Source organism: Spinacia oleracea, chromosome 1 (assembly GCF_020520425.1).
Source record: "Spinacia oleracea cultivar Varoflay chromosome 1, BTI_SOV_V1, whole genome shotgun sequence".
NCBI classification, from domain to species: domain Eukaryota; kingdom Viridiplantae; phylum Streptophyta; class Magnoliopsida; order Caryophyllales; family Amaranthaceae; genus Spinacia; species Spinacia oleracea.
In genome coordinates, this window is record NC_079487.1 from 120547967 (window position 1) to 120620055 (window position 72089).

General features: G+C 35.9%; 3 protein-coding genes and 1 pseudogene across 3 annotated transcripts; 1 reads left to right on the forward strand and 3 right to left on the reverse strand.

Moving 5' to 3' along the window:
- Positions 1–8383: 8383 nt before the first annotated feature.
- Positions 8384–44680, reverse strand: LOC110795894 (eukaryotic initiation factor 4A-9-like; annotated as a pseudogene).
- On the reverse strand, positions 16245–17118 carry LOC130472062 (eukaryotic initiation factor 4A-6). Its single transcript, XM_056842480.1, has one exon. The coding sequence runs from the start codon at positions 17041–17043 to the stop codon at positions 16468–16470; it is 576 nt and encodes a 191-aa protein (XP_056698458.1). The 5' UTR covers positions 17044–17118; the 3' UTR covers positions 16245–16467.
- Positions 44681–53875: 9195 nt separating the features above from the next.
- On the reverse strand, positions 53876–57000 carry LOC110795878 (eukaryotic initiation factor 4A-9). Its single transcript, XM_022000914.2, has 5 exons — positions 56841–57000; positions 56085–56154; positions 55884–55990; positions 55363–55793; positions 53876–54810 (listed from the first exon to the last, which is right to left on the reverse strand). The coding sequence occupies exons 2-5, from the start codon at positions 56150–56152 to the stop codon at positions 54175–54177; spliced, it is 1242 nt and encodes a 413-aa protein (XP_021856606.1). The 5' UTR covers positions 56153–56154; positions 56841–57000; the 3' UTR covers positions 53876–54174.
- Positions 57001–62719: 5719 nt separating this feature from the next.
- On the forward strand, positions 62720–63608 carry LOC110795887 (ran-binding protein 1 homolog b-like). Its single transcript, XM_056842493.1, has one exon. The coding sequence runs from the start codon at positions 62868–62870 to the stop codon at positions 63390–63392; it is 525 nt and encodes a 174-aa protein (XP_056698471.1). The 5' UTR covers positions 62720–62867; the 3' UTR covers positions 63393–63608.
- Positions 63609–72089: the final 8481 nt, after the last annotated feature.

The following is a 72089-nucleotide window of genomic DNA, read 5'->3' on the forward strand; positions in this document are numbered from 1 at the left end:
ATAAAAAAAAATTTAGTTTCTGTGTGTATTTTTTTTTGCAAGGATTCATACGAAAAGTGTACTTACGTGTGGGCGACTTCAAGAAGGAAGAACAGTGATGCAGCAGTAGATTTCTGGAAATTTTCTGCCTCTTTTGGTTTACAATGGAGATTTTTTGAATGTTTTTGGTTTCTGCAGTTAATTTGAAACTTTTTATTCGTTTAGATGTGTTGTTCTTTTTTTGTATTGTAATAATTTTCGTTTCATTTGGAAACTCTTATAATTGTAATATTTTATTTTCCTTTTTTTCATTTCTTTCCTGATTTAATCCATCAATCAACACCAATTTTGGTAACTGAGTTAAAGAGGATTTTATTCTGTGGTAATGGGCCCATATTCTTGATTTTGGGCGTTACATTCTTTCAGTCAAATTGAGGTCTGTAGGGCAAATAAACTGTAGAACTTAGGGGGGGTATTTTTGTCTTTTAATTGGGGGACACGAAAAGTTAAATTACCTAAAAGACCTCAACTGTTCCTTTATAGAATAGAGATTCTAGCCGTTTTTGGTCTCTTGCTTTTCCTAAAGTTTGATTATTTAATCAAACTTTGTACCTTCCCAAAAGAAATACATAATACACAATTTTAGAAAAATCAAACACATGCTTTCTCTCTCAAATTGCTCTCGGTTTTGGGCATATGTTCTGACTCCATTCGGGTTTGTGCGTGCACACAAATTCGGAGTTGTGTTAATCCTGGAGGGCGACCGCTTTTGTTCTACTGCACCAGGAGGTAGTGCGGAATCGTCTTTTAGGACAGTGGTTTCCCACGGCGCAGCAATTGTTCGTTACATGTTCATCCGATTGTTCGCATCTTCCAGATAAGTCTATTCTATCTATATTCTTATAGCAACATTAATTTTATATTGTTTAATATGCAACAATCTAAAAGACGATTCATATATATTGCGTATGTTTTTGATGTTGTTGTTAAAGATGTTGATCTCTTTAATTGGTCGGACTTATAAGACGATATGGAAATATACGAAATCGGAAAACACGAAATTGTTGTTGATATTCCTTGACCTTGAAATCAGATTGTCGTTATCAAGGGGAGTTTTCTATATTTCTACTAATATTAATTTTAGTACATTTTTTTTGATAATTTGGGTTGTTTTATTGATGCTCAAGGCAGTTCATGCATATTACAATTGTTGCCTGACCACAATCACGACATTAACAGTTACAGTGCCTTAGCATAGTAAGAGGTCCATTAGAGCCACGCAATGAACTCATCCCTTCTAGTAAGGCCTTGCTTCGCCATTGAGTCTGCCACCATATTTGTTTCGCGGCCTTTGTATACAACTTCAATCCCTCCTCTTGTTGTCATTGCATGTCGAATGAAGTTGATGATAAATGTGAGGTTCCATGGACCACCGTTCTCACCATTGCACCATTTTACCGCGTTTTTCGAGTCGGACTCCACTATGAGATGACTATGAGTGCACCAATCAAGTGTGAGAGAGATTTTGATTGCCCTGTGTATTGCTAGTATCTCTCCATGATTTATTTCCATGTATGGTATTGGGCTTGAAAAAAGGCACAAGAATTTTCCATGGTGATCACGAAGCACACCTCCAATGGCCGATTTTGATTCATGGATCTTGAGAGAAGCGTCCACGTTCCATTTGAGGGTTGAGTGAGAGGGAGGTGACCATATAGGAGCATCTCTGCCAATGAGGGGATTTGGTGTAGGTGGCGTAGTGAGTTTCCAGTCAAGGCAAAGAGGATTACGCATTATCTCATTTGGGCCATACGGAAATGGGTTGCCCCATCCCTTGATCCACCAACCCAATCTCATGAGTACCAGGTTCTGAAGTTGTGATTGTGAACATGAAATGTTATCAAAGCACCTGTTATTCCTCTCTCTCCATAGAGTCCATATTATTATGAGAAAAATTGCAACCCACACTTTTTTGAAAAAAGTCCCTTTCTTGGGGGAATGCCATTGATGAAAAGCTTCGAATATTGATGACGGTGAGCACCACTGAAGCCCCCATAGATTGAGCCACCAAACCCACATGTTCCATGCCATGGCGCAATGAAGAAATAGATGGTCACATGATTCTGGGGCATTATTGCAAAGAGCGCATAACCCATCTGCTTGTTCCAAGATACCAAATCGAATCAGTTTGTCTTTGGTGTGGAGTTTCCCAAGAATGGCGAGCCATGAGAAAATTTCAATGCGGTATGGCACCAAGTTTCTCCACAGCCCAAGTATGAGTTTTTGTGGGCCATTTAGAGAAGCAAATATGGTGATTAAATCAATCAATATAGTAACTGTATTTTATGAAGCTTTTATGCGATTAATATGAACTTGTTGCACCTGGTTATTTGTGTATTGTGTATGCCTTTTGAGTTTTGACGGATCCAAGAGGTAGTGATTGATTTACCCGGTGTGAATCTTTACATGTTGAAGGTCATTTGCTATGAAGGTCATTTGCTTGTAACGGTAATTCATTCACGTGACTTGCGTTTATAATTGCTTTGATTTCCTTGTAATGAGCATGTCCATTTATGATCTTTTCTTTTTATAGCAGGTTAGCCTCCTTAGTTGATTGGTTGATCTTGTTTATTAAGTTATTGCTCACATGTTGTTTTGATTCTTTTGATTGACTGAACCTATAATTTTGGTTTGGTTTATATGGAATTGATTTACGATGGAATTGATTTACGTAAGGACTGGATTAGCATTTTAGTTGATTGTTTTTATCCGATTTTTGTGCGAGTATGAATTGCAGCTCTTTCCGTGATGAATATATGTAATACGTTTGGCTCTGTACTCTGATTTAACCTTCGACTCAGACTAGGTTTTATCAATAGACTAGTTAAAGGGACGCATGTCAGACTAGCTAAAGGGACGCATTTCATGTTTGGCGAATACAAATTCAGAGTAATATGCGGATTTTATGTTTTACAAACTTTTATATAAGTCGGTCTTATCCAAAAGACTACATTTGTGTCGTATAAGTTAAGTAATAGAACCAATTAGTTAAGCAATAAGCACTTAAACCAAATAGTTAAGTAATGAAACTAATTAGTTAAGCACTATAACTAATTAGTTGAGCAATAAAACCAATTAGTTAATCAATATAGCCAATTAGTTAAGCAGTCAAAATGGTCTTTTCGGTAAGACCGTCTTACACAAAAGTTTTCGTTATTTTTTTTTTATGTTTTCTTATTTATAGATCTGGAAGAATGAAAATGGGTTTTATTTTCAGAAATTCTAGACACAATGTGACAGGCTTCATTTGGGAATTTGGATGGTCAACTATTGTATATAATTGTGGCTATTTTGGGTAATTGGTATTTTGGGCATTAAATATTGATGATTAGTGTTAATTGGGTTGTTATTTTTGGGAAGAACTAATGAGGTTTTATGGGGGCTCATCTTGATTTACGTTTCCATGATCTGTTGTTCATTATTGTTTTTATATTATTTTAATCTATCATATTTCCATTGCTAAGTAAGGTTGAGCAAAGGTATTGAGTGAGTTAAAAGAAGTACTCCGTATAATAGAGAGCCGAGAGGATGAGGCATGTTGGGCCTAATATATCATGTTCATCGAAATAGCAAAGTTAGAGTTTTGTTAGCGTCTTTTTCATTGTGGTTTAATTTGTAAATCTCCTTCAACTGTTGGTTTTGGAATATTGTCAAAGGTTTGAACAATTAGTACAGAATTGAAGATACTCTTTTGGAAATCTCTTTTGATATTTTTTGAGTAAGCTTCGTTTTCTATATACTGAAACTCCAAAGTAATTTCAAACAAATTTTGATATATTTGAGCTCCAATGTGTGATGCACAAGGAAGACGGGAGGTTTTATAGAATATTAGAATCCATGTCAATGAGAGAACTGACTGGTCTAGTCGGTCTGTTTGTTGTGGAAGTGGAATATATCATAAATGGGTGACAGTGTCATAGACATACAACTCACTTTATTATGTTTGTCAATTATTATTTTACAAATATGTTTAGTTTCTGTCCTTTTTATGCATAATATTTATTTCGATAAATGGTTGTGTAATGTGGGGGTGAGCTAGTGTTTGAGACTAACTAATAAGTAAGTTGTAAACTTGGTTATGGTGAGAGTGTTTGTAAAGCTATGAATGATTCGTTTCAAGCACTTACTACATAGTGGTCCACAATAAATTTAGTGTGAACCAAGTTTATTTAATAATTGGTGAAAAGGTACTCATGTTTAGCCCTCTGCTCAGCATGTGACTACAGAAATGATTTTGGGACAACTAAAAAAAATTTAGTGCGCCAAAATAAGTTTCCTTCCGACTCTGACAATGATGGAACTTTTCTGTTAAGCCCTCTCTAATCATAATGTATTTTGAACACCTGTTCTCAAGATCAAAAGGTTGGAAAGTCCAGTTCTTAGTCATCCTTTCCTTGAGGATTATAATCCAAACATTGTGGCCTTGTGGAGTTGTGGGTATGCGGCACGATAATTCAGTGTTGAGTAGTCTGGTAGACTTGAGCTTTCATAGTTTTATGTGTGTACCAAACTACACCCAAATTTTTGGCTGCATAGGTATGCATGCAACTCTGCATGCATATGAGCTATAATTGCTCTTTTAGCAGCATCAACCTTCCTTTTTAGTGCATTATTCTGTTTTTTTTTTTTTTTTTTGTTTCTAACTTCTTTTAACTTTTTAACTTTTAATTTTTTTTTAATTTTTTTATCACGCTTGTTTTCCATAAAAAATATATCATTATTTGAGTAAGCGGCAATTCAAGCACACATAAAGAATACACAAATGGACATTTAAAGTAATTTAATACACATTCATGTTCAGAAATTGAACATGTCATTTACTTTCTATCTACTTCCTCTACGTTAGATGTTGCTGCCTCTTTTCTCTTCCTATATATGCTTCTAATTTTTCTGTTTCTTTCCTTTCGGCTTCCACTTTTTTCGCTACAACGGTCTCTTTTCTCTTTGCATATTCTTTTTTTGTTGCTTATGCCTTCAATTCTTCTTCAATTCTTGCAGCCTCTCTTAATATCATATCTTCGATTTCTAAATCATCTTTTATCTTTTGTTGCCGCATTCTTATTAACCTTTTCCTTCCTGCAGGAAATCACAATGTTTTTAGTTGAACATTATTTTGTATAAGTTGAACATAAAGACTTGAGAAACTGAACATCACACAAAGTGTTGAAGATATCATAGTTTTATAGGCTAAATTTAGTTGTACATAATTCTTTATAAGTTGAACATGAAACTTGAGAAACTGAACGTCACACAAAATTATTGAACATATATTGGTTTTATAAGTTAAATTTAATTGAACATGATTTTGGATAAAATGAACATTAGACTTGATAAAATGAACATCACACAAAAGTATCGAATCAATTGCATCAAAAATCTCACCACACTCATAGTATTAATTCTCGGCTCGATATAAACTACGCACTAAACTTATGAATCTACTCCATAATTTCAAACTCATTCACAAAAATTAACCTCTAAAAAAAAATCCTAAAACATGTAAACTATAAATTAAAAATAGTAGTAGTTACTAATAACATTGTTACCAAATCTAATCATGCAATTACTTTAATCGTGGCTAGATTTCCAGCAGCATGATCAATATTCAAAGCATTTTACCTACTCATGTCTAGATCCAGAAAATCATTTCTATATATTGAATTAGAAAACACTCACAACAAGTCTTATCACGAGTCCGATTATGAGTTTGAACATCAATCATATTCGTATGCTGCGTCTTCTGTATGATCTTGTCAATCACATATGTAAAAAATAGACGTACGCAGACATAATTTGAATCAAAACAGATGCCCTAACCGGAACGGAGGAGATCGAAACTCCGGCGAAAGCATCGTCATCCTAGATTTTAGCAAAACTCAAAGAAATTGCAATTAATTGCAGTTTCGGAGAAGGAAAGAAGAGAGAAAGAGATAGATTACGGATGAGGAGGAGGTCAGCTGCCAGTGGAGGTGGTGATTGGCGCCGCCGGTTATTCGCCATGGCGCAAAATATGGAGAGAGAAAATGGGGTTTGATGAGAGAGAAAAATGATGAGAGGTTGTAGGAGAGAGAAAAATAGGTATATTATATATAATAGGTGTCGTTTTAGCTCATATGCACCTATCTTTAGGTGCATAGGTATGCAGCCATTAATTATTACCAAACTACAAACAATATTTTCATGGTACACATAGGTTGATGGGCCTGATGGCTCAGTACACAACTAATGACAAGAAAATTACTCGAAAAGACGATAAGCCTAGATAGCCGTTAAGGCGTCAACATTAGGAGGAAGTATAATACCAGTATGTATTTCACAAATACATATCACCCACTAAACAACAAAATAGGGATAAGACAAACGTTTAAGGACAAAATCAATTTTGTTTGAAAATGACATCCGTTTTTGGAAAATGGCATTTGTTTTTTAAAAAAGGCATCTGTTATCTAAAAAATGGCACATGCTTTCATTTTTTTCTTATCTCTATTTGTCGTTTAGTGGATGATATGTATCTTAAAATAAACGGATTTTTCATGAAATACCCCTCAATTTTCACGAAATTCACCAAATGCCCCTCAACTTTCAGAAATTCACCAAATGCCCCTCACCTTTAACATAATACCCAAACTACCCTTACACTTAACGGACGTTAAAGTCGCCGTTAGCTACACTTTACTGTTTTGCCCTTATTTGTCTTTTGGGCGCCATTACCCCCTCTAAACACACTTCATTACAATTCAGGAAAAAAATGGCGACTCTCAAACTGCCTCTCTCTCTCCCCTGTTCATCAACATTCAAACTCCTCAACTACATCTTCAAATCTATAAACCATCTCCTTTCATCAACGAAAACCGACCACCAAGAGTGAGAGAGCTTCGTAATCAAAATATTGCCACCGTTCCACCACCGTCTGATGGGGATCCACTTGTGTTCAACCATCACCAAGCAGCAATCTCGTTTCTCACCACCACCACCGTCCATATTTCTTCGGGTTTGAGTGAATTTCTGCTCTAGTGTGGTATATTTCTTTTCGATTTAGGGTTTATGATATTATAAAATTGAATGAACTATTTTGCCCCAAATTTTAGGGTTTCTTGATTAATTTAACTCAAACTCTTGATTGTATTATAAATTTCTGAAATGAATTAGAGAATTCTCATTATTCTGTGAGAAATTATTGTAAGCAATCACTAAGATCTCAAATTGGGGTGAATTAGTTCCTTATAACCTTCGACGATATCATTCAGTTATCCACGATAGTTGGAATCAATTTACACTAGTTTGGTGTTTTGGGTATGATTGTCTGTGTGTTGTGTGTTTTTTCTGGGCTCTAGCTGTTTAGGAAACAACGGGTTTTAATTTGAGAAGAAGGTCTTCATTTGCAGGTGCAAGGGTCGCACTGGCAGTTAGCACCGCACTTGCAGCCATTCTCAGCAGCCACTCCCATTGCAGCGAACCTGTTTTCATTTCAAAACATTATTAATTACTCCTAATTATAATTATAAAAGGAGAATATATTAAAGCGTCAAAAAATTTTGTTGCTAATAACCAGGAATATACACTATACCTCTTGTACAGTTTATTCTTTTGTTGTATTTTTTATTTTTTCAATTTCTTTTCTTCTTTCTTTTTCAAACTTGTTTTGGCAAAGTTGGTTTCTAGATTGACAACTTGTAAATGCAGCATATGATGGTAGATATGCGTATATACTCGGTGGAATGTAATTGTTGAGCATATCATTCCCTTTTACGTATATGTGAGTTCGCTTGTTTGAGAAAGAATCAGACTTTGTTATCAAAAACAGAGGAAGGTTTTAGTCATACAGTTGTCTCCAAATTATAAATTCAAAGAGGAACGATAATTACAAAAACAAGTAATTGCTCTTAGATTGATTCACTTCATGATTACAAAAAGTAAGATTACAAACATCAATATATGTGGACTCATTGTGTGTGGATGACGATTTTGAATGAAAACTCATGACAATAAAAATGAGATGAAACTACAACAAAACAATTTCTAAACTACAATAAACACTCAGATCAGGCTTAGTTATAACCAAACAACAAGCAACGGCCACGTTCCAAACCCAAAACTAGTCGTTGGACTTTAAAAAGCTAATTTTCAGTTTTGGGTATTTGGTGAATTATGTTTCAAATTAAGGGTATTTGGTGAATTAATTTTAAATTAAGGGGCATTTGGTGAATTTGAAATTTGTTTAACGGAGGACTAACGGCGCGTCAGTAGTAAGGGTAGTTTGGGTATTATGTTAAAGGTGAGGGGCATTTGGTGAATTTCTGAAAGTCGAGGGGCATTTGGTGAATTTCGTGAAAATTGAAGGGAATTTCATGAAAAATCCGTAAAATAAATATCAGATATTGGTCTATCCGCCCCTCTCAACGGTAGCAAAACTTAAAAAAACAAAGCAAAGAGAACAGCAAAAATTACAACAGGTAAAAAACTCTTGTTAACCTAAAATACAAAAGTACAATTTTAAACTTGTCTCCTACAAAAGTAGTGGAATGTTTACTAATTGGACAGACAAAACAACTTCTTTCCTAAAAACACAAACCAAATTCATCAGATAAGCTCGGCAATGTTAGCAGGGAGCTCCTCCACCGTGACATCGTAAAACTTCTGAATATCAAAGTGCATCGTCTTATCATCATCATCACTGGTAACAAAATTGATTGCAACACCCTTCCTTCCGAATCGCCCACTGCACTTCGTCCAATCCTGTGCAGATAGTTCTCAGGTTGAGTTGGAAGATCGTAATTGATCACAAGGGAGACTTGCGGAACATCAAGAAGATCAGTTGTAATGAAGACACGGGATGAACCATAACGGAATTCCTTGATAATGATGTCCCTGGTGTTCTGGTCCATATCTCCGTGAATGGCTGAAACTGTGTGATCACGGGATCTCAACTGGTCGGTCAACCAGTCGACCTTCATACTCGTGTTTACGAATATCATACTTTGGGTAATCTGCAAAGTTTCGTAGAGATCACAAAGTGTATCGACCTTCCAATCTTCCTTCTCAACGTGAGATAGAACTGCTTGATACCCTCGAGACTCGGCTCATCATCATCAGGATTAATGAGAATCCTGACAGGTTTGTTCATCAATTTCCTGGTGATCTCAAGTGCTTCAGAGGGCATTGTTACAGAAAATACTCCCACTTGGATCTTGGGTGGTAGTTGCTGGAAAATGCCGTATATCTGCAGAAAAATAATCAGTTATATTAACCATAATATTGGCTGATATGTTCTCAATGAATCAAGTTTAGTTAACATCATTCCTATTCATAAATGTTACTCCCTCCGTCTCTTAATACTCGCACTGTTTTGACTGGACACGCTTACTGATGCACAACTTTGAACACCAATATGTTTAACTACATATTATAAAAACTTATAAAAACATTAATATTTTGAAAATATATATTAAGATGAAGCCAACAATACATTATATACTAGAAATAAAATAGGATCAAAGTGAATTATGTGAATAGTTTAAAAAGTCAAAACTGTGCGAGTATTAAGGGGCAGAAGGAGTATATCACTAATTAATATCACTAGTTTCAGATTTTAGGAAAATTGGAAGAGTAGGGCAGATTTTAATATGCACAAGCTAGCTCTGTCTCTTGTCATCTAGGAAATGCAATGCAGAGAAGACAATAACAAAGGAATATGCACATAATTGGATATATACCAGGTCCTTGAAATTAACCTCTAGAAAGCATCTCATCAACTTCATCAAGAACAAACATTTTAATCTGATTGGCGCGAAGGGATTGTCTGCGCAACATGTCAAAGACACGACCAGGGGTACCAACAACAACATGTACACCAGCAGCAAGGATTCTGTGATCCTCACGCACACGTGTTCCTTCAACACAAGCATGAACCTTAACGCCCAAGTAATCTCCAAGGGCCCTCATAATTTTCTCAATTTGTTGAGCAAGCTCTCTGGTTGGAACAATAACAAGAGCTTGGCATTCCAACAATTCATAATCTAGCTGCTGTAGGATACCAGAGCAGAAAGTAGCTGTCTTTCCTGTACCAGACTGGGCTTGCTGAATAACATCAAGACCCTTGCAGAATGGGACTATTCCCCTCTGTTGAATAGCAGAAGGTTTCTCGAAACCTGATAACAGAGTTCCATTTTTTAAAATAACTAACACATCAAAAAGACATTTATAAATAAATCCTAGGATAGAAATTTACCATAAGCATAGATTCCTCTAAGAAGGTTCTCTGCCAAACCCATTTTATCAAAGCTTTCATAAACCTCGTCATATGAAGTGAAGAAATCACCTCCTTCCTCAGAAAGCCTTCATAGTCATAGAGTAAATGAAAATCAGTGATAAAACAAGAATAGCTTTCACAGATTATGTATATGTATTACAGCAAAGTAGTCAACTTACAAATTCACTCATTTTGCTGTCATACTGGGAACCTTCAGGTGCAACTCCTGCCATGACTGCATTGATCAAAGAACCATGAGAATCTACAAAAACGCAAACTCACAAACACTTTGAACGCAATAAGACAATTGATTATCGGACAAAATAAGAACGAGAAAATCTATTATTTCATTTAATTTGAAAATCATCAATAAGCAGCTGCTGCAACAACTATAAAATCATACTCCGTAATATATAAATTAATGCTTTCCTACGAGACGACAAGAACCAATGAATTGAAATAGTACCAAAAACAACCTATCTATGTTTCGCATATGCACAAATCTAGGGTAATTTTACGGAAACAAGTAACATATTTCGGTAAGATTCGATCTTTCGGGCCTAAACAATCACCATGTGCTAGTAAACATTAGGGGAAATCTAATTAGAAATCTTTAACATAGTTAATTATTTAGGCAAAACAACATAGAATACACAAACCAACACATCTACGAAATCAATCATAAACTAACACACACAAAATAAACAAATTGACAATCTTTCGGTTGAAACATAACATTATAACCTCAAAAAAAACGCAGATTCTAAATTAAATCAAGTTCACAAGCTAGCTGATCAATCCTAAGTCCAAATCACTACGCGGCAATGCATCATTACTCCTAATTCGATGCATCATCAAATCCATACAATCAAATATAGACAACATTCAACTGAATTACAAAATACTAATTCCATCAAAACCTAATCTGCATAAAATTTAGGGAACAAAACAGACATTACACTGCAGACCTCAAATAATCAACAACCAAGTAACCAACACACGACTAAATAAATAAATCAATCAATCAAAAGAAAAAAGAATTTATGCTTGTAAATTAGCATAAACAAACTAATTAATTAGATGAAAAGGCTTACTTGAAATTGATGATGATTCAGTTACTCGAAATGCTTTTTTACGATGTTGCGAGGACAATTGTTTACCAATGAAAGGGTACCTAGGGTAATATCTCACCTATTTATATTATTATTATATTTTTGTTACTAAAAATAAAAAGGCTCGTTCTATTATTTCCTTATCCATGTAGTAATAGGTAATGTAAATTGTTTTTTCTGTTTTAAAATAATCGATGCAGTTTGATTTTTGGCAGTATTTATGTACTTTAAGGGCTCGTTCGGTATCGGTTTTTGTTTTCAGTTTTCTGTTTTTTACAAAACTAAAAACCAAAATATGAAAACCACAAAAAGAAGTTTCTAGTTTTTGTTGTTAGTTTTCAAAATTAACCTGATTACAATAGATATGACTATTTTTTAAGTTGATAATTCAATCTAAATCATATGACTTACAAAGCCAAAAAACCAAAAACTGGAAACTAACAGTGGTACCGAACGGGCCCTTAGTTTTTATGTTTGTTTACTAGTTTTATGTGTACGCAATGCGTGCGAGATAATAAAATAAAATTGTGTTATTACAGTTAATCACCACAAATAATAAGCAAGAAAAAATTGTTTACAAAGTTCGATAATCTAAAGAAAAAAATTCCTATGAAGTATATAATTAACTCCTCTTAAAACCTTTTTGATTTTTTATTATTTTTCAACATTGACGAATGATCCTAATTATCTTAGGTTTTTTTTAATATAGTAAATAGGGGCATGCGTATTATGAAAGTATTGGTATATAAATTGGTATCTCATCTAATTTTTCCTTCTCTACATCCAAAAGTGTATTCTCGCATATGATATGTTTTCTTCAATATTGCATTACAAAATGTGAACATCAAATCTAAAACATAAAATTAAAAATTACAATTCAAACAACCAAGTATACGTCCCGTATTATTTTTAGATGAATAAATTAACAAATATATATATATTTCATAATCAACTTGTGAAAGAATTTAGAGCACGCTGAGCGCTACCATGGTGTGTGTTTTTCTCGAATTTAGAGTGATGGAGTATTAGGTTTAAAGTAAATAGGCTGAAAAGATTAATTAAATTTGATTAATTTTGGCAACTATATTAATTTTGTAATTAATTTTTTGGTGGTATTATTGACAGATTTTACCGAGTTTATGAAGAAAATGAGAGAATGCAGACATATTTATATAACTTTTGATTTATTTCCTTACTTATACTTTTGCTGGAGAAATGATTAATTTCTTTGTTGACTTTCGAGAAATTATATGTGTGATGTACTCTTATTTCCTGATTTGTAATATGTTTTTACTGATATTTTGCTTGAGCTTTTGCCGAAGAAATGAATAATTTTTTGTTGACTTTCGAGAAATTCTATGTGTGATTTATTGTAATTGATGTAAATGTTATGCCAATCAACGTCCATGTTTAGTTAACGTCCATATTATTATGTAGCAAAGTCAACGTCCGTATTTAGTTAACTCCCATATTATTCAGTTAACGCCCGTATTATTTTGTAGCATTAGTCAATATCCATATTTAGTTACCGTCCATATTATTCTGTAGCATTAGTCAACGTCCTTATTATATTCATGATATTGCAATATATACAAAATACATGGAGAATAATAGCGAATAATATGTAAGTTGAATGTTATGCCAATAAATTACGTCAATTATGTCAATTACGCTTACTACATATGGACGTTTACTAATACTAAAACATTCATCAATTACATCAGTTTTGAAAATTAATAATTAAATTAGTACGCTTTTTTAATCAATTACTAAGCAGCTGTTTAAATCAATAAATAATAACCTTATGTAGAGGGAATTTAATTAATTTTATGTAGAGAATAGTTTAGTCTAATCCTAGGGGGACACCAAAAGTGGATTTACCATAATAACATCGGCTCTTCACGTATATAATATAGATAGATAGATACTTGTAACACTTTAACTTTTACGCATATCAATGTATAATTGATAATTAATACTCCCTCCGTAATTCTATTAAGAGTTACAATATGCACGCGTATTAAGGAAATATAGTTTAATTTTAAAAAAATAACAAAGCGATTGGGGGAGGGATTAATAAACAAATAGAAAAAAGATGATTTTAATCAAAGTAAAGAGAGCGTTTATTGTATTGGTTGTCACGAGATAAAATTAGATAAATTAAATAATGAGGAGGTGCGGTAGAAAAGTTACTAAATAGGAAATGTGACCCCTAAAAAAAGATAGTTAGAAGTAGTATATGTGACTCTTTTAAAAAAATAAGTACGGAGGGAGTATCTTATACTTTGTATGAGTACTCCCTCCGTCCCGGAATACTTGAAACCGTTTGACCGGCACGGAGTTTAATTCATTATAATTGTCTTCTTATTTAATTGAAAGGTAGTTAGTAAGTAGTGGGGTATTTTTTTAATATAGATAGTGGGATGTGGTGGGGGGTCATGAATTTTTTTAATGTTTATTTGGGGTAGTAGGGTTGTTGGTGGGCCCTTAGGTAAGGTGAGAAAATAATAAAGTATTACGTAAAGTTTCCATTTTTAGAAGCGTTTCAAGTAATCCGGGACGGCCCGATAAGGAAAGCGTTTCAAGTATTCCGGGACGGAGGGAGTATGTCTCTCATAAGAACACCGTATATGTTAGACCGTTGATATCAACATTAAAAAATATAACTATTTGATTAGAAATGTAAAAATATTGATTGAAAAGTGTAAGTAATAATAGTATAATATAACTATTTGATCAAAAAGTTTAACTATTTGGTAATAAGTTCGTCTTATATAGACTGCTTTATTTAAGTTTTTGTTTTCTTAGATTAACGATAACTAAAAGTTACGGAGTATAAAAAATTGATCTTCGTAAAATATAAGAAGTATTAAAACGAATTTCACAAAATCTCTCACAAATATATTTTCCTTTAAATATAAACATCAAATCAAAGTGTTGCAAATAAAAATAAACAGAGGAAATACATAATATTCCGTATAAAGTATGGGAGTTAATAATTCTAAAAGTCAAGTTTTTGCAAACAAAACATAGCAAAAGAAGTATAAAAAAATTGTGAATTATTACCTACTCCCTCCAATCTTGATTGTTAGTCCCCTTTCTTAATTGAGTTATTCTTGTTATTAGTCCTAGCTTTTGGAAATCTTTCTCTATTTGTCTAACATTTATCCCCTTTATACCCATAAAACATCTCAAAATTCCACTTGTTTACTCTCAAGTAAATATTTATCCCCATTAACCCCCCCGGCCCATTATTTCTCTCTCATAACCACATGAGTTATATTCTATTGAAAGTAGTCTTATATGCACGCGATGCGTGCGAATATAAAAAAGATCCCCTTAAACAAACATAATGTAAAATCAAAATCAAATGATCGATATTAACAAATAACACAAAATTTTCATAATTCTTTTGCTTTATTTTAATAAAATTAATCATATTCTAAAAAAACAAAACAAAAATACCCCAACTAAGAGAGAAAACTTTTGGTAATACATTAATTTTTTTATTGTTTTTTTAAATTTTGGGTGGCATTTTTTTTAATTCATTAAAAAAAATGAAGTACTCCCTCCGTTCTTGTTTATTAGTCCCTTATAAAATATTGAACAATTTACTAAGAGGACACCTTGCATGTGAATCTCTAAAGAATGTCACCCATATGGGTAGGAGAGAAAGAGAAAATTAAGAAAATATGGGTAGGTGGAGTATTTAGTGTTGTTAAATTAGAGAATAAAGGAACCACTTGCATATTTCTTTGGACTATAAGGGAATTGCAATTGTAATATAAAGGTAAAAGGGGAATGATTGTTGAACAAATAAAGAAAGATTCTAAAAGGGGCTAATAAATAAATACATCTCAATACGGAAATGAGACGTGACTAACAAACAAGAACGGAGGGAGTATATGTAGGGGTAATTATGATTTAAGTAGTTTAATTAGCCGAAAAATGGATTAAGGTAGAAATTGATATCACTTATTAATCGATTTTCTCCGAGTCTTAATTTGAAGGAAAAATAAATTTCAGCTCCTGATCTACAGACGTTAGTTTGAACAACGTTTGCATTTCAGTCTACTAACCCACCTTAAATTTTGTTTCAGCTCCCTAACAAACATTCATAATCATTTAAGATTACTTAAATTAATAGCTTAAGATGACTTAAATTAACCAAAAACACGGGTTTTAAGAAAAAAATGGAATATAATACATGAAAAAGTATAATAAAGTACAAATGATGGTTCAGTTGGATGAAAAAATGGAATAAAGTACATGGAAAAGAAAATATAGTACATAGAAAAGTGGAATGTATTACATGGGATGGGATTTTCAATGCATTTTTAATTAATATAGTACATGAAAATTGGAGACCTTAATAGCCAAAATTAGAAACAAAACTATATTTTATTTTTGGGACACCCAATTTGAAAAAACATGACTATAATTTTGGGACGGAGGGAGTAACAACTAATTATTTAATATGACTGAAAGTGTTTGCCAAATAAAGTTTGTTCTTAAGATCAAGAGGTTGGAAATTCCAAGTTCTCAGGCATCCTTTCCTTTGTGCTCAGTTAGTTGGTAAGGGTAAAAATCCATACAGTGTGGATATGTGGCACGATAATTCAGTTTTTTTAGACTTGAACTTTCATAGTTTTATGCGTGTACCAACTATATTTTCGAGGCACACCGCACACATAAGTAGATGAGCTCTATAAAACTAACCAAAGAAAATACTGGGCCTTCAAGAATAAGCCTGTTTCGCCTTTATGGCGTCAACAACAACAGCACTTATACTATATTACTATACCAGCAAAGTCAAAAAAACGAAGCAAAGAGAACAGCAAAAATGGCAACAGGTAAAACTCTTCTGAACCTAAAATACCAAAAGTACAATTTAAACTTGTCTCCTACAAAAATTTAAGCTGGGACATCCACAGCGTGGGTTAAAGATGTTCACATAATAAAGGTAAAAAAAGAAAAGAAAAAGAGAGCATAGTAATTAAAGAGTGATAGGCTGTGAAACTCTGTCAGACAAAACACCTTGTTCCCTAAAAACACAAACCAAATTCATCAGATAAGGTCAGCAACGTTAGCAGGGAGCTCCTCCACTGTCACATTGTAGAACTTCTGAATATCAAAGAGCATCTTATCATCATCACTGGTAACAAAGTTGATGGCAACACCCTTCCTTCCGAATCGCCCACTTCGTCCAATCCTGTGGAGGTAGTTCTCAGGTTGAGTTGGAAGATCGTAGTTGATCACAAGGGAGACTTGCTGAACATCAATACCACGAGCAAGAAGATCGGTTGTAATCAGGATACGGGATGAACCAGAACGGAATTCCCGCATAATGATGTCCCTAGTGTTCTGGTCCATGTCTCCGTGAGTGGCTGAAACGGTGTGATCACGGGCTCTCATCTGGTCGGTCAACCAGTCCACCTTCCTCCTCGTGTTTACGAATATAACACTTTGGGCAATCGCCAAAGTTTCGTAGAGATCACTAAGTGTATCGAGCTTCCAGTCTTCCTTGTCAACATTAACATAGAATTGCTTGATACCTTCAAGAGTCAGCTCATCACGCTTCACGAGAATCCTGACAGGTTTGTTCATGAACTTCCTGGTGATCTCAAGAGCCTCAGGGGGCATTGTTGCAGAAAATACTCCGACTTGGATCTTGGGTGGTAATTGCTGGAAAATGTCGTATATCTGCAGAAAAATCACTAATCAGTCATATTAACCATAATATTGGCTTACTATCTCATCACAGACCATAGAAGTAAAGAAAACAATACTTAAGAAATCAAGTACTCCAATAAACATCATGACTTAGTCATGTTCTCAATGCCTCAATTTTAATCAATATGTTCTCAATGAAGCTAAGTTTAGTTAACATCATCTACTCATAAATCATCAGCCAGCAGGACATGTAGACAAGGAAACACCTATTCTGAAACAAGTTTACAAAAATATTGTTAAATATTGTTTGTATCGGAAATGAATTCCGGAATCGGAAATTTAATCGGAAGCGTATCGTACGAATAAGCATCGGACGAAGCCTGCCGGACGAGGGCCCAGCACGAAGCCAGGCCATCGCCCAGCAAGCCAAGCGCGCCACACAAACAGCCACGCCAGGCCCAGCGCAAGGCCAGGCCCAGCAGGCTGCGCAGCGCGCACAGCGCGCACAGCACGCGCAGCGCGCAGCGCGCGCGGGCGCTGCTTGGGCTGCTGCTTGTGCGCATGCATGGGCGGCCCATCGTGGCTGCCGTGTGTGCGTGTGTAAGTGTTTGTGTTCGTGCACGTTTCCTAAAACGTGCAGAGTTCGGTTAATGATTAAATTCCTAATTCTATTTGATAAATTAGTTAAATTAGAGTTCTTGTAGGATTCTAGGTTTAATTAATTTGTATCTGAATAGGTTTCCAATTCCCTTTCCATAACCCTATAAATATGTGGCCTGGGTTCACAATTTATAACGAGTTTAAAAAGTATTCAAAGTGAGTTTTTGAGAGAAAAATTCAGTCACACATTTGCCTATAAAGTGCCGAAAATAATAGTACCTTAAGGGCGATTCTAGTTGGTCAATCTTAAGGCGGATCCGGACGTGCTGTGGACTATCTACGGAGGGACGACACTTGGAGTCCTAAAGACTTGTTCTTGTTCGGTTCGGGCGCAGCTAGGGAAGGCACGCAACAAAGAGTATGCATCTAAACTATGCTAAATGATTATGTGTAAATAATATGTTTTCCTGGCTTTATGGTTTTTCTGCATGATTTATGAATTGTCATATGTATCATAACCTAACAGAAACTGACCAAGAAAGTTCTTCTATAAAAGGAAAAGGTTTTTCATTTCTCAAATCACAACTGACAACGTGCAATATTTCTAAAGAACTTAAGAGTTTTTATAAAAAGTCAGTTTGCGAAAGAGCGTGTTCCTAAAGTTCCTTTTTTGTACATAAGCTTTATTGAATACTAGAGTTTTCATAATTCGAGTTGTAATTGTGGGGTTAAGGATCGAGTGATCCTTGAGTTGTGGGGTTAAGGATCAAGTGATCCTTGAGTTTTGAGTGTAAGGGTTGAGTGATCCTTAAAGTGACTTAGAGTCAAGTCAGCGAGAGAGTGTGAAAGGAGCAAGCACAGTAATCAACGGGGATTGCTGTGAGGAACTCGTGTTCAAGTGGAACTCGAGTTATTGAGTGTGTTGTATTCGAGCGATTACAATATATAAAAGAGTTTGAGGTTTTCGCTTCTTGATAAGGATCAAGAAGTTTCCTCAGTTTTCACATTCTTCGTACTAATTTGTTAGTTGTTCCTTTAATTTCTAAATTCCGCAAAGGAACACCCTAAGTTCAACGAAACAATTCACCCCCCCCCCCCCCTCTTGTCAGTGTTCCTACTGGAATATCAGTTGGTATCAGAGCGGGATCTCACAAAAATACAGGAAACCCTGTTGAGAAAAAGTTCCTGGAAAGTATGAACACTCACGAGAAACTCGAAGAAGGTTATTCAACTCAAAGACCTCCAATGTTCAATGGAAAATTCTATACATATTGGAAGAACAGAATGGAGATCTTTATCAAGGCAGAGAACTATCAAGTTTGGCGAGTCATAGAAGTCGGTAACTTCGAGGTAACAAAAACCAATGCTGAAAATGAGGTAGTTCCTAAACCTATTTCTGAATTTGTGAAAGAAGATTTTGAAAAATATGAAATCAACGCTATGGCTGTTAAGATTTTGCATTGCGGCCTTGGACCTCATGAACACAATAGAGTTATGGGGTGCAAGAGCGCAAAGCAAATCTGGGATCTCCTTCAAGTAACACATGAAGGAACAAATGAGGTCAAACGTTCTAAAATTGATTTACTGATGTCTAAATATGAACGTTTTGAAATGCATCCACAAGAAACAATTCAGGAGATGTTTACTCGGTTCACTAACATTACTAATGAACTTGTTTCCCTTGGAAGAATTATTCCCTCTGATGAACAGGTTAGGAAAATTCTAAGGAGCATGCCTCAAGATGATCGATGGAGAACCAAGGTCACTGCATTGTTTGAAACCAAGGATTTCACCAAATTCAACATTGAGCAGCTGGCAGGATCCTTAATGACACGTGAACTACATCTAGGATCAGCTGTTCCTGAGAATCCCAAGAACCAAGGTCTTGCTCTCAAGGCTGAGGAACTGGAGGATTCAGAACCGGATGAAGAAGAGGCTGCCACTTTGGTCAGAAGGATGAAAAGATTATACAGAAACCTCAGACCGGGAAATCAAAAAGGAAGGAACTCCGGAAGAAGAACAATTGGTTCCAAATCCGGCCAAGGATGCTTCAAATGCGGTGATCCAGACCATCAAATCCGGGAGTGCCCTCAGTGGGAATATGAAAAAGGAAAAGGAGAGGATCGGCTCAAAGAAAGATGCAACAAACCCACCTTTTCCAAACCCAAAAAGGCAATGATTGCAGCATGGGGAGATGTTACAGACTCGGAGGACGATGATGACCAACCAGAAAAAGAAACTGCCAACCTGTGCCTCATGGCAAAGATTGATGGAACAATGCAAGATCCATCAAACGAGGTAAGTTCCACAACCTCTCAATCTTTGTCTAATAACAGGTTAATTGAATCACCAATTGAAACTCTAGTATTTTTTGAAAAGCTTAGTGTAGTAAAGGAACAAAGTAATAAGGAATTGGAGCCCAATAAAGATCACATGACCTACCTAAATAATGTTAGATATGAGGTACAAGGTAGGTTCTTGGAATTGCCTGTCAGGAACAACTCTCTTAAAGACTCTTTTAGAAGAGTTAAAAATGTACATACTATTCTTGATGAAACTAATAATGCTAATGAAGTTCAGGAGACGGAGAATTTCGATATTGGCTTGATTCGCCTTACAGATAATGATGAGGAAGATTCTCCAGCGGAACTACATAAGAAAGATCAAGGAGTTCCTATGCAAGAGGAACAAGCAGAAAATCAGGGTGTTCCCATGCAAGAGGAACAAGCAAAAAATCAAGGTGTTCCCATGCAAGAGGAACAAGCAGAAAAACAAGGTGTTCCTATGCAAGAGGAACAAGCAGAAAATCAAGGTGTTCTTATGCAAGAGGAACAAGTAGAAAATAATCTGGAATTTCAAGTGCAAGAGGAACAAGTAGAAAATAATCTGGGATTTCATGTTCAAGAGGAACAAGCAAATCAGGAGGTTCCTATCCGAGAGGAACAAGCAGAAAAGACTGGAGTCTCCGTTCAAGAGGAACAAGAGGGACTCAAATGGATGCTCAGGAACAAGCTTGATGAACATGGAACAATAGCAAGGTTAGTCGTTAAACGCCATAATCAACAGGTGAGCACTAATTTCAAAGAAACATTTGCTCCTGTTGATAGATTAAAAACTATAAGAACCTTAATTGTTTTTGCAGCCTTTACGGAAATTAAGTTGTACCAAATGGACATCAAAAATGCTTCCCTAAACGAACATTTAGAAGATGACGTCTATGTGGAACAACCTCCCGATTCTAAATATCCTGAATTTCCAAACCACGTCTATAAGCTTGACAAAGCTCATTATGAGTTAAAGCAAGCTACTAGATCGTGGTACGAAATATTATCTGAACTCCTTCTGAAAAATAATTTCAAACGAAAAAATTTATTTTTTGTACAAATTTACGTTGACAATATACTATTTGGTGCAACAAATGAAAGTATGTGCAAGGATCTTACAAAGTAAACAAGCAGAGAGAAGCACGAGAAAATGAGACTGGAACTGGGAATGATCAAGCTAAGATAAGGAAGCAGGAAGATCCTCTAAAGGTATAAACTTTAATATTAAATGCTTGGCCTTGATATATATTCATAATTTTACGTGCGAAAGCATAGCTGAAGTTTACCATCGTTAGGGATCAACTTACATAATGAAAGTGCATAATACATGATTAAATAAATGAATCAATAATGCGAGATGCAAAAATAAGCTGTTCCACAATTAGGTTTACCATTATAATTTTTCATGTATTCTCTCAAATTTTTTATCATTATTTATCTTTTAGAATTTTATTTTTATCTTTATTTTTTCCTCGAAATTTTTTTATCTTTCCGATTTTTTTTGTTTATCATCCACATACATAAACCTCACAAATTCATTTCTTAATCCTCAAATTCTTCTTGTTCCCAACAACTAAGAAACTAATGGAAACAATCCAAATGGATCTCAACTACTCAAAAACCACACCCACAAATACACGTTTAACCTCACCTCCTTGTACCTCTCTCATAATCTATTCCCCACCACTCCATACCCCTTCACCAACAATGGTGAGAACAAGTATCAACAGAAATATGACAAACAAAAGAAACTGAAACTCTACCTCACCAATCCCCATGGAAACCTCACCACTCAAAACCCCTGAAAAAAACCCAAACCCATTCACCTCCAAAAACCCAACCGTTTGGAATCACCCTTGACCCAATACCGGCAAAGATTCAATTCTCACTGGCGACAATAGTGGCGCTTCGCAGGGGGAAGGAGTAGTCGGTCGAACGCTGGGGGAAGTGGGAAGTGGGCGGTGGTCGGAAAAGGAGGCGTCGAATGTCCTCTCGTCCAAGAATGTTTATTTGGTTGAAGGTTTTGTAATAAATAAGATTGAATTAGACCGAATCGGTCAATGATGAGGAGGATGTAAGTGAAAAGGAGGAAGAGTCTGTAAAAGTTAAGAAAGTGACAAAGGTAGAGAAACATGCGAAAGAGAAAAAGGGTGTTCATAAATCACCTACAGGAGGGAGAAGGAATATGTGGATTGCTACCAAAGGAACAAAAGTAATTAGTCCTTCTACAAATGTTGATATTTCCTGTGATGATGAGGATCAAGAGGGGGAACAAGGATAAGAGGCCATTAATATTGAAAATAAGGAGAAGGAACAAGCATCCCAACCCAAGGATGTTGTTCCTAATCCTAGAGTAGTACTTGTTCCTCCACCCACAGCTGTTCCTCTTGGTTTTTCTGGTTTTGGTGGTTTTAGTTCATTTGGTAGCTCCTCTAGTTCTTTGGGATCACAGAAGGATCCTTCCATTGTGGAACTCAAGGAACAGGTCAGTCAGCTTAAGGAGGGGATGGCTAGAATGATGGCTATACAGGAAGGTACGGATGCCAGGATCAGTGAGTTGCAATCACAGGTGGGTGCCTTAGTTTCAGTGATTAAGGAGATGGGATCCGATCTGCATCAACTCAACGCTCAAGTGACTACGAGCTCATCCACAATTCTACAAAAGCTTGAAAACTAAACCTGATCAGCTATTTGATTGTTACATTGGTTTTTTATTTGTTTGGAACAATTTTTTTTCTCTTTTTTATGTAGCCCTCAATTTGGGTGACATCATCGTTATTTTTATCTTCAGAACCTGTGGAACCTAAAACTTGCATCTCTAAAAATTGGTTGATTTCTTTTATTATATATTATGCTTACAATTAATTATGCATGTTGAGACTTGACCTTGAGGCTAACTTAGTTTGCCAAACGTTGATCGTGGGGCGCTATGAATATTATATTATTGCCTTGTATTTTTTCTTTTTGTTAATGCCAACAGGGGGAAGAGAATACAAACTTTTCTTAATTGATCTTACCTGTCTCCATGTCCCTCATTTGCTCACTTCTTGCTGTAAGTTTTCAATTTTGTAAACTTCGTTGTTTTTAAAATTCAAATTTTTTTTCTCGTAACTTTTTTTATTTTTTTGTGTTTTGTTTTGTTTTGTTTTGAAAACTTGTTTAGGATTGCAAAATAAGTTTGATTTTTTTGGTAAAAGTTTGCTTATGTTGTCATCACCAAAAAGGGGGAATATTGTTGATTCTGAGTTTTGATGATGACAACGCAAACTTCCTGATCATTGTTTAAGTGTGTTTTTGTAATGCTAAGTTAGGGAGTGCCTGAGTAGGACAAACTAAGCATGTGGAACAAACACTGAGCAATGCATGGAATTCCTAAAGAATCGATCAAGTCTGCATATGAAGGTTGTTCCCAAGACAGTTGTTCCCAAGACAGCGGGAACAGCTGTTCCCAAGACAGCGGGAACAGCTGTTCCTAAGACGGCTGTTCCCACGACGGCTGTTCCCAAGACGGTTGTTCCCACGACGGCTGTTCCTAAGACGGCTGTTCCCAAGACGGCTGTTCCCAAAGACGGTTGCTCCTAAAGCAGGCTGATCCTCAACGACTGATCCTAAAGCAAGTTATTAAGGGTGCTCCTCATATAGTATGAAGATCATCAAAGTTCCGGAGAAGGAACAATGCATGAAGCATTCAGGTGATGCTTCAAAAGGTGCCAACATAGAAGCTACAACATATGAGTTTATGTTTAGATTTTATGTAAGTATTTTAATAACGTTTATGCATAATATGGAACAAAAGGAACACGTGTGTTTTAATATATTTGAGAAAATAGTTTTTGTAAATAAAATAAAGTTTTATAAAGGAAAATCTTTTGGAAAATAAATAAAACGATTTTGAGAAAATCAACATTGGATTCTGATTTAGAATTCCTTGTTTTCCAAGAAAAGGTTTTTACTTGTTCCTAAAACTACTCCCACTATTTTCTCTAAAATTGAACGTGTTAAAAGTGGTTTGAAGAAGTCTCCCTGTTTCTCTCAATCAACGTGCACGTTACTGCTCCCAGTAACTGTTAGTGGCCGTTGAGGGGAACATGGGAAACTGACCAAGAAAGTTCTTCTATAAAAGGAAAAGGTTTTTCATTTCTCAAATCACAACTGACAACGTGCAATATTTCTAAAGAACTTAAGAGTTTTTATAAAAAGTCAGTTTGCGAAAGAGCGTGTTCCTAAAGTTCCTTTTTTGTACATAAGCTTTATTGAATACTAGAGTTTTCATAATTCGAGTTGTAATTGTGGGGTTAAGGATCGAGTGATCCTTGAGTTGTGGGGTTAAGGATCAAGTGATCCTTGAGTTTTGAGTGTAAGGGTTGAGTGATCCTTAAAGTGACTTAGAGTCAAGTCAGCGAGAGAGTGTGAAAGGAGCAAGCACAGTAATCAACGGGGATTGCTGTGAGGAACTCGTGTTCAAGTGGAACTCGAGTTATTGAGTGTGTTGTATTCGAGCGATTACAATATATAAAAGAGTTTGAGGTTTTCGCTTCTTGATAAGGATCAAGAAGTTTCCTCAGTTTTCACATTCTTCGTACTAATTTGTTAGTTGTTCCTTTAATTTCTAAATTCCGCAAAGGAACACCCTAAGTTCAACGAAACAATTCACCCCCCCCCTCTTGTCAGTGTTCCTACTGGAATATCAGTTGGTATCAGAGCGGGATCTCACAAAAATACAGGAAACCCTGTTGAGAAAAAGTTCCTGGAAAGTATGAACACTCACGAGAAACTCGAAGAAGGTTTTTCAACTCAAAGACCTCCAATGTTCAATGGAAAATTCTATACATATTGGAAGAACAGAATGGAGATCTTTATCAAGGCAGAGAACTATCAAGTTTGGCGAGTCATAGAAGTCGGTAACTTCGAGGTAACAAAAACCAATGCTGAAAATGAGGTAGTTCCTAAACCTATTTCTGAATTTGTGAAAGAAGATTTTGAAAAATATGAAATCAACGCTATGGCTGTTAAGATTTTGCATTGCGGCCTTGGACCTCATGAACACAATAGAGTTATGGGGTGCAAGAGCGCAAAGCAAATCTGGGATCTCCTTCAAGTAACACATGAAGGAACAAATGAGGTCAAACGTTCTAAAATTGATTTACTGATGTCTAAATATGAACGTTTTGAAATGCATCCACAAGAAACAATTCAGGAGATGTTTACTCGGTTCACTAACATTACTAATGAACTTGTTTCCCTTGGAAGAATTATTCCCTCTGATGAACAGGTTAGGAAAATTCTAAGGAGCATGCCTCAAGATTATCGATGGAGAACCAAGGTCACTGCATTGTTTGAAACCAAGGATTTCACCAAATTCAACATTGAGCAGCTGGCAGGATCCTTAATGACACATGAACTACATCTAGGATCAACTGTTCCTGAGCATCCCAAGAACCAAGGTCTTGCTCTCAAGGCTGAGGAACTGGAGGATTCAGAACCGGATGAAGAAGAGGCTGCCACTTTGGTCAGAAGGATGAAAAGATTATACAGAAACCTCAGACTGGGAAATCAAAAAGGAAGGAACTCCGGAAGAAGAACAATTGGTTCCAAATCCGGCCAAGGATGCTTCAAATGCGGTGATCCAGACCATCAAATCCGGGAGTGCCCTCAGTGGGAATATGAAAAAGGAAAAGGAGAGGATCGGCTCAAAGAAAGATGCAACAAACCCACCTTTTCCAAACCCAAAAAGGCAATGATTGCAGCATGGGGAGATGTTACAGACTCGGAGGACGATGATGACCAACCAGAAAAAGAAACTGCCAACCTGTGCCTCATGGCAAAGATTGATGGAACAATGCAAGATCCATCAAACGAGGTAAGTTCCACAACCTCTCAATCTTTGTCTAATAACAGGTTAATTGAATCACCAATTGAAACTCTAGTATTTTTTGAAAAGCTTAGTGTAGTAAAGGAACAAAGTAATAAGGCATTGGAGCCCAATAAAGATCACATGACCTACCTAAATAATGTTAGATATGAGGTACAAGGTAGGTTCTTGGAATTGCCTGTCAGGAACAACTCTCTTAAAGACTCTTTTAGAAGAGTTAAAAATGTACATACTATTCTTGATGAAACTAATAATGCTAATGAAGTTCAGGAGACGGAGAATTTCGATATTGGCTTGATTCGCCTTACAGATAATGATGAGGAAGATTCTCCAGCGGAACTACATAAGAAAGATCAAGGAGTTCCTATGCAAGAGGAACAAGCAGAAAATCAGGGTGTTCCCATGCAAGAGGAACAAGCAAAAAATCAAGGTGTTCCCATGCAAGAGGAACAAGCAGAAAAACAAGGTGTTCCTATGCAAGAGGAACAAGCAGAAAATCAAGGTGTTCTTATGCAAGAGGAACAAGTAGAAAATAATCTGGAATTTCAAGTGCAAGAGGAACAAGTAGAAAATAATCTGGGATTTCATGTTCAAGAGGAACAAGCAAATCAGGAGGTTCCTATCCGAGAGGAACAAGCAGAAAAGACTGGAGTCTCCGTTCAAGAGGAACAAGAGGGACTCAAATGGATGCTCAGGAACAAGCTTGATGAACATGGAACAATAGCAAGGTTAGTCGTTAAACGCCATAATCAACAGGTGAGCACTAATTTCAAAGAAACATTTGCTCCTGTTGATAGATTAAAAACTATAAGAACCTTAATTGTTTTTGCAGCCTTTACGGAAATTAAGTTGTACCAAATGGACATCAAAAATGCTTCCCTAAACGAACATTTAGAAGATGACGTCTATGTGGAACAACCTCCCGATTCTAAATATCCTGAATTTCCAAACCACGTCTATAAGCTTGACAAAGCTCATTATGAGTTAAAGCAAGCTACTAGATCGTGGTACGAAATATTATCTGAACTCCTTCTGAAAAATAATTTCAAACGAAAAAATTTATTTTTTGTACAAATTTACGTTGACAATATACTATTTGGTGCAACAAATGAAAGTATGTGCAAGGATCTTACAAAGTAAACAAGCAGAGAGAAGCACGAGAAAATGAGACTGGAACTGGGAATGATCAAGCTAAGATAAGGAAGCAGGAAGATCCTCTAAAGGTATAAACTTTAATATTAAATGCTTGGCCTTGATATATATTCATAATTTTACGTGCGAAAGCATAGCTGAAGTTTACCATCGTTAGGGATCAACTTACATAATGAAAGTGCATAATACATGATTAAATAAATGAATCAATAATGCGAGATGCAAAAATAAGCTGTTCCACAATTAGGTTTACCATTATAATTTTTCATGTATTCTCTCAAATTTTTTATCATTATTTATCTTTTAGAATTTTATTTTTATCTTTATTTTTTCCTCGAAATTTTTTTATCTTTCCGATTTTTTTTGTTTATCATCCACATACATAAACCTCACAAATTCATTTCTTAATCCTCAAATTCTTCTTGTTCCCAACAACTAAGAAACTAATGGAAACAATCCAAATGGATCTCAACTACTCAAAAACCACACCCACAAATACACGTTTAACCTCACCTCCTTGTACCTCTCTCATAATCTATTCCCCACCACTCCATACTCCTTCACCAACAATGGTGAGAACAAGTATCAACAGAAATATGACAAACAAAAGAAACTGAAACTCTACCTCACCAATCCCCATGGAAACCTCACCACTCAAAACCCCTGAAAAAAACCCAAACCCATTCACCTCCAAAAACCCAACCGTTTGGAATCACCCTTGACCCAATACCGGCAAAGATTCAATTCTCACTGGCGACAATAGTGGCGCTTCGCAGGGGGAAGGAGTAGTCGGTCGAACGCTGGGGGAAGTGGGAAGTGGGCGGTGGTCGGAAAAGGAGGCGTCGAATGTCCTCTCGTCCAAGAATGTTTATTTGGTTGAAGGTTTTGTAATAAATAAGATTGAATTAGACCGAATCGGTCAATGATGAGGAGGATGTAAGTGAAAAGGAGGAAGAGTCTGTAAAAGTTAAGAAAGTGACAAAGGTAGAGAAACATGCGAAAGAGAAAAAGGGTGTTCATAAATCACCTACAGGAGGGAGAAGGAATATGTGGATTGCTACCAAAGGAACAAAAGTAATTAGTCCTTCTACAAATGTTGATATTTCCTGTGATGATGAGGATCAAGAGGGGGAACAAGGATAAGAGGCCATTAATATTGAAAATAAGGAGAAGGAACAAGCATCCCAACCCAAGGATGTTGTTCCTAATCCTAGAGTAGTACTTGTTCCTCCACCCACAGCTGTTCCTCTTGGTTTTTCTGGTTTTGGTGGTTTTAGTTCATTTGGTAGCTCCTCTAGTTCTTTGGGATCACAGAAGGATCCTTCCATTGTGGAACTCAAGGAACAGGTCAGTCAGCTTAAGGAGGGGATGGCTAGAATGATGGCTATACAGGAAGGTACGGATGCCAGGATCAGTGAGTTGCAATCACAGGTGGGTGCCTTAGTTTCAGTGATTAAGGAGATGGGATCCGATCTGCATCAACTCAACGCTCAAGTGACTACGAGCTCATCCACAATTCTACAAAAGCTTGAAAACTAAACCTGATCAGCTATTTGATTGTTACATTGGTTTTTTATTTGTTTGGAACAATTTTTTTTCTCTTTTTTATGTAGCCCTCAATTTGGGTGACATCATCGTTATTTTTATCTTCAGAACCTGTGGAACCTAAAACTTGCATCTCTAAAAATTGGTTGATTTCTTTTATTATATATTATGCTTACAATTAATTATGCATGTTGAGACTTGACCTTGAGGCTAACTTAGTTTGCCAAACGTTGATCGTGGGGCGCTATGAATATTATATTATTGCCTTGTATTTTTTCTTTTTGTTAATGCCAACAGGGGGAAGAGAATACAAACTTTTCTTAATTGATCTTACCTGTCTCCATGTCCCTCATTTGCTCACTTCTTGCTGTAAGTTTTCAATTTTGTAAACTTCGTTGTTTTTAAAATTCAAATTTTTTTTCTCGTAACTTTTTTTATTTTTTTGTGTTTTGTTTTGTTTTGTTTTGAAAACTTGTTTAGGATTGCAAAATAAGTTTGATTTTTTTGGTAAAAGTTTGCTTATGTTGTCATCACCAAAAAGGGGGAATATTGTTGATTCTGAGTTTTGATGATGACAACGCAAACTTCCTGATCATTGTTTAAGTGTGTTTTTGTAATGCTAAGTTAGGGAGTGCCTGAGTAGGACAAACTAAGCATGTGGAACAAACACTGAGCAATGCATGGAATTCCTAAAGAATCGATCAAGTCTGCATATGAAGGTTGTTCCCAAGACAGTTGTTCCCAAGACAGCGGGAACAGCTGTTCCCAAGACAGCGGGAACAGCTGTTCCTAAGACGGCTGTTCCCACGACGGCTGTTCCCAAGACGGTTGTTCCCACGACGGCTGTTCCTAAGACGGCTGTTCCCAAGACGGCTGTTCCCAAAGACGGTTGCTCCTAAAGCAGGCTGATCCTCAACGACTGATCCTAAAGCAAGTTATTAAGGGTGCTCCTCATATAGTATGAAGATCATCAAAGTTCCGGAGAAGGAACAATGCATGAAGCATTCAGGTGATGCTTCAAAAGGTGCCAACATAGAAGCTACAACATATGAGTTTATGTTTAGATTTTATGTAAGTATTTTAATAACGTTTATGCATAATATGGAACAAAAGGAACACGTGTGTTTTAATATATTTGAGAAAATAGTTTTTGTAAATAAAATAAAGTTTTATAAAGGAAAATCTTTTGGAAAATAAATAAAACGATTTTGAGAAAATCAACATTGGATTCTGATTTAGAATTCCTTGTTTTCCAAGAAAAGGTTTTTACTTGTTCCTAAAACTACTCCCACTATTTTCTCTAAAATTGAACGTGTTAAAAGTGGTTTGAAGAAGTCTCCCTGTTTCTCTCAATCAACGTGCACGTTACTGCTCCCAGTAACTGTTAGTGGCCGTTGAGGGGAACATGGGAAACTGACCAAGAAAGTTCTTCTATAAAAGGAAAAGGTTTTTCATTTCTCAAATCACAACTGACAACGTGCAATATTTCTAAAGAACTTAAGAGTTTTTATAAAAAGTCAGTTTGCGAAAGAGCGTGTTCCTAAAGTTCCTTTTTTGTACATAAGCTTTATTGAATACTAGAGTTTTCATAATTCGAGTTGTAATTGTGGGGTTAAGGATCGAGTGATCCTTGAGTTGTGGGGTTAAGGATCAAGTGATCCTTGAGTTTTGAGTGTAAGGGTTGAGTGATCCTTAAAGTGACTTAGAGTCAAGTCAGCGAGAGAGTGTGAAAGGAGCAAGCACAGTAATCAACGGGGATTGCTGTGAGGAACTCGTGTTCAAGTGGAACTCGAGTTATTGAGTGTGTTGTATTCGAGCGATTACAATATATAAAAGAGTTTGAGGTTTTCGCTTCTTGATAAGGATCAAGAAGTTTCCTCAGTTTTCACATTCTTCGTACTAATTTGTTAGTTGTTCCTTTAATTTCTAAATTCCGCAAAGGAACACCCTAAGTTCAACGAAACAATTCACCCCCCCCCCTCTTGTCAGTGTTCCTACTGGAATATCAGTTGGTATCAGAGCGGGATCTCACAAAAATACAGGAAACCCTGTTGAGAAAAAGTTCCTGGAAAGTATGAACACTCACGAGAAACTCGAAGAAGGTTATTCAACTCAAAGACCTCCAATGTTCAATGGAAAATTCTATACATATTGGAAGAACAGAATGGAGATCTTTATCAAGGCAGAGAACTATCAAGTTTGGCGAGTCATAGAAGTCGGTAACTTCGAGGTAACAAAAACCAATGCTGAAAATGAGGTAGTTCCTAAACCTATTTCTGAATTTGTGAAAGAAGATTTTGAAAAATATGAAATCAACGCTATGGCTGTTAAGATTTTGCATTGCGGCCTTGGACCTCATGAACACAATAGAGTTATGGGGTGCAAGAGCGCAAAGCAAATCTGGGATCTCCTTCAAGTAACACATGAAGGAACAAATGAGGTCAAACGTTCTAAAATTGATTTACTGATGTCTAAATATGAACGTTTTGAAATGCATCCACAAGAAACAATTCAGGAGATGTTTACTCGGTTCACTAACATTACTAATGAACTTGTTTCCCTTGGAAGAATTATTCCCTCTGATGAACAGGTTAGGAAAATTCTAAGGAGCATGCCTCAAGATTATCGATGGAGAACCAAGGTCACTGCATTGTTTGAAACCAAGGATTTCACCAAATTCAACATTGAGCAGCTGGCAGGATCCTTAATGACACATGAACTACATCTAGGATCAACTGTTCCTGAGCATCCCAAGAACCAAGGTCTTGCTCTCAAGGCTGAGGAACTGGAGGATTCAGAACCGGATGAAGAAGAGGCTGCCACTTTGGTCAGAAGGATGAAAAGATTATACAGAAACCTCAGACTGGGAAATCAAAAAGGAAGGAACTCCGGAAGAAGAACAATTGGTTCCAAATCCGGCCAAGGATGCTTCAAATGCGGTGATCCAGACCATCAAATCCGGGAGTGCCCTCAGTGGGAATATGAAAAAGGAAAAGGAGAGGATCGGCTCAAAGAAAGATGCAACAAACCCACCTTTTCCAAACCCAAAAAGGCAATGATTGCAGCATGGGGAGATGTTACAGACTCGGAGGACGATGATGACCAACCAGAAAAAGAAACTGCCAACCTGTGCCTCATGGCAAAGATTGATGGAACAATGCAAGATCCATCAAACGAGGTAAGTTCCACAACCTCTCAATCTTTGTCTAATAACAGGTTAATTGAATCACCAATTGAAACTCTAGTATTTTTTGAAAAGCTTAGTGTAGTAAAGGAACAAAGTAATAAGGCATTGGAGCCCAATAAAGATCACATGACCTACCTAAATAATGTTAGATATGAGGTACAAGGTAGGTTCTTGGAATTGCCTGTCAGGAACAACTCTCTTAAAGACTCTTTTAGAAGAGTTAAAAATGTACATACTATTCTTGATGAAACTAATAATGCTAATGAAGTTCAGGAGACGGAGAATTTCGATATTGGCTTGATTCGCCTTACAGATAATGATGAGGAAGATTCTCCAGCGGAACTACATAAGAAAGATCAAGGAGTTCCTATGCAAGAGGAACAAGCAGAAAATCAGGGTGTTCCCATGCAAGAGGAACAAGCAAAAAATCAAGGTGTTCCCATGCAAGAGGAACAAGCAGAAAAACAAGGTGTTCCTATGCAAGAGGAACAAGCAGAAAATCAAGGTGTTCTTATGCAAGAGGAACAAGTAGAAAATAATCTGGAATTTCAAGTGCAAGAGGAACAAGTAGAAAATAATCTGGGATTTCATGTTCAAGAGGAACAAGCAAATCAGGAGGTTCCTATCCGAGAGGAACAAGCAGAAAAGACTGGAGTCTCCGTTCAAGAGGAACAAGAGGGACTCAAATGGATGCTCAGGAACAAGCTTGATGAACATGGAACAATAGCAAGGTTAGTCGTTAAACGCCATAATCAACAGGTGAGCACTAATTTCAAAGAAACATTTGCTCCTGTTGATAGATTAAAAACTATAAGAACCTTAATTGTTTTTGCAGCCTTTACGGAAATTAAGTTGTACCAAATGGACATCAAAAATGCTTCCCTAAACGAACATTTAGAAGATGACGTCTATGTGGAACAACCTCCCGATTCTAAATATCCTGAATTTCCAAACCACGTCTATAAGCTTGACAAAGCTCATTATGAGTTAAAGCAAGCTACTAGATCGTGGTACGAAATATTATCTGAACTCCTTCTGAAAAATAATTTCAAACGAAAAAATTTATTTTTTGTACAAATTTACGTTGACAATATACTATTTGGTGCAACAAATGAAAGTATGTGCAAGGATCTTACAAAGTAAACAAGCAGAGAGAAGCACGAGAAAATGAGACTGGAACTGGGAATGATCAAGCTAAGATAAGGAAGCAGGAAGATCCTCTAAAGGTATAAACTTTAATATTAAATGCTTGGCCTTGATATATATTCATAATTTTACGTGCGAAAGCATAGCTGAAGTTTACCATCGTTAGGGATCAACTTACATAATGAAAGTGCATAATACATGATTAAATAAATGAATCAATAATGCGAGATGCAAAAATAAGCTGTTCCACAATTAGGTTTACCATTATAATTTTTCATGTATTCTCTCAAATTTTTTATCATTATTTATCTTTTAGAATTTTATTTTTATCTTTATTTTTTCCTCGAAATTTTTTTATCTTTCCGATTTTTTTTGTTTATCATCCACATACATAAACCTCACAAATTCATTTCTTAATCCTCAAATTCTTCTTGTTCCCAACAACTAAGAAACTAATGGAAACAATCCAAATGGATCTCAACTACTCAAAAACCACACCCACAAATACACGTTTAACCTCACCTCCTTGTACCTCTCTCATAATCTATTCCCCACCACTCCATACTCCTTCACCAACAATGGTGAGAACAAGTATCAACAGAAATATGACAAACAAAAGAAACTGAAACTCTACCTCACCAATCCCCATGGAAACCTCACCACTCAAAACCCCTGAAAAAAACCCAAACCCATTCACCTCCAAAAACCCAACCGTTTGGAATCACCCTTGACCCAATACCGGCAAAGATTCAATTCTCACTGGCGACAATAGTGGCGCTTCGCAGGGGGAAGGAGTAGTCGGTCGAACGCTGGGGGAAGTGGGAAGTGGGCGGTGGTCGGAAAAGGAGGCGTCGAATGTCCTCTCGTCCAAGAATGTTTATTTGGTTGAAGGTGTTGTAATAAATAAGATTGAATTAGACCGAATCGGTCAATGATGAGGAGGATGTAAGTGAAAAGGAGGAAGAGTCTGTAAAAGTTAAGAAAGTGACAAAGGTAGAGAAACATGCGAAAGAGAAAAAGGGTGTTCATAAATCACCTACAGGAGGGAGAAGGAATATGTGGATTGCTACCAAAGGAACAAAAGTAATTAGTCCTTCTACAAATGTTGATATTTCCTGTGATGATGAGGATCAAGAGGGGGAACAAGGATAGGAGGCCATTAATATTGAAAATAAGGAGAAGGAACAAGCATCCCAACCCAAGGATGTTGTTCCTAATCCTAGAGTAGTACTTATTCCTCCACCCACAGCTGTTCCTCTTGGTTTTTCTGGTTTTGGTGGTTTTAGTTCATTTGGTAGCTCCTCTAGTTCTTTGGGATCACAGAAGGATCCTTCCATTGCGGAACTCAAGGAACAGGTCAGTCAGCTTAAGGAGGGGATGGCTAGAATGATGGCTATACAGGAAGGTACGGATGCCAGGATCAGTGAGTTGCAATCACAGGTGGGTGCCTTAGTTTCAGTGATTAAGGAGATGGGATCCGATCTGCATCAACTCAACGCTCAAGTGACTACGAGCTCATCCACAATTCTACAAAAGCTTGAAAACTAAACCTGATCAGCTATTTGATTGTTACATTGGTTTTTTATTTGTTTGGAACAATTTTTTTTCTCTTTTTTATGTAGCCCTCAATTTGGGTGACATCATCGTTATTTTTATCTTCAGAACCTGTGGAACCTAAAACTTGCATCTCTAAAAATTGGTTGATTTCTTTTATTATATATTATGCTTACAATTAATTATGCATGTTGAGACTTGACCTTGAGGCTAACTTAGTTTGCCAAACGTTGATCGTGGGGCGCTATGAATATTATATTATTGCCTTGTATTTTTTCTTTTTGTTAATGCCAACAGGGGGAAGAGAATACAAACTTTTCTTAATTGATCTTACCTGTCTCCATGTCCCTCATTTGCTCACTTCTTGCTGTAAGTTTTCAATTTTGTAAACTTCGTTGTTTTTAAAATTCAAATTTTTTTTCTCGTAACTTTTTTTATTTTTTTGTGTTTTGTTTTGTTTTGTTTTGAAAACTTGTTTAGGATTGCAAAATAAGTTTGATTTTTTTGGTAAAAGTTTGCTTATGTTGTCATCACCAAAAAGGGGGAATATTGTTGATTCTGAGTTTTGATGATGACAACGCAAACTTCCTGATCATTGTTTAAGTGTGTTTTTGTAATGCTAAGTTAGGGAGTGCCTGAGTAGGACAAACTAAGCATGTGGAACAAACACTGAGCAATGCATGGAATTCCTAAAGAATCGATCAAGTCTGCATATGAAGGTTGTTCCCAAGACAGTTGTTCCCAAGACAGCGGGAACAGCTGTTCCCAAGACAGCGGGAACAGCTGTTCCTAAGACGGCTGTTCCCACGACGGCTGTTCCCAAGACGGTTGTTCCCACGACGGCTGTTCCTAAGACGGCTGTTCCCAAGACGGCTGTTCCCAAAGACGGTTGCTCCTAAAGCAGGCTGATCCTCAACGACTGATCCTAAAGCAAGTTATTAAGGGTGCTCCTCATATAGTATGAAGATCATCAAAGTTCCGGAGAAGGAACAATGCATGAAGCATTCAGGTGATGCTTCAAAAGGTGCCAACATAGAAGCTACAACATATGAGTTTATGTTTAGATTTTATGTAAGTATTTTAATAACGTTTATGCATAATATGGAACAAAAGGAACACGTGTGTTTTAATATATTTGAGAAAATAGTTTTTGTAAATAAAATAAAGTTTTATAAAGGAAAATCTTTTGGAAAATAAATAAAACGATTTTGAGAAAATCAACATTGGATTCTGATTTAGAATTCCTTGTTTTCCAAGAAAAGGTTTTTACTTGTTCCTAAAACTACTCCCACTATTTTCTCTAAAATTGAACGTGTTAAAAGTGGTTTGAAGAAGTCTCCCTGTTTCTCTCAATCAACGTGCACGTTACTGCTCCCAGTAACTGTTAGTGGCCGTTGAGGGGAACATGGGAAACTGACCAAGAAAGTTCTTCTATAAAAGGAAAAGGTTTTTCATTTCTCAAATCACAACTGACAACGTGCAATATTTCTAAAGAACTTAAGAGTTTTTATAAAAAGTCAGTTTGCGAAAGAGCGTGTTCCTAAAGTTCCTTTTTTGTACATAAGCTTTATTGAATACTAGAGTTTTCATAATTCGAGTTGTAATTGTGGGGTTAAGGATCGAGTGATCCTTGAGTTGTGGGGTTAAGGATCAAGTGATCCTTGAGTTTTGAGTGTAAGGGTTGAGTGATCCTTAAAGTGACTTAGAGTCAAGTCAGCGAGAGAGTGTGAAAGGAGCAAGCACAGTAATCAACGGGGATTGCTGTGAGGAACTCGTGTTCAAGTGGAACTCGAGTTATTGAGTGTGTTGTATTCGAGCGATTACAATATATAAAAGAGTTTGAGGTTTTCGCTTCTTGATAAGGATCAAGAAGTTTCCTCAGTTTTCACATTCTTCGTACTAATTTGTTAGTTGTTCCTTTAATTTCTAAATTCCGCAAAGGAACACCCTAAGTTCAACGAAACAATTCACCCCCCCCCCCTCTTGTCAGTGTTCCTACTGGAATATCAGTTGGTATCAGAGCGGGATCTCACAAAAATACAGGAAACCCTGTTGAGAAAAAGTTCCTGGAAAGTATGAACACTCACGAGAAACTCGAAGAAGGTTATTCAACTCAAAGACCTCCAATGTTCAATGGAAAATTCTATACATATTGGAAGAACAGAATGGAGATCTTTATCAAGGCAGAGAACTATCAAGTTTGGCGAGTCATAGAAGTCGGTAACTTCGGGGTAACAAAAACCAATGCTGAAAATGAGGTAGTTCCTAAACCTATTTCTGAATTTGTGAAAGAAGATTTTGAAAAATATGAAATCAACGCTATGGCTGTTAAGATTTTGCATTGCGGCCTTGGACCTCATGAACACAATAGAGTTATGGGGTGCAAGAGCGCAAAGCAAATCTGGGATCTCCTTCAAGTAACACATGAAGGAACAAATGAGGTCAAACGTTCTAAAATTGATTTACTGATGTCTAAATATGAACGTTTTGAAATGCATCCACAAGAAACAATTCAGGAGATGTTTACTCGGTTCACTAACATTACTAATGAACTTGTTTCCCTTGGAAGAATTATTCCCTCTGATGAACAGGTTAGGAAAATTCTAAGGAGCATGCCTCAAGATGATCGATGGAGAACCAAGGTCACTGCATTATTTGAAACCAAGGATTTCACCAAATTCAACATTGAGCAGCTGGCAGGATCCTTAATGACACATGAACTACATGTAGGATCAACTGTTCCTGAGAATCCCAAGAACCAAGGTCTTGCTCTCAAGGCTGAGGAACTGGAGGATTCAGAACCGGATGAAGAAGAGGCTGCCAATTTGGTCAGAAGGATGAAAAGATTATACAGAAACCTCAGACCGGGAAATCAAAAAGGAAGGAACTCCGGAAGAAGAACAATTGGTTCCAAATCCGGCCAAGGATGCTTCAAATGCGGTGATCCAGACCATCAAATCCGGGAGTGCCCTCAGTGGGAATATGAAAAAGGAAAAGGAGAGGATCGGCTCAAAGAAAGATGCAACAAACCCACCTTTTCCAAACCCAAAAAGGCAATGATTGCAGCATGGGGAGATGTTACAGACTCGGAGGACGATGATGACCAACCAGAAAAAGAAACTGCCAACCTGTGCCTCATGGCAAAGATTGATGGAACAATGCAAGATCCATCAAACGAGGTAAGTTCCACAACCTCTCAATCTTTGTCTAATAACAGGTTAATTGAATCACCAATTGAAACTCTAGTATTTTTTGAAAAGCTTAGTGTAGTAAAGGAACAAAGTAATAAGGCATTGGAGCCCAATAAAGATCACATGACCTACCTAAATAATGTTAGATATGAGGTACAAGGTAGGTTCTTGGAATTGCCTGTCAGGAACAACTCTCTTAAAGACTCTTTTAGAAGAGTTAAAAATGTACATACTATTCTTGATGAAACTAATAATGCTAATGAAGTTCAGGAGACGGAGAATTTCGATATTGGCTTGATTCGCCTTACAGATAATGATGAGGAAGATTCTCCAGCGGAACTACATAAGAAAGATCAAGGAGTTCCTATGCAAGAGGAACAAGCAGAAAATCAGGGTGTTCCCATGCAAGAGGAACAAGCAAAAAATCAAGGTGTTCCCATGCAAGAGGAACAAGCAGAAAAACAAGGTGTTCCTATGCAAGAGGAACAAGCAGAAAATCAAGGTGTTCTTATGCAAGAGGAACAAGTAGAAAATAATCTGGAATTTCAAGTGCAAGAGGAACAAGTAGAAAATAATCTGGGATTTCATGTTCAAGAGGAACAAGCAAATCAGGAGGTTCCTATCCGAGAGGAACAAGCAGAAAAGACTGGAGTCTCCGTTCAAGAGGAACAAGAGGGACTCAAATGGATGCTCAGGAACAAGCTTGATGAACATGGAACAATAGCAAGGTTAGTCGTTAAACGCCATAATCAACAGGTGAGCACTAATTTCAAAGAAACATTTGCTCCTGTTGATAGATTAAAAACTATAAGAACCTTAATTGTTTTTGCAGCCTTTACGGAAATTAAGTTGTACCAAATGGACATCAAAAATGCTTCCCTAAACGAACATTTAGAAGATGACGTCTATGTGGAACAACCTCCCGATTCTAAATATCCTGAATTTCCAAACCACGTCTATAAGCTTGACAAAGCTCATTATGAGTTAGAGCAAGCTACTAGATCGTGGTACGAAATATTATCTGAACTCCTTCTGAAAAATAATTTCAAACGAAAAAATTTATTTTTTGTACAAATTTACGTTGACAATATACTATTTGGTGCAACAAATGAAAGTATGTGCAAGGATCTTACAAAGTAAACAAGCAGAGAGAAGCACGAGAAAATGAGACTGGAACTGGGAATGATCAAGCTAAGATAAGGAAGCAGGAAGATCCTCTAAAGGTATAAACTTTAATATTAAATGCTTGGCCTTGATATATATTCATAATTTTACGTGCGAAAGCATAGCTGAAGTTTACCATCGTTAGGGATCAACTTACATAATGAAAGTGCATAATACATGATTAAATAAATGAATCAATAATGCGAGATGCAAAAATAAGCTGTTCCACAATTAGGTTTACCATTATAATTTTTCATGTATTCTCTCAAATTTTTTATCATTATTTATCTTTTAGAATTTTATTTTTATCTTTATTTTTTCCTCGAAATTTTTTTATCTTTCCGATTTTTTTTGTTTATCATCCACATACATAAACCTCACAAATTCATTTCTTAATCCTCAAATTCTTCTTGTTCCCAACAACTAAGAAACTAATGGAAACAATCCAAATGGATCTCAACTACTCAAAAACCACACCCACAAATACACGTTTAACCTCACCTCCTTGTACCTCTCTCATAATCTATTCCCCACCACTCCATACTCCTTCACCAACAATGGTGAGAACAAGTATCAACAGAAATATGACAAACAAAAGAAACTGAAACTCTACCTCACCAATCCCCATGGAAACCTCACCACTCAAAACCCCTGAAAAAAACCCAAACCCATTCACCTCCAAAAACCCAACCGTTTGGAATCACCCTTGACCCAATACCGGCAAAGATTCAATTCTCACTGGCGACAATAGTGGCGCTTCGCAGGGGGAAGGAGTAGTCGGTCGAACGCTGGGGGAAGTGGGAAGTGGGCGGTGGTCGGAAAAGGAGGCGTCGAATGTCCTCTCGTCCAAGAATGTTTATTTGGTTGAAGGTTTTGTAATAAATAAGATTGAATTAGACCGAATCGGTCAATGATGAGGAGGATGTAAGTGAAAAGGAGGAAGAGTCTGTAAAAGTTAAGAAAGTGACAAAGGTAGAGAAACATGCGAAAGAGAAAAAGGGTGTTCATAAATCACCTACAGGAGGGAGAAGGAATATGTGGATTGCTACCAAAGGAACAAAAGTAATTAGTCCTTCTACAAATGTTGATATTTCCTGTGATGATGAGGATCAAGAGGGGGAACAAGGATAAGAGGCCATTAATATTGAAAATAAGGAGAAGGAACAAGCATCCCAACCCAAGGATGTTGTTCCTAATCCTAGAGTAGTACTTGTTCCTCCACCCACAGCTGTTCCTCTTGGTTTTTCTGGTTTTGGTGGTTTTAGTTCATTTGGTAGCTCCTCTAGTTCTTTGGGATCACAGAAGGATCCTTCCATTGTGGAACTCAAGGAACAGGTCAGTCAGCTTAAGGAGGGGATGGCTAGAATGATGGCTATACAGGAAGGTACGGATGCCAGGATCAGTGAGTTGCAATCACAGGTGGGTGCCTTAGTTTCAGTGATTAAGGAGATGGGATCCGATCTGCATCAACTCAACGCTCAAGTGACTACGAGCTCATCCACAATTCTACAAAAGCTTGAAAACTAAACCTGATCAGCTATTTGATTGTTACATTGGTTTTTTATTTGTTTGGAACAATTTTTTTTCTCTTTTTTATGTAGCCCTCAATTTGGGTGACATCATCGTTATTTTTATCTTCAGAACCTGTGGAACCTAAAACTTGCATCTCTAAAAATTGGTTGATTTCTTTTATTATATATTATGCTTACAATTAATTATGCATGTTGAGACTTGACCTTGAGGCTAACTTAGTTTGCCAAACGTTGATCGTGGGGCGCTATGAATATTATATTATTGCCTTGTATTTTTTCTTTTTGTTAATGCCAACAGGGGGAAGAGAATACAAACTTTTCTTAATTGATCTTACCTGTCTCCATGTCCCTCATTTGCTCACTTCTTGCTGTAAGTTTTCAATTTTGTAAACTTCGTTGTTTTTAAAATTCAAATTTTTTTTCTCGTAACTTTTTTTATTTTTTTGTGTTTTGTTTTGTTTTGTTTTGAAAACTTGTTTAGGATTGCAAAATAAGTTTGATTTTTTTGGTAAAAGTTTGCTTATGTTGTCATCACCAAAAAGGGGGAATATTGTTGATTCTGAGTTTTGATGATGACAACGCAAACTTCCTGATCATTGTTTAAGTGTGTTTTTGTAATGCTAAGTTAGGGAGTGCCTGAGTAGGACAAACTAAGCATGTGGAACAAACACTGAGCAATGCATGGAATTCCTAAAGAATCGATCAAGTCTGCATATGAAGGTTGTTCCCAAGACAGTTGTTCCCAAGACAGCGGGAACAGCTGTTCCCAAGACAGCGGGAACAGCTGTTCCTAAGACGGCTGTTCCCACGACGGCTGTTCCCAAGACGGTTGTTCCCACGACGGCTGTTCCTAAGACGGCTGTTCCCAAGACGGCTGTTCCCAAAGACGGTTGCTCCTAAAGCAGGCTGATCCTCAACGACTGATCCTAAAGCAAGTTATTAAGGGTGCTCCTCATATAGTATGAAGATCATCAAAGTTCCGGAGAAGGAACAATGCATGAAGCATTCAGGTGATGCTTCAAAAGGTGCCAACATAGAAGCTACAACATATGAGTTTATGTTTAGATTTTATGTAAGTATTTTAATAACGTTTATGCATAATATGGAACAAAAGGAACACGTGTGTTTTAATATGTTTGAGAAAATAGTTTTTGTAAATAAAATAAAGTTTTATAAAGGAAAATCTTTTGGAAAATAAATAAAACGATTTTGAGAAAATCAACATTGGATTCTGATTTAGAATTCCTTGTTTTCCAAGAAAAGGTTTTTACTTGTTCCTAAAACTACTCCCACTATTTTCTCTAAAATTGAACGTGTTAAAAGTGGTTTGAAGAAGTCTCCCTGTTTCTCTCAATCAACGTGCACGTTACTGCTCCCAGTAACTGTTAGTGGCCGTTGAGGGGAACATGGGAAACTGAAGGAAATAATGCCCTTGGTCCAAGTATGCATTCTATGATAAGTCTAATAAATGCGGTTCAGTATTAATTAACAAGTTAATAATTCAGTGAGATCAAGTGAGCTGAATGCCTAGCAAGAGGCCGCTTCAGTTCAAGTGGAATTAATGATATTAATCCACAGCTTACTCTTGACTGAACCCGTAGGGTCACACAAATAGTACGTAAACGGATCAAGTATTTAATGGCATTAAATACTCCATCTATGAATATTCGGAACCGACGGATCTTGGTTTCAGTGGGAGCTAAGATCGTCACAGGCAAGAAATGAATACTCCGGAAACGATGATATTGCCGGAAACGGAAATATGGATCGTATCGGAAATATAAATATTATCCATGTCGTAGATGTTGCCGGAAACGGAAACATGGTACGTATCGGAAAATATTATCGGAAATGGAAATATTACCAGAATCGGAAATATTGCCGGAAACGGAAATATTGTCAGAATCGGAAATATTACCGGAATCGGAAAATAATTCCGGAAACGGAAATATTAAATATTTGTTCGAAACGGAAATTAATTCCGGAATCGGAAATGTTAAATATTGTTCGTATCGGAAATGAATTCCGGAATCGGAAATTTAATCGGAAGCGTATCGTACGAATAAGCATCGGACGAAGCCTGCCGGACGAGGGCCCAACACGAAGCCAGGCCATCGCCCAGCAAGCCAAGCGCGCCACACAAACAGCCACGCCAGGCCCAGCGCAAGGCCAGGCCCAGCAGGCTGCGCAGCGCGCACAGCGCGCACAGCACGCGCAGCGCGCAGCGCGCGCGGGCGCTGCTTGGGCTGCTGCTTGTGCGCATGCATGGGCGGCCCATCGTGGCTGCCGTGTGTGCGTGTGTAAGTGTTTGTGTTCGTGCACGTTTCCTAAAACGTGCAGAGTTCGGTTAATGATTAAATTCCTAATTCTATTTGATAAATTAGTTAAATTAGAGTTCTTGTAGGATTCTAGGTTTAATTAATTTGTATCTGAATAGGTTTCCAATTCCCTTTCCATAACCCTATAAATATGTGGCCTGGGTTCACAATTTATAACGAGTTTAAAAAGTATTCAAAGTGAGTTTTTGAGAGAAAAATTCAGTCACACATTTGCCTATAAAGTGCCGAAAATAATAGTACCTTAAGGGCGATTCTAGTTGGTCAATCTTAAGGCGGATCCGGACGTGCTGTGGACTATCTACGGAGGGACGACACTTGGAGTCCTAAAGACTTGTTCTTGTTCGGTTCGGGCGCAGCTAGGGAAGGCACGCAACAAAGAGTATGCATCTAAACTATGCTAAATGATTATGTGTAAATAATATGTTTTCCTGGCTTTATGGTTTTTCTGCATGATTTATGAATTGTCATATGTATCATAACCTAACAGAAACTGACCAAGAAAGTTCTTCTATAAAAGGAAAAGGTTTTTCATTTCTCAAATCACAACTGACAACGTGCAATATTTCTAAAGAACTTAAGAGTTTTTATAAAAAGTCAGTTTGCGAAAGAGCGTGTTCCTAAAGTTCCTTTTTTGTACATAAGCTTTATTGAATACTAGAGTTTTCATAATTCGAGTTGTAATTGTGGGGTTAAGGATCGAGTGATCCTTGAGTTGTGGGGTTAAGGATCAAGTGATCCTTGAGTTTTGAGTGTAAGGGTTGAGTGATCCTTAAAGTGACTTAGAGTCAAGTCAGCGAGAGAGTGTGAAAGGAGCAAGCACAGTAATCAACGGGGATTGCTGTGAGGAACTCGTGTTCAAGTGGAACTCGAGTTATTGAGTGTGTTGTATTCGAGCGATTACAATATATAAAAGAGTTTGAGGTTTTCGCTTCTTGATAAGGATCAAGAAGTTTCCTCAGTTTTCACATTCTTCGTACTAATTTGTTAGTTGTTCCTTTAATTTCTAAATTCCGCAAAGGAACACCCTAAGTTCAACGAAACAATTCACCCCACCTCTTGTCAGTGTTCCTACTGGAATATCATTTAACATAGTTAATTATTTAGGCAAGCAATATAGAATACACAAACCAACACATCTACGAAATCAATCATAAACTAACACACACGAAATAAACAAATTGACAATCTTTCGGTTGAAACATAACATTATAACCTCAAAAAAAACGCAGATTCTAAATTAAATCAAGTTCACAAGCTAGCTGATCAATCCTAAGTCCAAATCACTACGCGGCAATGCATCATTACTCCTAATTCGATGCATCATCAAATTCATAGGTAAGGCATGACAATCAAATATAGACAACATTAAAATACACAGGAAAAACATACAAAAATTCCGTGTTATCACTCTAGTCAGCACAATATGAATACAATTAACAAAAAATCCCTGATGTTATAAATATTTACGGAAAAGCAAATCAACAATCATGGTAATATCACATCGAGAAACTCGATAACAAATCAATAAAACAAAGTAACTTTATTATAAATTCCACTACGAGAGACTCTGAATTTCATCAACTACAACATTAAATCACAAATTACTTCGGAATTCGTTGAAATTCAACTGAATTGCATAATACTAATTCCATTAAAACCTAATCTGCATAAAATTTAGGGCACAAAACAGATATTACACTCCAGACCTCAAATAATCAACAACCAACACACGACTAAATAAATAAATCAAAAGAAAAAAAAACATTGATGAGCTGGTAGATTAGCATAAACAAACAAAATAATTAGATGAAAAGGCCTACTTGAAATTGATGATGATTGAAAGTAACAATAATGAAAACGCGAGTGTGTTGATTGGAGCTAGGGTTAAAGACTTTTTTACGATATTTCGAGGACAATTGTTTACCAATTAGAGGGTATCTAGGGTAATATCTCACCTATTTATATTATTACGGCTCGTTTTCTTATTTTCCTGATTCATGTAGTAATCGGTGTTGTGAATTGTTTTTTCTGTTTTAAAATAATTGGTGCAGTTTGATTTTTGGCAGTATTCATATACTTCAGTTTTTATGTTTGTTTATGCTTGTAACACTTTTCTTTTTATTTGGTTAATTCTTATGTAACCTCGTTAGCATCAAAAAAAAAAACTTTAATTTTTAGGCAATATGCACGCGTTTAGGAAATACAGTTAATATGCACGCGTATTAAGGAAATATAATTGATAATTAATACTCCCTCCATATTCTATTAGAGCATCTCCAATGGTTGTAGCTAGGGACTTGCTTGCAATTTAGAGAAATTCCAAGCTACTAGCTTGACCATTGGAGTTGGTATAATAAATTAGCTTGGCCAAGCAAATTAGCTTATTTAAGCTAATTTGCTTGAAAAAACTTGTCCAATGAAATAATTTTAAATTAAATTAAATTTAAATAGTGATTGACAAATATGACTACATTAAATATCAAGCTAGTAGCTAACCACTAGGGTACTAACTAGCTAGAAAGGGAAATAGCTTGAAATATTATGTGGCATGATAAGCTAATTTAGAAATTAGCTTACCATTAGAGATGCTCTTATGAGTTACAATATGCACGCGTATTAAGGAAATATAGTTAAATCTAATAAAAATAATAAAGCGAGTGGGAGAGGGAGTAATAAACAAATAGAAAAAAAAGATGAATTTAATCAAAGTAAAGAGAGGATTTATTGTATTGGTTGCCCTGAGTTAAATTAGATACATTAAATAATGAGGATGTGTGGTAGAAAGGTTACTAAAAACGGAAATGTGACCCCTAAAAAAAGACAGTTGGAAATAGTATATGTGACTCTTAAAAAAAATACGGAGGGAGTATCTTATACTTTGTATTAGTATGTCTCTCATAAGAACACCGTATATGTTAGACCGTTGATATCAACATTAAAAAATATAACTATTTAATTAGAAAGGTAAAAATATTGATTGAAAAGTGTAAGTAATAATAGTATAATTTAACTATTTGATCAAAAAGTTAAACTATTTGGTAATAAGTTCATTTTATATACGCTGCCTTATTTAAGTTTTTGTTTTCTTAGATTACCAATAATTAAAAGTTATGGAGTATAAAAAGTTGATCTTCTTAAAATATATGAAGTATTACAACAAATTTCACAAAATCACTCACAAATATATTTTCCTTTAAATATAAATATCAAATCAAAGTGTTGCAAATAAAAATAAACGGAGGAAATACATTATATTCCGTACAAAGTATGGGAGTTGACAATTCTAAAAGTCCAGTTGTTGCAAAACAAAACATAGCAAAGAAGTTTAAAAAAATTGTCAATTACGTCCTACTCCCTCCGATCTTGATTGTTAGTCCCCTTTCTTAATTGAGTTATTCTTTTTATTAGTCCTTTTTGAAATCTTTCTTTGTTTGTCTAACATTTGTCCCCTTAAAACATCTCTAAAACCCACTTGTTTACTCTAAAGTAAATATTTATCCCATTAATCCCCCCCCCATTATTTATCTGTCATAATCACATGGGTCATATTCTATTGAAATTCATGTGACAATTGTATTTTTGTTGGATTGTCTTAGATTCCAAAAGAGACTAACATTCCAGAACGAATGGAGTATATGATTATGGAGTTTGTTAATTATTTACCTAGCTTGATAAAAAAAATTGACAATTACTACTGGTTAATTTTCTATAAGTGATGTCAATTGATACCTTAATTCATTTTTTGCTCAATTAGTCGACTAATGACATCATAATTACTTATGATTATACTTAAATCATTTTAATAAAATTAATCATATCCTAACAAAATAAAACAAAAATACCCCAACTAAGAAAGATAACTTTTGGTGATTACATTAATTTTTTTTATTGTTATTTAAAGTTTTTGGGTGGCAGCGTTTTTTATTAATTCATTAAAAAAATGAACTAGCTATAGGGGTAATTATGATTTAAGTAATTTACTAATTGGCCGGAAAATGGATTAAGATAGAAATTGACATCATTATTAATCGATTTTCTCTGAGTTTTAATTGAAGGAAAAGTAAATTTCAGCTCCTGATCTACAAACGTTAGTTTGAACAACGTTTGCATTTCAGTCTACTAACCCACCTTAAATTTTATTTCAGTTCCCTAACAAATATTCCTAATAATTTAAGATGACTTAAATTAATAGCACGTAATCATTTAAGATGACTGAAAGTGTTTTCCAAACAAAGCCTGATACTACATATACACTAGGTGTACAAAGCATATTGTACATCCTTTCAACTTCCTCTAAAAAAATTAGGTTTCTTTTTCCAAATTTAAAATTTGAATTTTAAAATTTTTACATCTTCCAATTAGCATTATTGTTGATTATTTTTTGCTAAATTATTTTTCATAGGAGAGAGAAAACCTTTTTTTTCTTCCCTTGTTTATTCACAAGAGAGAGAAAACGTTTTTGTTCCTCTTCTTCCAAAAAATTTCGGCGACATTGTTGTTAATGTCGAAAATTTAACGGGTTTAATCGAACTGTCGTTGGTGATTTTTGGCAACAATGTTGTTGATGGTGAAGCTCTCGACGGGTTTAATCGAACTTTTCGGTGGAGATTTCAGGCGACATTGTTGTTGATGTCAAAGATTCAATACTTCAATTGAAGGACGAAATACAACCAATTGAGGAACCCAAATTAAAATCAGATTTAATAAATTGCTATTCAGAAATCCCAAATTAATACGAATGTAATAAACTGACTATTTTTAATCCTAATTGAAATTCACAATTAATAAATTACAATTTTTAGTCCCCAATTGGAATTCCTATTTGATAAACTTGGGAACGGGGGCTACTTTCTTCACCTTCGACGAAATATTGGATCTAGTTTTAATTTTGGCTATGATTTTAATGGATTAGATACGATTTTACGAGATTATTTTAATTTTTAGAATATCACAAAATGTAGTAAACTACTCAACCTAAATAAAGTAAAGCAATTTCAGTTGCAAATGTTGATGTGATGATACCCCCTTGTCATATTGGTCACTCCTATGCTGTTTGAGCTTCTTATAATTTGCGTGTACCCATTGAGTTCAAGAGTAAGGTAGAAGTTCAAGTAGTATAGCAGTGACATTGTGATAAAGGAGTTCAACACCTCATCATTTGCAACACAAATTCTTTTACTCTATTTTAATGATTATTTTTTTAAAAAAATTTAAGTATGATTTCTTTAAAGGTACGTTAAACTATCCTTTATAATCATATATTGTCAAATTTAATTAAAAAAATGATTTGCAAATAGATTAGAAACTCAAGCAATATATTTGTTCTATATTGGTGGTAGATCGTCATTATGTACTACGGAAGATGTAAACAACTTAGAATATTAACTAACCCATGAAATATTAGGAGTTAAATATCTCATTTGTTACCACCATGACAATCAACATAATTTATGAACTACTCCGTACATATTAATTTCCAGAGTTACGATCTAAACATGTTATTTACAACATACAGAGTATTTAGTTTTGGAGATCGTAAATGTTATTAAAGGTTAAACATATGTCATGAAAAATTACCTTTGAGACCTTTACGGCTTTACCTATTATTTTTTTTGGTATGGTTATACTCCGTATTATATTATTAGTACGTGTGTTTATCATAAAAATATAAATATATAGAATAATTTCAATATGTCCCTTGATAATGGAGACCATAAATATTATGTAAGTCCCCATGCATAAAAATAATAAGCATTAATAAAATCATAGTTAAGTTGAAAAATACACCCAATGTTTTGCTTCCCTTATAACTCAAAAATGATCTCTTAAATATCATTTACTCCCTCCGTTCCAAAATGTTTGTTACGTTTGGACTTTTGCATGTTTATTAACGTATAATAAAGATTCTTTTGGTTTTTTTATTAAAAAAATAAACCAAGTAAAACCTCAATCCACTAATAATTACAACAACCAATAAGATTGTTTTATTTATCAAAATGAACCAATAATGGAAAAGCACAAAGATTGTTAATTTAACATACTTGGGAAATTGCAAAGAAATTTAATGAGTTGAAAAAATTGGACCAATTAAAATTAAAAGTTGGCACAAAAAATAATATTATAATAAGTTTATAAAAGAAAAGATTCCCCCATGTAACAAACATTTTGAAACAACCTAAAAGGAATACGTAACAAACATTTTGGAACGGAGGGAGTAAAAGTTATTTTTAAAAAAATATTGGCTTTTGTCATGATTTTAACACGGCTATGCACAAATATGGTAAAATTTCAAGCAGTATAGACAGTATAGTAGTGAACATTGTGGTAAGGGGTTCAACACATCATCTTGTGCAACAAAAGTTCCCTTTCATCTATTTTAAAAAAAAAAAAATACTGTCATCCAAAGTAATGCCTCACCTTTCATTCAGTATCGTCACCATCCACACCATCTCTGAAAAACAATTTTAGACGCAATCCTCAGACATCTATATGAAGTATGAACCATTCCATGAATTATCATATACAAACCTCGTTACTATTGCTTACACTTTTTTGTACTACTCCGTATAACATTAAAGTTGTAAATGTAATACTGATCTCCTTTTAATAGAAAATGAACCTAATGACTTTAGCTTTTATTTATTGTTTGTTTAATTTGTTTGTTATGATTAATGTATCACTATAACTTGTGAGTGGAACCAATTGAGGTTGACATGAGTGGTTAAAAGTCTATTGCTCCTTAACCAAGGTCTCGGGTTCGAGCCTTGAGAATGGAAAAAATCTCAACTGAGAGGAATGCTACCCATCGAGGTACCCATGCAAATTCCCACGGGAGATTACCTCGCGGTGGGAACTCCTCGTAGTAGAACCAAAAAAAACAACTTGTGAGTGGAAAGCCCAGACAGGCAACGTTGGTGGTGCTTCAATTCATTCGATTGGACTTGAAGTGGTATTTGCAGGTCTGATTATAATATTTTCCTTGTATGAATTGGAGTGAGAGAAAGACAACATCATTTTTGAATGAGTTGATTTTCATTAAAGCATTTTGCCGAACACCTTGCATGCAGTTACAATACCCAGCTCCTTCAGTGTTATTTTTTTAATAGATAACACAACCGTTAATGACAATCTGGAAAGATGATGATTTCATTGCTTGGGTTTAACTGACGCATCTTTGACAAATTGTTTAAGTTGATTGCCTAAAGTTTGTTGTTCTATTGTAATTATATTGGGCCCATGTGGCTCTAAACTTTGAAGCTTTGAATGCAATGAAATCACCAAATTATCAAATGACAATCTGAAGAGTATGCCAGACATAGTTGCAATTTAGAAGGTGGACCATGGTGCACATAGAGCATGGTGCACCTTAAGAACATTAGTATATAATTAAAAGAACATCTGGTTACGTAAAAAGAACATGGACATATATTTTTTTATATTTTTAATAAATTGTGATTTTTTATAACAAAAAAGTAAAACATTATATTGCATGTTCTTTTGTCGTAGTGTCATGTTCTTTTGTTTATACACATGTGTTCTTTTGGTGCACATGGTGCACCATGCTTTATGTGCACCATGGTCCATAGTCCACGGATTGCAGACATAGTGATCGTCGTTGAAGCAGACAATTGTTGTTTATAACAAATATCAAAACACGAAAAAAATAAAGGAGAAATTTGGGTGTTTTAATGGTGCTAACTTCAAGTGTTTATTCATGGAGGAAAGGAAAAATTTAAGAAGATGAAGGGAAATAATTCCTTGGATTGAAGTTGGCCCCTACATGAAAATCATCTCAATCATAGTATCAAATCCCAAAAGTTTCCCTCCTACTTTTCCCTCCAAAAATATTTCATTTCCCCATCTTTTTTTTAAAGGACATTGTAATGGGTCAGATTTTTAATGGTGGTGTACAATATCCTTTGTACACTTAGTGTACATATAGCCTTTTTTAAGGGCGTCAAATTTGGTCATCGGTTCGGTTTCGGTTCGGGTTCATCGGTTCGGGTTGAAACTGGTTCATTTTGCTATCGGTTCGGTTCGGGTCGGGTTAAAATAATAACGATTCGATTCAGGTTCGGGTTATGTGTTACGGGTTCATATCGGGTCGGGTTCATGACGGGTCGGGTTCGTATCGGTCGGCTTCATATCGGGTTGGTTCATATTTGGTCGGGTCATAACCGGGTTAAGTCGGGTTCATATCGGTTCAGGTTCATATCGGGTCGGATTCATATCGGGTCGGGTTCATACTGGGTCGGGTCATATCGGGTCGATTTGTAGTCGGGTCGGGTCAATTCGGTTCGGTTTGTTAACGGGTTTAGCCAGATTGTAATCGGGTCGGGTTTATATCGGGTCGGATTCATATCGGGTCGGTTTCATATAGGATCGGTTTCATGTTTAGTTAGATCAATTCGGATACAAATTACAAACAATGTCGAGATATTACTAAAATCACAATTTTCAATACGTTTATACTATAATATCTACATTATTAAAGCAAAGTGACACGTAAAAGAGGTCATATAATTTGATTACATGATTTATAACTAATGTTATTTTCTTTTTTGACGAACAACTAATGTAGTAATGTTCACTATCCAATTAATTTCATAAACTTAATTAAGAAAAGTCAGTCAATGTCTTTTATTATGTCATGTAATATTTATCAATCAAATGATACAAATGGAATCAAAATCATCTATGCCCTCCCCCACCATGCCAGAGTATTACGAAACATGTATTGATGAACTAAATACTAATAACGTAGTAATTAATAATCGATAATGATGAATTAATACGTAATGAATTTGTAAAGTTTGTAAATACAAGTTTGTCATATATTCATATTGGTTTAAACAACAACGAGACTAACATGTTCATTAACGAAACGAGACAAACAAGTTCAATTGTTAATGAATTAAATCGATTCAATTAAAATAGCATAGTTTTTCGATTAGTTCTTAGGTTAAAAGCTTATAAGCTTATAAGGTATTGAATTAGATCAATTTAGTTTAATGATCGATTAGACAATTTGTCAGTTGAATATGAGTCAATAAAAGAGTGCACATTCAATTCTACAAGACTATAACTATACAATAATATATCTATATTGGAAATATATCTAATACAGAACAATATGTTAAATGATAACATGTTTAGTTACTTAGTCGATTGATAAACAACAGTTCGAATACTCGGTTGAACAACGCACATTGAATTATATCTTTGATTTATAAAGGTTTAAGAAGTACAATTACTTACGAATTACGGAGTATATCATTTGATATCTTAGCATGTCGGCTCTGTTTGGTTTGACGCAAAATATTTCAAGTAAAAACTTATTTTTGAGGCGGGTTATGAACGGTTTGAATTAAACGGGGTGTAAACGGGTTACGGGTTGTAAACGGTTTGGGTTGTAAACGGTTCGGGTTGAAACATTCCGGGTTGTAAACGGTCCGGGTTGAAACGGTTCGGGTTGAAATTGTTCGGGTTGTGAATGGGTATTCCCCGGGTTGAAACGGTTCGGGTTGAAATAAATCGGGTCATTAACGATTTTCGGGTCCATTCGGTTCGGGTAGAAACGGTTTCGGGTTGACGCATTACGGTTTGTTATCGGGTACCGGTCTTAATCGGTTTAATATTTTCGAGACGGTTCGGGTTCGGGTTGAATGTTATCGGTTCGGTTAGTTTTCGGGTTCCAACTAACAGATTATTAACGGTTCGGGTTCTTAACGAATCGGATTAACCCAGCGGGTTCAACGGTTTGGGTTGAGATTTTGGAAATTCCAGTTCTCAGACATCCTTTCCTTTGTGCTCATTTGGTAAGGGTTATAATCCAAACAATTTCTGTGTAACTTGATTTGCTCTACTAATTTCTCTCCTAAACCATACATTATCTTCTCAGATTGGCAAATTAAAGGCAAAATCAGTTCCCGATTGGCCAGGACTTTCACTGAGTCAATTAGGAAAAAGCATTGAAAGTCTAAGGACTGGGCTTGGGTTTGGGTTTGGGACACTGTGGGCCACCCTAAGATGAAATTCTTCCTTTGGCAATTGTGGTGGAATAGATTAGCTACAACAAAGAATCTGTTTCAGAGGATCAAGTCCAACCCTTATTGTTGTTTTTGCCCGGGGACCGAAGAAGATAATGACCACATATTCAGAAAGTGTGTGAGAGCCAAGGAATTTTGGGGGGCGGCAGGGGTTGTTCTAGGCTTGGTGCCTTTTAATGATTGGGTTAAATCCTCCCTCCTTTCTACTGCCATGGGTAGGGAGAATATTCCTCATAATGTGGTGTTTGCCTTTGGTTTGTGGGCAATCTGGAATCGCCGCAATGCTTGGTGTTTCTCGAAAAATAACATCCCCATCAATGTCTCTTTCAAACATTCGCCGTGGGCTGCTTTGGAATGGTTCTTCCCCCAGTTGGTGTCATCAAGATCAACTCGGATGCCGCGTTCATGTCTTCTGTTTCCATAGCAAGCTTGGCGGCAGTAGCTAGGAACCACTCGGGAGAGTGGCTGGAAGGTCGCTCCGCAGCCTGCTATGTTCATGATGCGTATATGGCAGAGTTGTTGGCATAAAAGAGGTCATATCTTGGGTAGAAGAAAGAAACTGGCACCATTGTATTATTGCCACAGACCATAGCAACGCGGTGACTGACATTAATGAAGTTTCCCTTTGTAACTCTAGATACAAACTCATTGTTGATGATTGCAGGCAAAAGCTTGAGGGTTTGCAGGACACCGTGTTGATCTTTGAGGGACGCTCAGCAAATATAGTGAATGATTTGATGGCGAAGTCAGCTAGAAAAAAAAATTATTTGAACTAGGGCTGATGGCATAAGGCCTCACCCACCTGATGTAACGTTGTGAACTTGGGGGCTTCCAGCAGTTCTCTGCTTAGCCTTACTACTTAAATAATTTGCTCCTAATTTCGAAAAAAAAAAAAAAACATTGTGGAAATGTGGCACGATAAGTCAGTTTTATTAGTAATCTGGTAGACTTGGAACATTCATAGTTTTATGCGTGTAAAAACTATATTTTCAAGGTACACATAAGTATATTAACTCTGTAAACAACCAAAGAAAATACAAGAAAAAAGGGCTTCAAGAATAAGCCTGGATCGCCTTTATGGCGTCAACAACAATAGCAATACTAATAAAACAAAATCAAGGGAAACTAAAAAACCAAAGCGAAGAGATCAGTAAAAATGGCAACAGGTAAAACTCATTCTTAACCTAAAATACAAAAGTACAATTTAAACTTGTCTCCTACAAAAATTTAAGCTGGGACATCCACAGCGTGGGTTAAAGATGTTCCCATAATAAAGGAGGTAAAAAGGAAAAAAAAGAGAAGCATAGTAATTAAAGAGTGATAGGCTGTGAAACTCTGTCATCTGATAAATAATAATCATCCAATAAACACCACGTTGCCCAACTGGAATCTTTACTAATTGGACAGACAAAACACCTTCTTCCCTAAAAACACAAACCAAATTCATCAGATAAGGTCAGCAACGTTAGCAGGGAGCTCCTCCACTGTCACATTGTAGAACTTCTGAATATCAAAGAGCATCTTATCATCATCACTGGTAACAAAGTTGATGGCAACACCCTTCCTTCCAAATCGACCACTTCGTCCAATCCTGTGGAGGTAGTTCTCGGGTTGGGTTGGAAGATCGTAGTTGATCACAAGGGAGACTTGCTGAACATCAATACCACGAGCAAGAAGATCGGTTGTAATGAGGACACGGGATGAACCAGAACGGAACTCCCTCATAATGATGTCCCTAGTGTTCTGGTCCATGTCTCCATGGGTGGCTGAAACGGTGTGATCACGGGCTCTCATCTGGTCGGTCAACCAGTCCACCTTCCTCCTGGTGTTAACGAATATAACACTTTGAGTGATCGCCAAAGTTTCGTAGAGATCACAAAGTGTATCGAGCTTCCAGTCTTCCTTGTCAACATTAACATAGAACTGCTTGATACCCTCGAGAGTCAGCTCATCACGCTTCACAAGAATCCTCACAGGTTTGTTCATGAACTTCCTGGTGATCTCAAGGGCCTCAGGGGGCATAGTTGCTGAAAACACTCCGACTTGGATCTTGGGTGGTAGTTGCTGGAAAATGTCGTAAATCTGCAGAAAAACAACTAATCAGTCATACTGACCATTACATTGGCTGACTATCTCATCACAGACAGTAGAAGTAAAGAAAACAATACTTAAGAAATCATGTACTCCAGTAAACCTCGTGACTTAGTCATGTTCTCAATGACTCAATTTTAATCAATATGTTCTCAATGACTCAATTTTAATCAATATGTTATCAATGAATCTAAGTTTAGTTAACATCATGTACTCATGAATCATGAGCCAGCGAGACATGTAGACAAGGAAACACCCATACTACAAGTTAACAAAAATACCACTAAATAAAAATATTTAACAGACAGCGAAATCAACATGTAATCAAGCCTTCATCACAGATGATGAAGGTTATATCACTAGTTCTAGATTTTAGGGGAAATGAAGGAGATGACAGTGAATGAGGATTTCATGATGACAAAGGCATACTAAAAAGAGTGCGGCAGATATTATTATGCATAAGCTAGCTCTGTCTCTTCCCATCTAGGAAATGCAGAGAACCCAATAACAAAGGAAGATACACATATTGTAGGGCATGGATACCTGGTCCTTGAAACCTCTAGAAAGCATCTCATCAGCTTCATCAAGAACAAACATTTTAATCTGATTGGCGCGAAGGGATTGTCTGCGCAACATGTCAAAGACACGTCCAGGGGTACCAACAACAACATGTACCCCAGCAGCAAGGATTCTTTGATCCTCACGCACACTTGTTCCTCCAACACAAGCATGAACCTTAACGCCCAAATAATCTCCAAGGGCCCTCATAACTTTCTCAATTTGTTGAGCAAGCTCTCTGGTTGGAGCAAGCACAAGAGCTTGGCATTCCAGCAATTCATAATCCAACTGCTGGAGGATACCAGAGCAGAAAGTAGCTGTCTTTCCTGTACCAGATTGGGCTTGCTGAATAACATCAAGACCCTTGCAGAACGGGACTATTCCCCTCTGTTGAATAGCAGAAGGTTTCTCGAAACCTGACAACAGAGTTCCATTTTAAAATAACTAAAACAATAGTGTACACACCAAAAAGACATTTATAAATAAAACGTAGGATTGAAATTTACCATAAGCATAGATTCCTCTAAGAAGGTTCTCTGCCAAACCCATTTTATCGAAGCTTTCATAAACCTCGTCATATGAAGTGAAGAAATCACCTCCTTCCTCAGAAAGCCTTCATCGTCATAAAGTAAATGAAAATCAGTGATTAAACAATAAAGCAAGCACAGCTTTCATAGATTATATTTTCCAGAAAGTAGTCAACTTACAATTCACTCATTTTGCTGTCATACTGGCGAGCGTCATACTGGGAACCTTCAGGTGCAACTCCTGCCATGACTGCATTGATCAAATAATAATTAGAATCTATGAAAACGCAAACTTTCCCAAACACTTTGAACGCAATAAGGCGATTGCTTTTCGGACAAAACGAGAACAAGAAAATCTATTGGTTCAAGTGAAAATCATCCATAAGCTGCTGCTACGTCTATATAATCATACTCCGTAATATACAAATCAATGCTTTCCTACGAGACCACAAAAATCAATGAATTGAAACAGTACCAAAAACAACCTATCTATGTTTCGCAAATGTACAAATCTAGGGTTATTTTACGGAAACAAGTTACATATATCGGTAAGATTCGATCTTTCGGGCTAAACAATCACCATGTGCTAATAAATATTAGGGAAAATCTAATTACATGACAAAACTCTTTAACATAGTTAATTATTTAGGCAAACAATATAGAATACACAAACCAACACATCAACGAAATCAATCATAAACTAACACACACAAAATAAACAAATTGACAATCTTTCGGTTGAACAGAATATTATAACCTCAAAAAAAACGCAAATTCTAAATTAAATCAAGCTTTAGAATCAAAATCAAACCATATACCTAATATTTCAACTTAAATCTACAAAAAATTAACAAAAAATCACAAAGAAAAAAAGCAATTAAAAAATAAGTAGATAAAATGACAGGAATTAAAGTAGAAAAAGGAGAAGGAAATTACTTGAAATTGGGGGAAAATTGATCGAAATCGAGATTGAAGCGCGAGAGTAATGCGTAAAATGGAGCTAGGGTTAGAGTCGTGGCGGAACTCTAACAGGATCTGAAGAGAGTGAAGGAGAGAGAAAAAGGGATGCTTTTATATTTGAAAGAAGGAACGACAACCAATTGCTGATGTCCCGCTTCTATTTATATTAGGGTTTTGCAATCCTATTTTGAGTCTACTTGTCCCATCAAAGGCCCTGCCCACCCGGATGCCTTCGTTGTTGGATCGGGTTAATAGAGGGTGTCAGAATTTGATTCAATTTGGGCTGGCTTTTGCTCTTCTATAGTTCTGACTTGTGCGTGAGACTCTTTAGTTGGATCGGTACACGGTATATTGTATATTCCCTATGTCATTAATTATTTGTTCTATTTGCTTTTTTCACGGTCTTTTAAACGCGACTTACAATGATTATGTACATTTTGATGTATATAGAGATGTAAATGAGTTGATACGTTTACTAGCCACTCGCGAACAGGCTCGTTCAAAGCTCGTTTATTAATCAATTAACGAGTTTGAACAAAAATTCTAGGCTCGAATAAAATCACGTTCGGTTCTTTAATGTTCATGAGTACTCGTTAATAGCTCATTAATTACTCGTTTATAAGCTCATTTTTAACAGAAGAGAATCTGTCATATAGTATAATATTCCATAGAATATTCCAGTTATACATATATTTTGTGAAGTTTCTCCTTGATTATATGATTTATATCAACTTGATGATTTCTCAAAGCTCGTTTATTAAGCTCGAATAAAGCTCGTTTAGCTAGCTAGAGTTCGAACTCGGGCTCAAGCTCTAGTTAAACGAATGAGCTCGAGCTATCCTAATGTTTAGCGAACAAATCTCGAACAACAAATTGCAAAGCTCGGTTAAGCTTGAGACAAGCTCGAACTGTGAAAATCCTTATCAAGTTTAGCTAGAACAAGGTAAAACTCGGATCGGTTCGGCTCGTTTGCAGCCCTAAACGTACACTATAATAATTCTCCCGCACGCACGGATATTCTAAAACTATTTGACCATTTTTTTACAATATATTTGATCGAAATATTTCTCTTCTTAAAGTTACTGCATACTTAACGAATGTTGAACATACCCATTTAATCATCTACGTAGTAATTAACAATTTTTGTCCTACTAAAACTACTACGTACTTATTACATATTTTATATGTTAATACGTTAATATAAAGGAGGCATATTTGCTGCATTATTAGAGCGTCATGTAGGAAATCTAATGGTTTCAGCCAATGAAAAATAAGATTTATAATTTATTTTTGAATTAAAAAATCGAGTGCCACGTAGATAATTAATTAGGTGTCACGTAGATATTTTAATTAATTAATTTCTAATATATACAACTCCATCCAAAATCAAACACTTGAATTCATTCTTAAATCAAACATTGATTCAATATTAGAGCGTCACGTAGGAAGTTTAATGGTTTTGACCTATGAAAAATAAGATTTCGAAATTATTTATGAATTAAAAAGTCGAGTGCCACGTAGATAAATAATTAGGTGCCACATAGATATTTTTATTAATTAATTATTAATATTACTTATAAGTAAGTCAGCTACCTTGACCTTGTTGCACCTTCTTGGGATATGACTAAAGACGATAGTCCATCGTTGTTGAATCAGTTGCGCCACTTCTCTCATAACAGGTCCCAACTCATGATGAGAATAGTCATCCACAACATCAAGCAAAGTAACAATCATAACCAGACCAATATGACTATCATTTCTTACAACAACATCCGAATTGAGTTTATAAGGAAAGTATCTCGGGTAAATCCCGTCATCCTGTTGGGTACATGTCACAAACCTTAATTATATGTTACAACATAAAATTTTTATAAGGTAGTTAATTACAACAATTTTCTTGTAAGGTAGTTTTTCACAAAAACTCAATTTTGTAAGGTAACTTTTGACAAATCATTTTTGACACATAAAAAATATTTTTTTAATATAAAAAGAGACGATTTACTAGCTTTATGAGAAAACTGAAATTCAGGATGCTCATTGATAAATAAAATTGGATGGTAACCCCCTTAAACCAATTCTTTTAAAATGTTTTTGGAATTTAACCTTTTAGGGGATGAGAAAAGGAAATAAAAGGAACTTTGAATTGGATTACTTGAACTCTTGAAGTGTAGCTTTTTTTTGACGGGAAATTTGTAGGCTTGTGATTCAATTAGAGACTTATCCATGAGGACAAGAGGTAAAACATCCGGTGGGCACTCTTCCAACCAAACCAAAGTCTCCTCAAAGTTTAGAGAGATTTTGGCCATAGTGAGATCCACTTTGTTACAAGCCCTACAAGCATAATTGAAATTACAGATATCAAAAGAACAACATAATGCTAGAATGTCATTTATGACAACCTGAGGTGTAGTGTACTCTTTAGTTTTTCCTTGGAGAAAAACCATTAGTGCTTAGCAATCCACTTCAGCCTCAATCTTCATGAAGCCTGCATCGAGTGCGTACCTCATGCCAAAAAGGAGGGTTGTCGCCTCCCCTTGCTTCGCTTCCATGGGAGTATGAAAGGGGCTCTCTGCTATCTTGAGAAATGAGAACATCACACTAGAGAAGTCCCTCACCACTATTCCTACACCCACATTTTCGTCCTCCCTTAGAGAAAAATCAGTGTTCAGTTTAAAAACACTTACTCTGGACTGCAAGATCATCTGATGTTTTTCCTTCATGGAAAGCGTAAAACTCATACCTTATATAACAACTTTTACTAACAAGCCTTCTACCTCGAAATCGATAGCTAGTGGTCCAAACCAAGAACTTCCGCAATAACATTTTGCAGAGACAGTTGACAATCAATTGAAGACAAGTCTAAAGTACACTGCATAAGACTATATATGTTATGTTCACCCGAGAAAGCAACCAACTGAGTTGCATACATGTGATCCGAGGAAGAAGTATTAAAAATGGCCTTCAGAGCAAGATCACGTAAACTGGTGTTTACAACTGATAAAGACTTCTCTGGTTCTGGTACAAATTTGGTGTTATACTTGTTGATATCTTTAGTCAAATCTAAATGGTCGAATAATCTGTTGTTAGAGACATGAAGCAAAATTTATTCCCCCTAAACTGTTGCATTAGTTGAATTCAGACCAATGAAATTTATCAGGAATAACTCTTCTTCTACATCTTTCATCAACCTATGAAATTTATCAGGAATCTCAGCACGATCTTTATTGAGATATGTTGCAACAGAGGACTTAAAAACAAAAGACTCTCACTTAAACTTCTAAAATAACTTTTCTTTTAAACTTTATTGCCTATATGTGAACTTGAAAAACCAAATTGAAGATGAGTGTATCGAAGCTGTCATATTATCTGAAACACAACTCTGAAGAACTGTTACTTAATTATATCAATACCGAGATAAACACCGGAAATGTTGTTAACATCATACACAGTTTTCCCATTCAGAGTACTTAACCTCAGCAAAATCCCTCAGCATGATTTTAATAAGAATTTTGTTGGTTAACAAGTTCTAGTTAGTATTATCATATAAGAATCAAGACGCACTTATCAAATGGATATTCTGGAAGGGACTATAGAAGTGAAATTCCAACAACAGTAGTAAAATCATACATTGCTAATATTAGAGGGTATGCTTCAGCTAAGTTATCTACCCACCCAAAACCAATTAGCTGATATTTTTACCAAAATTCTTCCTAGTGCTCAACATAAAAATCTATCAAGCAAACTTGGCATGGTCAATGTGTTCCCTATGCCTAGTTTGAGGGACGCGGGGGGGGGGGGGGGGGGGGGGGTTGGTTTACACCAGTGCCATGCTGACCAATCACTGAACATCAGCAACACATCTAACATCAACAATACAATCATCAATACAGCCATACATGAGCACAACAATAACTTCAGCAATGCACTCAGTTTCAACTCAGCTTCTAGAAGCATTCCTAACTGATTTACCTTGAAACCAGGAGGTTGTTAGAAGGCACTCTATTTATGTTTGATGTAATACTCTAGCTGTACGATCTGAGGTGTACAAATTAAGCAATATGATTGGTTTAAACACATCACTGAATGTGGCTAACTAGCTTGTATATATATACTGCATACACTGTAATTCAGATAGTTGATCAATAATAAAACAACATTTTTCTCAAGATTTCGCTCTCTCAATCTTTTCTCTCAAACTGAATTCATCCTAAAAGGAGAATTTTGACAGCTAAAAAATCATAAAATCAAATCAGATAATCATCCAAACAATCTCAATAAAAAATTGAGACAATCCACACAAAAAAAAGACAATCTCAATAAAATCAAATCAAAATGTCAAACTTAAATCATCCAAAATAACAAATAGGAGCCAAATTGTCCAAATTTCAACAACAAAAACGCAATAAAATAGGGCAAATAATGATGAACTAGCAAAAAGAAAAAAAGCAAACGCAATATGATAACAGTAATTTGATTATACCAGTAACTAGCAAAAATTACGCAAAGAAGAAGAAGAAGTTGAGCAAATATGATATCATATGAACGTCATATATGAGCAAATATGTGCGATTTGATCAAATTTCAGGCAAACTCAAGCAAATTTCAGACAAACTCAACCAAATTTCAGATTAACTCAACCAAAACACATAAAATTAGGGTTTATGAACATCGAAATTGAAGATGGAGAGGGAGAGAGGAGAAAATGAGAGATTTAGGGGAGAGAAAGAGAAAGCTAAATTGAAGATGGAGAGGATTTTTCATTTTGGGAAACAATGGGTGAAGAATGAAAACAATATCGAAGAAGCGTTGTCTGAAGCTTGGGTTTGAGGTAAGGGTGTGCATGGTCCGGTCCGGACCGGAAATTGGACTGAAACCAGACCGAAATTGGACCAGACCAGACCGGACCAATAGATTCCGGTCCGGTCCTCGGTCCTTGAAAATACACGATTCCGGTTTTCCGGTCCGGTCCGGTCAAAACCCGGAATTTTCCGGTCCGGACCGGTGACACGGAATATAATATTAAAAATATAAATTTCAGATAGAAGAGCCCAATTTATAGCCCACATACATTAATCTCCTCCCGGAAAAAAAAGACTTTGAGAATTTTTGTATATCAGTGGCCTTTATCCCCTTTAAATTAAGCTTATCATGTGATGTATGCTATACTTAAGGAGAAATATAGGTCGTAAAAAGATAAAATTGTAAAAACAAATTAAGTTTAAGATTGTAAATCGCAAAAATAAAAAAACCGGTCGAAGCCGGTCCAAAATCGGACCGGACCTGAATTTTCCGGTTCGGTTCCGGTCCGGACCGAATTCTTTCAGGTCCGGTCCTCGGTCCGCTAATTCTGAAAATTTCGATCCACCGGTCCAACCGGTTCTGGTCCGGTCCGGTCCGGTCCGATCCGGTCCGGGTTTGGACCTGTGCACACCCCTAGTTTGAGGTGTTCAGTGTGAAGTTTCAAGAAGGGGCATTTTATTTTGAATTAAATTGATCAAAGAGGGTGAAAATTTACACGTCGCCCTTTCTGTTATTATCAAAGAAGGCAAACACAAATTCGCCATTTTTATTCCCCCTGATTAAATTGATCAAAGAGGGCGAAAGTTTGAAAATCGCCCTTTCTATTAATTATCAAAAAAGGCAAAGATCAATTTCGCCCTCTTTTTTATTATCAACCAGGACAATTATTTTTTTGCCATGTTTGATTAATTCTACTAGGACAATGTTTCGGTTGCCCTTATTTTTACAAAAAAAATACAAAAAATTCGTCTCTTAGCTACTGAATCTTGCAGTGGATAATAGAATATCGTATGTGGTAGAGTTGTATTATATCTCATCTATATTATACTCCGTGTAATATAGTCATGTAAAATATCTTGTTCAGTAGTTTGTATTATAAATAGAGGTATATAACCGCAAGTACACCACGTCAACACACAAATACAATATTATCTCACGTGATCGCATATTTCCGCTTCTCGACTATCACTCTGCCGTTCTCTAATGGCGTCAGTAGATCCAGAGGTGAGAGACGAAGAGCACGTTCCCGGCGAAGAAGAAGATACCGGACCCGAAATTGCTCCCATCGTTAGACTCGAAGAGGTCGCAGTCATCACCGGTGAAGAAGACGAAGATACCCTCCTCGATCTAAAGGCGAAGCTATATAGGTTTGATAATGATGGGAATGAGTGGAAAGAGAGGGGTTCTGGTACTGTCAAGTTTTTGATGCATAACGTCAATGGGAGACTTCGATTGCTTATGCGGCAGTCTAAGACCCTTAAGATCTGCGCTAATCATCTGATTATTGCGGGGATGACGATTCAGGAGCACGCTGGGAATGACAAATCTTGTGTGTGGCAATTAGTAGAAGGTACACCCGCAACCGGGTCAAAACTACGTCGTTTTGATAGTTACAAAAAAAAAAAATTAATAACACAAAAATACTTTCCAGATATTTTGGTATCTTTTGGCAGTTATATTAGGATAGAATTTTTAAATTTAAAAAACTGCCAAATAAAAAGTCAATAGAAAAGGAAAAAGATTTAGAGAATCAATTAGAATCCTCGTTGATGTAGTCAAAAGGGGAAAACCAAAATAAAGAACATCTTCATCTCCAAAAATCCCAAATTAGGCGACACAATTGCTCAAATTCGTAAATTACGTATGTGTTAATCTTCATTTATTCAAGTAAGTGTGTATTGGTGTTCTTTTCATGTGTAATTTAATTGTTAATTTCATTTATTTTGACAGTTTTTGATAATTTTATCTATTATTAATTGGAATTTCATGGGTTTTCTTTACACCCAAGAACAGACGTGCATCTTAATCAATGGCAGACGTAGTGTTTATCAACCAGTAATTAGAATTTGTCCTATTTTGCGTTGATTTCCTTTTCCAATTGAACATGTGTTTTTCTTCCTAGGTATGTACTTGTAGTTGTAAATATGTACTTTTATGTGAAATAATGTTTTTTTGGTCATAGTTATGTGCTTGTAGTTGTAAATATGTACTTATATGTGAAGTAAGATGAACTTTTATACTATATATATATATATATATATATATATATATATATATATATATATATATATATATATATATATATATATATATAGGTAAGAAGAAGGGACCCTAACTGAACCAGCACCTAGCACAGGTTACCAGCCTAGCTCCGCAGGTCATCGCTTGAGCCACTCCCAAGCATTTCGCAGTTGACGGGGTTCGAACTTGTGACTTCCAAGTCACAAGTTGAGTTCCCCACCAACTCCACCAACTTATGTTGGTTTTTATACTTCGTATATAGTAATGTGTTTTTGGTCTTAGTTATGTGCTTTTGGTTAAATGTGTTTTTTTTTGTCCTATCATGTACTTTTACACCTTCAATGTATTTTTGTTTTACGATTTGTTTTTTATATGCCTTTACACATGTATTGTATTTCTACTCCATATTAATTTAATACATGATACGAGAAATATGGAGTTTGAAAAAACCGCAAATAAAACAATATAAATTGTTAAAGATTTAAATGCAAATAAAAGTAACTGATTGTTTTTTTAAAGATTTGTTAAAATATTAAGGATAAATTACTTTAAATAATCCAACCTTTCGACGATTTTCTGTTAATAATCCAACCTTTGTATTATTATCTAATAATCCAACCTTTATACCCCGTTAACTTTTATTAGACCCTAGTGACTGGAAACCGATGGAGAAGGTAACTTTTTTTTTTTGTTTCCTTACCTCCTTCTTCCTCCTGCCTCCCCGCTAATGCCAGCCCCACCAGAAATTCACCTCCACCCAAAGAAATTATATCCCCGCCTCCCTAAAACACCAACCCACCCTTGAAGCCCCCTCTCTCCACCATCTTCATCTTCACCTCCAACCACCATGAACACTCTAATTAATTTCATTCATTGACGTCGTATCTCATCAAAACCGACCAAGATCGAACGTCGTATTTGCGCCGCAACAAGACGGAGAGAGAAAACACTTGTGCCACCAGGACTCGTCGGAACGTAGTACCCACACCAGAAATCTCAGAATTTTCGATTGATTTGGGAACATTTTTTTTGGAATTTAGGCATGAATTACAGTAATAAGTGTTTAATATCAAACAAATTAAACTCATTTAACAATTTAGCAAATCAAATGTTTTACATCCAAACAAATAAATTTGTGGTGTTGTAGCGGCTAAGTTCATGGATCCGCTGAAGCAGAGTACCAGAATCTCCAATGAATTGAATAAGATTGAAGAATCAATGAGTTTGAGTGCTAAATTGAAGACACCCAGAAGGGGATTAAGTATGGGACCGGCAGAGATTATGAGAAGTGTGAGAAGGGGCATAAGTCTTGGCCCGGCAGAGATTTACTCGACAACGAAATTAAAGAAATTGGGTAAGCAAGACGATGTTCAATCGAGTTATATATGATGTAATGTTATTAATTATGAAGTTCTTGCTATAAAATGGAGTAGAATATTAAGGATATAAATTTGGATGGATTTTATGTTAGTGATGGTGTGGTTGGGTGCAGTAAGATATTGATGGAAGCAGAGAATGGTGGAAATTCAGTCAAACTTAGAAAGAGGTCATTATTTGTAAAAACAGAATGAAGAAAAAAGTAAAAGAAAAGAGAATAAAAGGGGAAAAAAATTATATATTTTCAAAAGTAAAAATAAATTATTAACGAATGGTTGCATGACACGTGTGCATATTACCTGTTGTAATGGGTTGGTGACCGGTTGGGTGCAATAAAAGTTAACGGGGTATAAAGGTTAGATTATTAGATAACTAGTCTTATATGCACGCGATGCGTGCGAATATAAGATAGTAGATTCGTATTATTACATTTCAACCCAAATAACATGTGAAAATGTATAAAACGCCTTAAACTTTTCTCTTGTTCAACACCCTATAAAGAGGCGCTTTTTACGTCCACTTTTGACTTGATCGTTCTCTATTCCCTTCCTAGAATCAAACAATGAAGGAGGAGTACATAACAATTACCATATTTAATCTTTCTCTTTTTTATAGTATAGAATTGTTATATTAGACAACCATTTTCTATTCCTTCCTTCTTTCATAAAAAAAGATAAAATAAAAAAACGACGCATCAAAGATGTACGGAGTAGACAACTTTAATCTACATTACAGGAAAAAAAAGGCTAAATAAAATTTACAATGTTTTTGTATGACCTATTCCTTTATTTTTACTTCAATACTTCGTATGAAATCTTATCTTAAATTATTCCAAATTAAATAAGTGCCAGATAACATAACTATTGATACAATGCAAGAATTTTCGATCGTATTATCAGCTAAATTCTTTTTCAATCATTATTGCTTAACTCCAATAAATTGAACATAAAAACCAATGGGATAAGAAATTATGTTATTATCATTAATTTAACCCTACATTCTTATTCTCGAGGATTATTAAATTACAAATAACGGGAACATAATGTTTACCGTTCGCACTTAATCGAATTAATCATCCTACCATACTACTACAAACAACAACAACAACAACAACAACAACAACAACAACAGATCGAATTAATACCGTACCAAAAACCCTAAATCAAATGAAATTCTAAAATTTACCCGACAATTAATTTCCCTACTACACAACAGTAAGACCCATAAAAATGCAAGAAATAGCATAGAAGAAAACAGAAACACAATCTCTAGCAGACCCTTTCTTCACAGCTATCGTCTCAATCCGCATACTTTTCGGTCTTCGAAGCGCATCTACTTCCTTCAACAAATCAAATTCAATCCCTTTTTTCTTAAGCTCATCCAAACACTTCCCTAACAACTTCCGATCTTCCTTTTCCCTCTCCAGCATCTTCTTGAGATGACCTTCCACATCGGTTCTATACCGAACCGCCCAAATCGCCGCCATTGAAAACAACAGGAATCAATCAAGGACAATGCATCTGTAGCAATCAGCTTGTGTCTCTCCCTTCCTGTTTTGGCTGGATTGTTGCTACTGCTGTTGTTGCTGTTGTTGCTGTTGTTGTTGCTGCTGAAGTTGCTGGTACATTTGCGGATTGACATAAAGCTGCTGCCCAAAACACTTGGAGATGGACTCAGTGTTCAGCTCTCCTGTGGCTATCCTTAAGCGCTGGATTTTCGCTGTTAATGCTTCATTTAGAGATGCCAAGGATATAGAAAACTCAATGAGATTTCCTACTATATATGTATACCACCAAGAAGAGGTAACTTCTAAATTATTTAACTATCAATGAATTAATCGTTTATCATGCCAAATTAACCAGAATGTGCGCACGTTGCACGAACACCACGCTGTGATTCAATCTCTTACCATTCTGATCTTTCTTTTTCTTTTTGAACAGTGGTGGGGGGGGATTGGGAGGAATGGTTGATTTGGTTCATACATGATGCTGAACCCAAATACACTTGCAAACCAATTCATTCATTCATAATCATATCAAATAATCAAATACACTGATTAGACTTCTTTTTTATTGCAAGACATATATTATGAAACTATTATCAGATTTATCACACCAAGAATCATAGAAAAACTGATTCACTTAGAATCGCAATCAACATTTGTCTCACCTGCACAAATATATTTCATCCCATATAAAAATATACTCACAAACATGCCTGATAAAAAAAAATGTTCCATAAAAAATGCATAATCATAGAACGAAAACTCAAATGGACCACTTAGACAGAGATTGCAAGATGTATAAGTGATATCATCTGCAGGGGTGTCCTTGAAAAGTTGAAACCACCACGTTTCGTCTTACAAATTGCAGTTCGGCAAGCACTGTAACGTGACATTTAGTGTAAGTCTCTTCCTAAACAAAAGAAGGAAGAAATAAACAACATTCGGACCAGGACTAATTTCACATACAGCTAAGACATATAAATTCTAACACCATCCTAAAGTCCCGTATGAAATATTCACATGTAAGTGAAAAACCTGAAGTAATTCAATTCAAACAGGCCACAAAAATGATACATTCCCCCACCAATAACCAAGACCAACGATAGGTTACTTACGCAACAATTACAATATCATCTCCGAAAGCAGCATTTCTTTGATACATCCCACCAACTCCAGAAGGGCAACCTGGAGGCTAGTATGAAAAACATAATCAAGTCATTTTGAGTTCTGAAAAAAGAACACAAACTAAGAATCTGAGACGAAACTGTTGGGTTATGAAATTACAAATCGATTTCCCAGAAAAAGTGGAGCAGTAGAATTTAACTAAAGATTGACCAAGGGAAGATGTTGACTTATTGCTATTGGCGTATAGCATCTAATGAAAAAATGTACTTCAAATATAAAAATAAACAATAAAACCAATAAATGAATTTGGATTTAAACCTTGACTGCTTCCTTGAGAATTGGTTCGTCAGATGGATTGAAAAAGAAAGCTCTAATTGAAACTGTTCTGCGCAATTTTCTAATTAATTAACGACGTCTGATGATTATTGGCGACGGATTTTGGAGAAATGAGTAGAAGATTTGACATTTTTTCGTCAACTTCTGAGGTTTGCAATCGATAACCACCAACCCTATTTTCACCGAGAAATGGAGTGAAAAATACAGTGCCACGATTTTCTAAGCAAAAACCATAAAAAAATCAGAAAACCCAGGAAGGGATGAATCAACAACAAATAAAATCCCCCCAAATGAGTATATAACAGAATTTCCATAAGACTTGATTATTAGCTATTCAAATAAGTGTTGTTTATCTCATGAAATTGGGAAAAAGGTGAAAACCCTAGAATTATGAAATTGAAATTATGTGATAGAAATTACCAAATTCAGATGGGTGTATTGATTCGCTGCTCGACTGTACCGCCGGCTTGCTAACCGTCCGTCTCCTCCCCCTACCTCTCTAGTTCCAATAAAATCTTGAGCCACAGTAGAGCAGCATTTTAGTCAAATACACGCATCAATTAAACCAATTAGACAACGAACTCTCTATCTAATGCTAATCAACCGAAATAAAACTACCATCAATTTAACCACAAAAGAAACAATAAATTCACACAAATTAATTGAAAATGCAACTCTCCACAGAAAACCACATAGAAGCTTAAATCTTAGTCTGAAAGTCCTAATATAATATATTTATATATAACACACACATTTGAAAGCTAACAAAACCATTCCACTTGAACTTACGAATTATACCTGAAACGCTTTGCCAATATCAGGAACTTGGAATTTAAGGTCCACATTCTGGGCTTTTTCAAGCTCAAACACCAACTGCTTGTTATTCTGCAAATTAAATTCAACACCCATTTTTAAAATAAATAGAGATTGAATTTACCTCTTGATAATTAAATTCAATCCAAAATGAAAATTGAACATTCACAAAAAACAATCAAGTATTTCGTTATCATTCTCGATCTGTTTTACAGGTAAAAATTGCAATTAGGGAATTAGAATCTCAAGGCCTTAAGCCCGGAGTTGTGTTTTCAATTAATTACAGGAGGATCGACCTAGAAATTAATTCACCAGAAATTTGAAATGAATAATGAAATAATTTCAAAACTTTCCAGAATTTCAATCAATTTTCTAAGTAACATTTCACCAGATAATATGAGCAATTAAGCAAGGAAAATCAAGAGGAGAGAGAAAACGATCTGATTGTTAGTGAGGGTCACGTCAATGGAGTCTTAGAGATTTGAGAGAAAACTCGGACCTGCTGTGACGAAAATCCTTGAGAGAACAACTGCTCCGACGGCTGCGACGGTTGCGACCTTGGTTGCTGCATCATACTCGATCTCCGTCAACCGCAATTAAAGAGGAAATTAAGCCTTCAAGAGAACGAAAACACATTAATTTGCAGAAAATATAAGCAAATACGTAAGAAAGAAATTTAGGTTGAAAACCTGGTGTAAATTAGGGTGTTGGATCAGCAGAGGAGGATAAGTGCGGAGGAGAGTGAGAGATTGAGGTTGAGATTGAGATTGAGGTTGGTGTAAACCTGGATAAGTGCGGAGGAGAGTGAGAGATTGAGGTTTTCTGAGGGGAGAGAGAGAGAAAAAAATGGCGAGGTTTGAGAAGCGAAGACGGAGAAGATCGAAGGAGAAGATCTGATGGAGGAGAGAGAGAGAAGAAAACGAAAGGGAGTACGGGAGGGAGTGCGAAGGGTTTGGGTAAGAGCTGAAGTGTGAAGGGTATATTAGACATTTTAAATGGGGACACGAAAAGTTAATTTACTTAAAAGCCCTCAGGAGCTGGCTTATATAATAGAGATAATCCAAAGGTTGGATTATTAACAGAAAATCGTCAAAAGGTTGGATTATTTAAAGTAATTTTTCCAAATATTAATAGAATCTTTGACTTTTTTAATCAATAAAAATAATTGATTGTTTTTGTAAAGTAACCATGATATGCGTGGTTTTGGGGGGAAGTTAGTTATGTGAGTTTACATTTTTTTTTTTTTTTTGGCAAAAAATATCAAAACGACGTAGTTTTAACCAGGTTGCGTGTTGCGTGTAGAGCTACACGCAACCGGGTGCACCTAATAATTTGCGTGTGTGTGGTATGCTACTGATTATGCCGATGGAGACTTGAAGGAGGAGATGTTCTGCATCCGATTTGCATCTATCGACAATTGCAATACCTTCATGGAGATGTTCCAGTTAGCTGCTGCTTAATTTATCCTCTTAGCTCATAGCTTCGTATATATTAATGTTAGTAATGACTTTGCAGATTAAAAAAATTGAATTTTGTTACCATATTAATGTTAGTAATGACTTTGCAGATTAATGATGATAATAAGCCGTACGACATCTACAATGATAAAATAGATCTGTATACCATAAATTTTTAAAAAAATTGCATAATTGTTTCAATCAAAACAATTACTATCCTGCGCACAAATTGTTCCAATCGACGAGTTGATGATAAACCCTAAATCTGTATAAATTCAAATCGATCTTCTTCCCAATTATTGAAACCCTAAAAATAAAATTCTCATTCATGGATGAGAAAACAACCTAAGAATAAATTGGGAACAAAACCAATAGAAAAGAACCCAAAAAAAAATATGAAGAAAAAACAATGAAAAAAACAAGAAGAAAAGTCGAAAATAATCTAATTTCCGAAGAAATTAGACTATTTCCGCCCTAAAGGACCAAGAAAACTGAAACACTAAAGGATGAGAAAGATGAGAGGGAAGGGAGAAAAAGGGGAGAGAGAGGGGAGCGGCTGATCCCCTTAAAATATGTTATTATTTGTACTACGTACTTCGTATATCACTAATAATGTCTTGACCCACTATTTAAGATTGATGATATATGTGCGATATGTCATCAGAATCTCCTAAATTTGAAGGTGAATCCTATCTCCCAAATTTGAAGGTGAATTCGGTTGTATGTAGCTTTACATGCAACCGGGTTAAAAACACAATTTTTCAATTTAAAAGCACATTTTAACGATTTAAAAGCACACACTTTATGATATAAAAGTACATTTTCACGTTTAAAAGCACATTCATTTTTTTCAGAAAATTTTCTTTTATTTTAGTGATTGTGTTGCACTCAACAATATGTTCTTTTAAAGTGTATGTATTTTTTTATTTGTAGAAATATGTTTTTAATTAGTAAATATGTGTTTTTTAAAAGATTAAAATCACAACGACTCGATCTACATGTAACCGGGTGTATGTATCTTCTACCAATGAGAATCTCCCTCCCAATAATTTCTTGAAGTGTAGCTAAGGTAACTTGTTACTCTTGTAAGCATTTGGTGGTTTTATAAATGTCTTTTAGTCTTGACTTTATTTGTTTGTTTGGTTCTCCTCTAAGATTCCAAAAGACTTGATATTTCGAAATCTATGTCACTCCAATTCCACTCCACATATCGTGAATACTTTTTCACCAATGAGGTATTCACTTAAGTATCAAAAACTGTAAATATGTATAAAGTATATGACTGGCTGCCGGTTCGGATCTCCAATTATAATTCATGTTTTTAGTAGCTGTTTGAGTTACAATGGAGTTATGATATCTATATTTAGGGTTCAGGGTTCTAGTATGTTTAGGAAAGTAAAATTGAGTTAGGTTATGTTCGGTAAAATTAGCGGTAGCGGGTATAGCGGTTACCGGTTGAGTAGCGGGTAGCGGTGAATGGTAGCGGGAAACGGTTAGCTGTTAAAGTAGCGACTAACTGATACATGTGTTCGGTAAAAGCAGCGGTTCATATTCTAAAATAAAATAAAAAGG

Bases quoted from the DNA above. Each gene is read 5' to 3' on its own strand.
- LOC130472062 (XM_056842480.1), bottom strand. From the start codon at position 17,043: ATGCCCCCTGAGGCTCTTGAGATCACCAGGAAGTTCATGAACAAACCT.
- LOC110795878 (XM_022000914.2), bottom strand. From the start codon at position 56,152: ATGGCAGGAGTTGCACCTGAAGGTTCCCAGTATGACGCTCGCCAGTAT. The intron at 55,794-55,883 runs GTAAATTTCAAT...CTCTGTTGTCAG, and splicing joins TAGAGGAATCTATGCTTATG to GTTTCGAGAAACCTTCTGCT. The intron at 54,811-55,362 runs GTATCCATGCCC...GTTTTTCTGCAG, and splicing joins CTAGAGGTTTCAAGGACCAG to ATTTACGACATTTTCCAGCA.
- LOC110795887 (XM_056842493.1), top strand. From the start codon at position 62,868: ATGGCGTCAGTAGATCCAGAGGTGAGAGACGAAGAGCACGTTCCCGGC.